The 61,698-nt window shown below is 39.2% G+C and overlaps 3 protein-coding genes and 3 long non-coding RNA genes across 8 annotated transcripts; 2 read left to right on the top strand and 4 right to left on the bottom strand.

The window, feature by feature from the left end:
- Window positions 1-6,856: 6,856 nt before the first annotated feature.
- sult2st3 (sulfotransferase family 2, cytosolic sulfotransferase 3) lies at window positions 6,857-13,142 on the bottom strand. Of its 3 annotated transcripts, none has more exons than XM_044359971.1 (6): window positions 12,788-13,142; window positions 8,887-9,095; window positions 8,620-8,746; window positions 8,295-8,389; window positions 8,006-8,186; window positions 6,857-7,514 (listed from the first exon to the last, which is right to left on the bottom strand). In XM_044359971.1, exons 1-6 carry the CDS (start codon window positions 12,921-12,923, stop codon window positions 7,399-7,401), a joined length of 864 nt encoding a protein of 287 aa, XP_044215906.1. In that variant the 5' UTR covers window positions 12,924-13,142; the 3' UTR covers window positions 6,857-7,398. The 3 variants fall into 3 exon arrangements, with proteins under 3 accessions (XP_044215906.1, XP_044215905.1, XP_044215907.1); XM_044359970.1 differs by lacking the exon at window positions 12,788-13,142 and adding an exon at window positions 11,561-12,522; XM_044359972.1 differs by lacking the exon at window positions 12,788-13,142 and adding an exon at window positions 10,107-11,341.
- A 923-nt stretch (window positions 13,143-14,065) lies between these two features.
- LOC122987749 lies at window positions 14,066-15,785 on the top strand. Its single transcript, XR_006404584.1, has 2 exons — window positions 14,066-14,365; window positions 15,320-15,785. It is a non-coding gene; the product is annotated as an uncharacterized LOC122987749 (long non-coding RNA).
- Window positions 15,786-20,636: 4,851 nt separating this feature from the next.
- tmem147 (transmembrane protein 147) lies at window positions 20,637-27,921 on the bottom strand. The gene is made up of 8 exons (XM_044359773.1): window positions 27,814-27,921; window positions 27,035-27,137; window positions 26,436-26,505; window positions 25,829-25,894; window positions 25,555-25,691; window positions 25,350-25,434; window positions 22,323-22,444; window positions 20,637-21,626 (listed from the first exon to the last, which is right to left on the bottom strand). The coding sequence occupies exons 2-8, from the start codon at window positions 27,109-27,111 to the stop codon at window positions 21,506-21,508; spliced, it is 678 nt and encodes a 225-aa protein (XP_044215708.1). The 5' UTR covers window positions 27,112-27,137; window positions 27,814-27,921; the 3' UTR covers window positions 20,637-21,505.
- A 4,829-nt stretch (window positions 27,922-32,750) lies between these two features.
- On the top strand, window positions 32,751-33,579 carry LOC122987323. Its single transcript, XR_006404480.1, has 2 exons — window positions 32,751-32,842; window positions 32,998-33,579. It is a non-coding gene; the product is annotated as an uncharacterized LOC122987323 (long non-coding RNA).
- On the bottom strand, window positions 33,337-46,038 carry gapdhs (glyceraldehyde-3-phosphate dehydrogenase, spermatogenic). Its single transcript, XM_044359143.1, has 11 exons — window positions 45,963-46,038; window positions 37,240-37,299; window positions 36,485-36,581; window positions 36,204-36,310; window positions 35,463-35,553; window positions 35,238-35,356; window positions 34,984-35,065; window positions 34,625-34,776; window positions 34,312-34,474; window positions 33,940-34,037; window positions 33,337-33,837 (listed from the first exon to the last, which is right to left on the bottom strand). The coding sequence occupies exons 2-11, from the start codon at window positions 37,266-37,268 to the stop codon at window positions 33,768-33,770; spliced, it is 1,008 nt and encodes a 335-aa protein (XP_044215078.1). The 5' UTR covers window positions 37,269-37,299; window positions 45,963-46,038; the 3' UTR covers window positions 33,337-33,767.
- A 3,006-nt stretch (window positions 46,039-49,044) lies between these two features.
- LOC122987745 lies at window positions 49,045-51,811 on the bottom strand. Its single transcript, XR_006404581.1, has 2 exons — window positions 50,954-51,811; window positions 49,045-50,578 (listed from the first exon to the last, which is right to left on the bottom strand). It is a non-coding gene; the product is annotated as an uncharacterized LOC122987745 (long non-coding RNA).
- Between the last annotated feature and the right edge of the window lie 9,887 nt (window positions 51,812-61,698).

Here is a 61,698-nt window from a genome sequence, read left to right as displayed (position 1 = left end):
TATCTGCTACCATAAATGTTTAAATATTTCCCTCTGAAATGTAGCAGAGTAGAAGTATAAAGTTGCACCAACAGCCTGTAAACTATTGATATAATTCCTTGTCAATAGTCAGTAAATTACTGCACCGGTTCCGTAGCCATCGCTGGTGCCTATTTAGAAACATATGTTTTACAACACTATTTACAACACTAAAGTCTGTTGGAACACACACTCTGTGAAATGTTAATGCTTGGTGTCCACTACAATGGACTGAAATATTAGCATATGATGTTAGGGATATTGTAAGCTATTAACTATCGCAAAAAATATGAATTTGTGATCCAATAACTCATGCATGGAAGGGGTTAGGGTTAGTTTTTTTTAATTCAGCCTTTGAAGATGATGAATAACAAACTTTCCAGATGTTGCGTACAGTAGATACAATCAAAGTGGACCCTGAATGCTGCCAGCTCTGTGTGCCTGCCAGTCTGACTGGAGCTGGTAAAACCTACGTGACTGTTGTGTCTGAGCCCCATTCAGGGATTTCTGCTGTTTATTTTGTTTGGACTTTTTTGGGCCTCCCTGACCACATCCTCTTACGCTTTCCAGCACTACTCCTAACGTCATCCCTGTCGCCCCCCAAAACACACCCGCTCAGCTACCCGCCCCTAGACATGTGTGCAGTGTTATGCACACAGGAAGAGAGATGTGCTGCTGGAACAATAGAGACATCGTAACTGCAGCAGCCAGGAGCCTTGCTGCAGATGAAGCAATGGCACATAGATGGGACATTATGTAATTTGTTACCCAGAACACATTAAAAAAAAAAAAAAAAACGGGAAAGTTTTTGATTGGGCAACTATGCTCCAGATGACCGCAGACTGAGAATAAAGAAACATAAAGATGAAAACAGAAAGAAAGAAACATTTAAGTGTATTTAATTGAACTCTGAACAGACAATCTGGGCAGTCTGTATCAGTATTTTCTGGTGCCCTCGCTCTCGACTCTGATGTCTAATTGAAGATGGAGCCCAGCTGCTAAATAATATCAATGTCCTCTCAGGTCATTTGCCTTGGGGCTCTCTCTCCCTCCTCCTCTTCCTCCTCTTTCCTCCCAGGCTCTGTGTCTGACCGTCTGTGTCTCTACGTGACCGGTCCAGGGTCTATCAGTGCCAGTGGAGTCCGCCATGGCAGGAGATAACGCTAACTAGCTTCCTGCCATTACTCCTAATTGCCCCACGGCCCGGAACTCTGCAGACACCCTGGGTGGGGCGTGACTGAAGAGTGTGCGCGTCTGTGTGTGTGTATGAGAAATGTGAATTATTCACATATCTGTCAATGCTACCTACCCGTTTATGTGGCTGAATTAATCACTGTATACATTGCTTGTCCTGTGGACGTTGTGTCAGTGTTATCGCTGCATTTATAGAAAAGGGAGGGGAGGATGAGGGGTATGTAGACGGCGGAGGGATGGATGGTGGAGATAGTAGACTGCCAGACAGAATGTATATGTTGTCTACGTCACAAAGTAGAAGAGGAAAAGTCCATAAACAGAGCTGGCTAAACAGCTCTGAGCTGGTTAAATTGGTGAAAATAAGTGGCCTACTAGGAAAGACCAGGGTGTGTTCGTTCTAAGGAACACAGACACATCACATGCCAAGATCTCTGTGTAGTTTATTTAAATATAAATTTGAAATTCAAGCATATGCACACATTTACATAACAGAAAAGTAAACAAGTGAATAAACAATATGTGAAATGTAAAATAAAATGAATAGTATCTGGCATTAACAGAGTAAGCGCTAAACAATCAGGAAAATAAGCAGCTTGTATTTAAAGTGCCATAACAGTGTGTTTGTGTATCTACACAAACTTGTGTATTTGAAAGGTAAATGTTAGACATGTTAGAGTCTGTGTTATGCACCATAATTCCATGTACTGTATAACAGGGGCATACGAGGTTGATGGTGCGTCAGCGTTCATGATGACTTTCCTGTGTCACACAAAAAGGGAGGAGAGGATGTTTAGATGTTGCGCTGTATGTTATCACTGAGCCATTTGTGGATGTCTACAGCAGGCTATATGACCCTGGGGAGGGTCGGCAGCGGGCTGAATGTATCTAACAAAGACATCAAGCACGGACAATTTAGCTATGTTGAATGATAGAGAGACAATATGGGTTAAACTGGTGGGTTTCATTGAGTGTTAGTTTATGAAAGAATTCTCAGTAGTTTCCCATTGAAACATTTATGGCTCATTCTCAGGCTTCACAGTGTTGTGTGTGTATACTGTACAGCATTAATGGTTCTTGACTGAAAAAACACATCACTCACACATACAGTAATTAACTAGAGGGAGGACATATAGAAAAAAGCACACACAAATCCCTGACCCCGAAAAACAACCCAGGGCTTCTAGCTCCTCCAGTTGGGATCCTTACCATGGGGTTTGGATCATGTGAACAGACTTCCACACTTTTTCCAGCTGCTGATGTTGGAACTGACAGCTTTCTGTGTACACGTGTGTATCTCCTCTTCTCATCTCTTCACTTGATTGCAACATTTCCTTTTCAGTTTTATGGGGATGCAAACTGTCAAAGCAATGTCCTCCAAACAATTTTTGCATAAAGACAGGCTAATTGAGCAAAAAAGTCGCAGGGACACTTTAACTCACAGCTTGTGGTCAAGATTGATATGGCAGCAGACATCAGATATGCGCTGGGTGAATTTTATAACATCTGGATGTAAGAAACCTATTCCAAACATTGCAACTAATCAAAAACATTGAGTTGGCCTTCACTGAAGCCACATCTGATAAATGAGAGCATGGCTCTGGGCGGAGGAAGTCAGCAGATTTAAGAAGACTTGGATGACTGAATGTTACAAACTTTGAAAAGATTACAGGAATTCTGAGGAATTATTGGCTATCTTATGTATGTGTTTGTCTTCAGTGTGTGTGTGTGTGTGTGTGTGTGTGTGTGTGTGTGTGTGTGTGCGTGTATGTGTGTGTGTGTGTCTGTGCTGATGAGAAGACGGCATCAAAGCAGGCCAGCATCCTGTGGGCAGCCCAGGGCAGGACCAGTGGGCACAAGGCGGCAGCGAAGTGGGTGTCCTAGGGCAGGCCCCGCACCGTCTTCCTTCACAGATACACACACACACGCACACACAAATGCATATACCACCCATGAGCACAAAAGGCCAACATGTAATTGAGGTAGTGTCAGAACTCAGGGGACACACACACACACACACACACACACGAACACACAAGTTGATCTAGGTCACTTTTTGGGACATCACATAGATTTACATTCATTTCCTGGAGACTTACCCTAACCCTCACATAACCAATTTTTGCCTAACCCTTAACCTAGCCGTAACCTAACTCTAACCTTAACCACTGACCCAAAAATCAGCTTCTTCCCAATAGGGTATATGGCTTTTGTCCCCAGTTGGACAAGCCATCCCCAATTAACTGGTCTTAAGTCTGAATTTTGTCCCCGAAAGAAAAGCAGCTTTACCTCAGCTTTGAAAACTTTGAAAAAAGATTCAAATGCACAGATTTTTCAGCATCAAATGTAAATCTGTTATCCAGTTTTCATTTGATATAAAATAATTCCTCAGTGATCTTTATCCTGATTAAAGGTTATTGCTATTAGAGCTGATCAATTGAAGTCGTAATGGCTTTGATGATACAGAACATCACTGTGGTGGTATAGTGTCACTGTTGAATCTTGTGTAACACATACAGTACTAAACTAAGTTTGAGATGTTTCTTGTGAGCACATACAAAGAGAACCTTCAAACTCAAAGTGTATATAATCAAAGAGTGTATGTTTAAAAAATTAATAGATTTCCTCCTCTTTATTTTGGTTAATCAGTCTGGGCAAGAGAGTCTGAGGTGGTGGTGTGTGTGTATGACAGTGAACAGTTTGCAACCTGAACAGGGCTGGTTGTTGGAATATCTTCTGTATGAATTAAAGTGATCGAGTAAAAGACTCCGATAGATATTTGTAAAATAGAAGATAATGTTACTGATTAGATACACATATGTGTACAAGCTAGAGTGTACTGATCTATATGAGTGGTATGAATGTGCAGTTTTGCTTCTTGCACTTCTGTAATGCATTAAACTGGTGACAAATATGAGATTTCAGTATGAATATGTTCATATATTCTGCACAAAACTATAATTAGTTAAGTTGGGGGAATGTAGTGTGGATATTTTACTAGACCTGATAATAATTGAAAAGCTGAAGATCAATTAAAAAAACAAACAGATATAACCATGATCCATGAAGTCTTGTGAGTTTCCTTTCTATTATTTCTCCAACTTTTGTTGTCTGTGTGCTATTAAAGGTCAAGAATGTAATTATAGAGCATTTAAAGTTCCTGAGAATTGCAGTAGGATTATTCATATTTCATGTCATGATTATCAGTGTTAAAAGCTTTTAAAGGTTGTAGAGCAAATTCCTATGCAAAATATAGTCAGTGTGTAATTAGACATTCAGAAATTAATCAGGTGCTTAAGTTGAATTAATATTTATTACTGTTAAAACATGTATTTATTTATTTATTGCTGATAATGCCAAACTATGCTTAATGACAAGTTTGAGTTTTCTTGCAAAATTCAGAACCAAACCTCAATGACTGGGAGTTAGCAGTTTAACATTGTCTGTCTGTAGTTTGGTAAACAGTTTAGTACAGGTTTACTTTAAAATAAATGAAACATAAAGAGTATGTTTCGATCCAAATCTCCAAGAAGACAATTTTTCTTTTGTAGAGTATATTTAAATGTGCCAATAAAATGAGTTTTGGCACCAGCAGCACCACTCAACAGGCTCACAGGTTTTTGGAGAATGTAAACATACTCACTATAAATAAAGTTTCATTATTGTAATTATAAATTGTGTATATGTGAGTGTGTGTGTGTGTGTGTGTGTGTGTGAGCGTGTGTGTGTGCACTTGCATTTGAAAATCAGTCACTGCATCTTGTAGACGCACGAAGTGATTTAGCCAAGTAGGACGTGATCCCGGATCAACATCCACATTGCGGTCCTGGATCAACATTGCGCTGTCTTTGCCCTCATCTCTTTGTGCGAATGACTGTATTTATGTATTGGTTGGCTATTATGGGTCAACAGAGTCTGCAGAAACAGTGATGGTGATTTGCTGTCATCTAGTGGTTGAATCCAATAAATACCAAGTAATTAAGTTGTCTCCTTTGCATTTAACTTCACTTTCAGTGAACTTATGCCCTCTATATTGTACATTTGACAGTTACATAGATTGATCCTGCCACCAACACTGTCACTGTATATATGTGTGTGTGTGTGTGTGTGTGTGTGTGTGTAGTCCAGGTATTCCTCACGTTGTGGGGACGTACATTTGTTTACACAGTCATGTTGTGGGGACTCGCTTCCCTTATAGGAACAAAAAGCAAGTCCTGTTAACGTAAAATCATTAATTTTAAGGTGAAGACTTGGGTTTAAAATTAAGGTTAGTTTAGGGTTATGTTAAGGTTAGGGTAAGGTTTAGGTTTAGGCATGTGGTGGTCATGGTTAAGGTTAGGATAAGTCTCCAGGAAATGAATGTAAGTCAATGTTATGTCCTCTGTGTGTGTGTGTGTGTGTGTGAGAGAGAGAGAGAGAGAAATGCCAGAGAATGTCACAGACTCTGCCTTTGTTTTTATCTGCAGGGTGGAGAAGGAAGCATGTTTGGACAAGTTTGTTTTCACTCTCCAGGTTTTGTTTTGTTTTTTCCCAAGGGGTGACGAGCACATTGAAATACTAAGCAACTGTTCTGCTGTATTAACACAGTGGAAAAAACTCAGGACTGTTACTCAGCTGGTTGACCTGCAGTGTGAGAGATATTGATCAATATAACAATTACCATAGCAACACACAAGACAAAGGCCCATAGAGACATAAACTCATTTTCAATCCTAAATGCTAAATGGTCTTCCCTGTCTCTAGGAGTGTGTAATCTGAGTGGACCAGTGAGCATGCTGTCCATTTAGTTGTTTTCCACTCTGGCTGACTTAAAGGTTACACCCAGTGATATTGGACCACAGGGGCAGAAAGATTTCAATACAAACTCACAGAAACACAGATATTATGAAACAAAGTCTGTCTGTTGCTTTCATCCTTGACTTTGTAAAGTGTACTCTCTAAGCTACTATATAAAATAATGCACAGTACATAAAACCTGACTTAGTATTATCTCAATGAACACAAGAGCAGGAAATACAGATTTGTTTATTGCCTGGGCTCTCAGCTCTGGTCCATGAACTTTGGAGTAAATTCATCACTCCTTTACACCAGCTGTCTGGGGCTTCATGCCAGATTGAAAGCATGTACTCAGCTTGTCTGAGCTTGTCTGCTGGAAACTGCAACCCACTTGTGGTTTTACACGTGGAAGGTGATGACTGCAGTGACATATAGTATGCGGGAGCTGGAAAACCCAGCTGAAAGAGCTGCAGAGTTGGTTTTTTTTGTAGTAATCAGCACTAATAATGACTGAACATAGTTCTTAAATTTGACAATATTTGTAAGTACTGTCAATGTTCGTGTAAGAAAAATTGTCCATAAAGTCTAGTTCAGGCTTTGCTTATCTTAAATAACATTGTGACACATTAGTAAATGTTGGCTCCCCCTCCACCATTTAGAGGTATGCATTCACTTCTACGACTATTTTTCTTCCTTTCTTCTGGTGGTATGTAGACATGTAGATAGTTTTGGTTTTATTCATCCAGGTTTTAAGTTAAACTTTTTTCAGATTTCTACATCCACTCCAAAAAGCAATGTGTCTCGCCAGGAACAATGTCCCTGTAACTTTGGATCATCTTGACATCAAGACAGCCTACATGCACAATGCAACTAATGCTTAGTACATAATTTAATCAAGGCCACATCAAGCATGCAAGTAATAAGTAATACAAATTGAGTAAATAAGACCCTCAGTGAAGGCTAAAATGTATAAAATGTACATGATGGAACCCACTTATAACTGAATAGATGTGTAAAAGATTAATAGTTTAATACAAGTAAACAAATCATTACAAGTCAATAATAAATTAGATAGGTAATTACGTGTATTTCATGAACAAAAAACAGTGATAGTATGGCTATTATATTACTGACTAATAGCTCTAGCATTATATGACATTATTGGGTATAAAAATAAAAATAAAGTAATTAATACAAAAAAGATTATTGTATGACTGTAAGAGTCAGACTATAATATTATGCAAGCAATATGTCATTGTAATTATAATTATGTTTAGTGGCAGAAAAATGACTAAATATGTGTGATACTAGAGCATTATGATGCAAAAAGTAGTTGTGAGGGATCCAAATGATTGATGTTGTTATTTTTCCTATTTTAGCTACTCCTACTATAACTCTCTCTCTCTCTGTTGGTCAATCCAGGCTCCATGGCAGAGAGAAGCTTTCGCCCTCCAGCTCTTTACGAATGACTGATGTGAATCGGGCTAGTTGCTCTGAGCTGAAATGGTTCTTCCAGTCTCCAGCAACACCTGACACATACATGAGACAGTATCAAACACAAACATACACACAGATACACGCACACACACACACATTCACAAATGATCAAATCAATGAATCAACTGTGCAGGAGAAATCTAAAAAAAAATCCAGTCAGACATTTGTATTGAGATAGAAAATCCACCAACAAGTCTATTTAAATGTCACTCTTAACAACTCATTTTACACACTCGGGTTTTACTGAACTGACCTGATCAGCCACAACAAGGTTGACATCAAAATCTAGTCAGAAAATTAAAGGCAACTCAAAGCAAAGTGCACAGGAACTTTTGCAGATGCAGATCATACTTTATGTTCAAATTTATTCCAGAAACACAAAGACATTTCTAAACTATAGGATCAGTCAATAAAACAAATCAGCAATATATATTAGTTAATTGGATAAAAGTGGCCAAAGTGCTTCTTTAAGCAATAGACTGCTGCTATCATGAGAATGCATGATGGACACATGGACCCTCACCTTTCCTGAGGAACGGAGACTTGTCAGCGTCCATGTATACTTTAGGGACCAGGCTGAAGTTGGACATGTTGTTGGACTTCATGGTCTTGAAAGAACAGTGCTCTGCTATCCTCTGAATGGTTTCTTCACTCAGATTTCTGCCCAGGAAATTTGAAATACGTCTTAGAGCTGCAGGAAGGTCCTGGAAGAGGGAGACGTGGACTTTAGTGTATGTGAAGCAACAGATCTTTGTTTTTCTCTTATGGTACACATTCTGAAATGGAGCATTAACCTGAAAAATGTCTATTACCTGAACCATCTCTTCATATGTGATGTACATTATTCTGTCTCCCAGCTCTGTGTGTCTCCAGCTCTTCACATGGTCTGTCCATTTTCCAAACAGCACTGCATTGGACCACATTATAAATTCAGTCAACCATCACTTCACTTTGGCAAAAATAATTTTATGAAGTTAGAAGTAGGCAAACAAAGATCACAGGCTATACTTTCAGAGGGTCCTGATCTTCAACATTCAAAATTCGAAGTAATATATCAAAATGCCCATTTTCCATTTGTTCCTTCTACAGCAGAAATACATATACTTTTCAAAGTGAACTGTGTATGTGACCTCTGACCTCTGCCATCCAGGAATTTTTCCATGAACTCATCAAAGGTTCCAGGATCTTCAAGGAAAACTGCCATTTGGTGAAAGTAGTATGAAGACACCATGATGTCCTTGGGGTTCCTCATCACATAGATCACCTAAAAGGCAGAGAGGAGACAGACAAAATGCAACAGTGGGTGTAATCTCATTTTAGTTGCCGGTAATTCAATATTTGAACTATTTTTGATATATTTGAAGGCTACTTTATATTGAGCCTAATATCACACAGAGCCTCTACCTTGGCTTTGGAAGTATGAAAGGAGGGGGGCATGAGGCTGTAGGGAAAATGTGTGACCAGCGCCCGTGGAGATGCCAACTGATCTGCAACTACGGATAGTCTTTTCTCCTCCAGCCAGGGCACCCTGTCCCAATTAGGAATGCTTTGAATTGGCGTCAGATCCCCTCCATTCAGCACCAGCGGGAGGATCTCTTGCATCCAGATTGTACCTGCAGAAAAGAACAGAGGAGCAAATACAGGGCTATCGGAAGCACTAACTTAAATAAATTATTATTATATTATTGAATTATGAGGCGTAAACACATTGACGCCTGTTAGCATGCGTCCAAAGCCCTTTATTGCATGTCACCCCCCATCTCTCTCTCCCCTCACGTCCTGCCATGTCTCTATTATTGGCCATCTAATAAAGGCATAAAATACCCCCAAATATATATATATATATATATATATATATATATATGTGTGTGTGTGTGTGTGTGTGTGTGTGTGTGTGTGTGTGTGTGTGTGTGTGTGTGTGTGATGTCAGGTGTGCTTCCATAGGAATAACAGAGCTTTTAGGACACTGTGACAGCACCAGCAGTCATTTTACTGGGAAATGAAAAACAGACTCTGAAAAAGTCTTCAGCAACAGAATGAGAATGGGAAATAAATGAATGAATGAACAAAAGGGCACACACATTATGTGCTGGTGTTACCTTTATGAGGTAATCCCCCTTAGAAACAGCTCAGAGTCTGCAATGTTTTGCAACAGTTTGTATTTTTCCTCAGGCAGCACTGATGTGGCTCAAACACTTCCTGTGTCTACATGTTTTTGATGCTCTAAGCACAAAATTTCTGCACCATACTCAATACCAACAATGCTTTCACACTGCACCAAGGTGATTTACATGATCAAAGTCCAGGACACCATATGCTGCATGTATGTGTAAAAAAGTAAAACATATATCCACAAATACAGAATTTAGTAAAGCCTGCTATGCTCCAGAGACTAGAAAGAAATTAATATACAGTACATGAGGAAAAAGCCACATGCTTTCTTAGTGTATCATGGTGAATTTACATTGTTAAAGTCAAGGATACAGTATGTTCCCATCATGCCTAAACAGGTGGAAACTGTTGATACAATATTTCCCCAAGATAGTTTGTAAAACATGCTACTTCCACTGGATACTGGTTGGCCGGCTGAAAAGAGACAAGATGTGAAAATAAATCCACTGTACCTGACTTGGGGTAAGTCACAACAAACACATCTGTGTCTTTCACAGAAAATTTTGGGCATACTTCAAGCTCTCCATGCTGTGGGCCTCAGAGGACACAAGAACACCATGATATCAAATATACTTGTCAGTGGACATGACTGTACTCAGATCAGGGTCTTCAAGGTGATTCAGCAGTTTCCTCTCCTGTGCACTGTATATTCCTTTCCCCTTAGCTCCTCATTCCTAGAAGGTACTTGTTGGCAGGGCTAAATATTGCTATTTTTGAATGGCAGATTAGTATTGCAGATCATTAGATAAGTCCATAACCACAGAGTGGAACCTTCTGTCTGCTAGAAGTGGCAGACTTGTGATGACCTGCCCACCTTTGTTATACAAACTTGGCTTCTTTCCCACAGGAGAAGATTGCTTTGGGCCATACTACATCTTAATCTATCTATTTTTTCTTAAATCCAGCAAACAATAGCAGTACATCTACTTGACAGTATGGATTCAGGCTCCTTTGGGTCATGTGGGTGAAGGGTGTGGCCAGCTGAAACAAGCAGTCAAGTGACAAAATGAATTGTCAACAATTTTGATTATTGATCATTTAAGTCATTATTCATGTAAAATTTCAAACAATTATCTTGTCCCAGCTTTCAAATATGAAGAATTGCTGCTTTCATGTCTGTCTTATATAAATTAAATATTGGTTTCAGATAGCTGGTTGGACAAAACAAGCAATTTGAAGATGTCACCTTCAGCACTGGGCGATGGTCAGGGGCATTCCTCACTATTTACTGACATTTTGTAGACCAACAATTCATGGACAAAATAACCAGCAGATTAATAAATGATAAAAAAAAAATGTTGGTGTACCCTTAAATATAACACTACCAAAGTGAATTGGGCTTGAAATGCCCTTTGAACAGAGACAGGATGGTGCCTTTTACAAAAACAAATAATCCAGCCAAGCCAGTGTTCATGAGCCCAAGATGATTTTCTGGTATGAATGTTTTAGTGGTAATTAGAAGTCAAGTCTATAAGCACTGTTTTAATTCTATTTGGTGGTTTCTGTTACATACTGTTGCTCTGCTGTGTCTGAGGTTGAGAAATCTTCCTGTAGTCTCCTCTTCCCTCTTTTAAAGCTAATGCCCTGTAATGGATCTCCTTGTGGGCAGTGTGAAAGCAATATATATGTATATGTGTGTGTGTGTGTGTGTGTGTGTGTGTGTGTGTGTAGCAATATAAAACATTGTATATATATATATAGCAATATAAAACATAATATCAAATGTAAAATCTCATAGCATTTTATTATAGGCTTATTTAATAAATGACACTTTGGAGGGAAGGTGCAGGGCACTTGTTGACCCTGCAGAAACATCAGGATCAGGCAAGCAGGACAATGGAGGGGCTCAAACTAAGTTAACTTTATCACACGTTAACTCGTATTCAGTTTCATAAAAAACACTGACCTGCCTTCGGGTACGTGACAGCCAAGACATCATCGTCTTTAAACGTGAAGTCCTGCGCAAACTTCAAGCTCTCCAAGGAATGAGTCTCTTTCGGAAACATGAGTCCATCACACAGAAAATACAACTCTTCGGAAGACATTGTGATGCGAGGTTTGGATCAGTCCATAACATAATGTTCAAACACGGACAGAGGTGGTGGTGCTGCTGCTGCTTTCAGGTCGTGTGGGAAAAATGTAATACACGGGCCAAATGGCGTTGGCCTTTAGATACCATCATTTAGTGAGCCCCAAATCTTTGACCTGCTAAAATCATCTCAAGTTTTAATTGGCATTGTTTTTCTGTTGTTCTGGTGTTCCAAAAATGTTCTTTAGACAACTAACCTACAGAAGCAGAGCCTTATACCTTTATACGGCAACGCTATTCAGTCCCTTCAACATGTGCAGATCAAGTCAACTGAGTGAACTTTTGGAGAAACGCAACACGACGTCACGCTGCGGTGGCGAATCACAGCCGGCGCTCAGACTGATCAGAGCTGTACGAACATGCCATGAGGGAGAACAGACAGACACATTACTAGGAGTTGGGGAGGACAGCTCCCTTCGTTTGTTAACGTAAAGTTAGACTTTGCTTTCTGCTTCCCGACTCATTTTTAAAAAGACTAGAGAAAGAGAGAGAGAGAGTAGCTGTGGTCGAGCGAGTTAGAGAGTGAATGAAGAGACGGAGCGGTGGTAGTGAGAAGCAGGTGAATCAGATCAATAAAACGTTATTTTCTGATTGTTTCACCGCGGTTATGTCGTAGAGCTCAAATTAACACCCCCACACACCTCCACACAACGTCTGAAACCAACAATCTGATATGAACACAAAGGGTAAACTGAGCTATTACACCGCTTTCTGTTTCTTGCTGTTCGGGACACACTACACATGTCAGAGAGCTGACAACAAGCTTTTATTATTATTATTATTATTATTATTATTATTATTTTATTAACAAAGAAAGGGGGGAATAAAAAATGAAATAAAATAAAAACAAAATCATAGCCTTACTTCTAAGCATATAATCTATCATTTACAAAGAGCCACATGCTTTCTTCATCCATCATGCCTAAACAGGCGGAAACTGTTGCTACAATATTTCCCCAAGGTAGTTTGTAAAACATGCTACATCCACTTGATACTGGTTGGCCAGTTGAAAAGGGACAAGATATGAAAATAAGTCCACTGTACCTGACTTGGGGTAAGTCACAGAAAACACATCGGTGTCCTCCACAGAGAAGTTCTGGGCATATTCCAAGCTCTCCTTGGAGTGGGCTTCAGGTGGCAGGAGAAGGCCGTGGTAACGAATGTACTCGGGGGAGGACATGATGACAGTGCCCGGCTCAGGGACTAAAGCTCAGCAGGGGGATTGGTAGCCTGCTGGTCTGGTAGCCTACACGTTGCTCCTACCTCTCACTGTGAGGTAGTCAGGGACTTCCTCCTGTTACAGTCCCTGAGCTCCTCTTTATTTGCTACTCTAGCAGGAAGGGCTGAGCCCCTTACGATACAGTTTCTGAATAGCAACTCTGTACTGAAAATCATCAGCTGGTGACTAATTCCGGGCTGGAACCTCTTTCTATGAAAGTGCCTGCCCTTTTCCAAAGAGTTTCCATGAATGATTTCTCAGATGGTTCTGTGTAACAAACCACACGTTGCTCTGTGTAACAAACCATCTGGCGCGTCAGGGAGCTGCACCCATAAGAATTTCATTTGTGTGGCCTTGGATATCCAAGATGTGATTGAAGAACTCTACATAGTGGAGTTGGTAAATATTTGCAGCCTGTAGATATTGATGATGACGTTCTTGTTCTCTCTTCTGCCCAGTATTTGGGCAAGGAATGTAGTGATTTTTCAGCTGTCTAGATGTGATGATTTTAACGTTCATATTGACTGACTGACTTCATTTCAATCTGTCTTTATTTCTGTTTTTGCCTCGTGTTTTTAGCTGGATGTCTGTATTTAATGTCTGTTGCTGTAGTTGTTTTTATTGTGAAGCACTTTGTGACATCTGCTCTTGTAAGGTGCTATATAAATAAACGTATTATTTTGACAGAAGAAGTTGCAGTGATTCCATGTTACGCATCTGTGGGCTAGATATGATGGTGGCCCTAATGTCCAGCGAGCCCAGCTCACTCTGTCTACACTATTAATCTTGTAAAATATGAATTGACCTGCGAGGGCCAAAGTTGGTACCACGCTGATCCTAGAGTCACACTCGTCTAATTCTCACTGGAATTCACAAGGTCAGGCTAACAATGATGTGCCACTGCATCCTTCATTCTTACACACACAAGCAACAACAGTATACAAACAGAGAGAGCAGTGTGTGTATTTGTGTGTGTGTGTGTGCATTAGGTAACAGCAAGAACCATTGTGACATTTCAATAATGAGAGCTTTGTTAGGAGAAAGGGGCCCCAGCTGAGAGTGGGAAAATGCAGACAGTGTTTAAACTAGTAGAAAAGGGGTGAATAAAATGAGGTGCAATAACAGCAGAGGTGTGTTGTGTGAAGAGATATAAATGAATAGTAGTTGAACAGTTCAAATCAGCACACACTCAACAAATCAGGACTGTAGTCTTACATGTTTGGAGCAAAATTTTGGAATTCAGTAGTTTTGATTCTCTGTTTCAGAAATAGATATTTTTCAGCATTCCAGTCCCTCCCTCTTTGTGGAATGAGAAGCCAATGCCAGGAGATAACTGTGTCCTGTTTTTTTTATTTCAGAGAAAAGCAGTGGGGGTCGCAGTTTCCTGCCTGCAAGATAGATAAGTAAGTATTTACTTGCAAAATACTGGTGTACAAAGATTCTACATCAAGATGGAAGTTCATGTACAAATGGTTTTAAAATATAGTCTATATACTGGGATGCTGGCTCAGTCAATGTCCCATTAGCTGACACAATGGGTCAGCTAATGGGACATTGTCCCCACTGCTTTTCTTTTGGAGAGTGAGTCCTCAATAATAATGTATTTTTATTTCAAGACAAAATATTTAAACAATGTAAAGGTACTTGTATGGGAGAGAGCTTTGCTCCAGAGTATGCATGTTTATTCTTGGGTCTTTGGGAGGAAGAATTAATTTACAACCCTCAAAAGAATATTTTTTTGACAAGATCAAATTCTATTGTTGATTTATTGATGATATTTATCTACATTTTTCAGGTAGTGAGACTGAACTATGATCCTTCCATGATTATTTAAATTCCACCAATGCAAATATAAGACTAAACATGGAATACTCTAAAGAAAAAATAAATTTCTTGGATCTCACTATTTATAAAGACCCTCCACCCTCCACATCAAAAAAAGAATATCCCTTAAGAACATTTTCAAAGAGTCAGGCGGATTTGTGACTCTAACCTTGACTTTGAGAAGACCAGTTATATCCTTCAAACGTGCTCCTACTATAAAAGAAAAATTGGTACACAGTTATCTACCAGAACGTAAAGAGGAACATGTGGTTAAAGAAGCCCTAGGGTACTTTCAAGTGTTTTATTAACACATGCAAGCACTGTTCAAATGTGATTCAAACAAAGACATTTTATAAACTTTATTAACTGTAACACTACTTTTGTTGTATACTGTCTCACATACTGTCTCACATGGATAGAGGGTTTAGAATTAGTAAAGATGTCCATCAGGAGTAACAATCATTTATTATTTATTTATTTTTATATTTATGATTCATTTATCATTTATTTATTTTTATATTTATTATTCGCAGACTTCTCCAAAGGGAAACTTTTTGGATTTTCAAATTTGATGCAACGGCATTTCCTGGTTTAAATGAGGAGATTGATTACACGCCTTTTCTATAAATGTAGAATATTATTCATGTATATGGTTACATTATTTAAGTAATTGATCTTTTTTTTTTATAGAAATGTATTGATTTGATGTATACAATCTTAATATTGCTTTGGTCATTTATTTCCCATTTTTGTGCAGGATATTCTTTGAGTACTTGCAGAAGCTTGCCATTTTAAACTTGGCTTCTCATTGTGATCCATTTGCTGTCAAACACCTGCATTCACTCAATAATCAGGATTGGGTGACACCCCCTGCCAAGTTTATAAAATGTTTGCCTGTTGTTTGTTCGCTGTCGTACCCTGATGAAGACCTTTATAGTCAAAACTGGTCGTTTTTTTTAATTATAAGTAGCCATGTTGAATAAAAGCTTTTTAACTTAATCACAGAGTTTGTTTTTTTTCCTTCTATGTGATGACCGTTATCTTCAAGAGCACCTGCATTTTTCTTGAGTTTTATATGATCAAGACAGTCCTCGAGCACACCACTACCTCTTTTTCACAAGTAATAAATTATAGTATTGCAAAATCCTGTTGTACATTAATTATAATAATAATTTTATTTATATAGCACTTTTTAAAACGTGCTATAGTACGTAAAAGTGCTTCACATATAGGATAAAATACACACATACAGAAACAAGTATACATACCTACATACATACACACATACACATACATATACATGATATATAGACAATAATTAAAGCACACGACCAAAATAAACAAAACTAAAAGCAAACAGGGAGCGAACACAGACTCAGCAGATCTGATGTAATGGGGAAGGCTGTTCAAAGTCCAAAGAGCTACAACCACAAAAGCACAGTCACCTCTGGATTTAAAATAGGAACAGGAACAGATAAAAGGCCTTGAGAAGATGATCAGATTTGGCCGACAGCTAGAATAAGGGCTTAACAACTCTGCCATATATGCAGGGGCCAGGCCACGCAAGCATAATTAGGAAAATTTAGAAGTCAGTTCTGTGCTTTACTGAAAGCCAATGAACAGAGGCAAGAATTGGGGTGAGACCAATGACTAGTTGTAAAGGTAATGAATCACCAAATGATTGGCTTATTATTTTAGTATACAGAGTTGTGCAAGGATGATCATTTGCTCTGTTAATGTGTGCATGTCCTTTAGAGAGGGAATGTATTTTAGGAGGCCAACTCCTTTCTTTCCACTCTGGCTTAGTAAGGTAACATCCAGGGTCTTGGCGTAAACAGGACAGGTTAAGGGGTCAAAGGCCACATATAGGTTGTGGCTCTTATCTAGCATACATGAGCATGTAAATGTATACCTTGTGGCTGTCTGCAATTGGTTGTAATCCATAAATTGACCAATCACAGATCATTTCTCTGCTCCTTCTGCAACTATAGTCGAATAGGTTTTCTCTTTGTTTGGTGAGACGAACTGATGCAAATCTTTGTGTGTTCTGTCTCCTTATTGTACAATAATATTTTTTAATCTTTGTGTATTATTTTATATGTGTGTTTAGTGCTTTCAGACAATTTCCACAACATAGTTTTGGTGAACAGCCCAGCCGCTGCATTTTGCACCAATTGAAAACGAGCTAGAGAGGACTGATTAATGCAAGTAAAGAGGGGGTTACAGTAGTCTGAGCAAGAAAAGATTAAGTTATACACTACAAGGTCCATGTTTTTGGCTTTCTCAACTTAAAGAAACAAGACTGAATGAGCATAGTAACATGAGGTTCAAAGTTCAAATGTTGGTCAAAAAGGATACCAAGATTCTTAGAGGTGGTCTTGATGTTGTTAGTGTGGGTGCCAATATAGTGACTGACCTCCTTAGTAAAACAATTGGGGTAATCAGAAGGACCTCAGTTTTGTCAGTATTGAGTTGGAGGTAATTTTGAAACATCCCATTTGTAACAGAAGCTAGGCAGTCATGAAGGGTCGTAAGGTTATTGAGGTTCTTAGGTTAAACTGAGATGTAAAGCTGTGAGTCATCGGCATAGCAATGGAAGGAGAAACCACTGAATGAGTTAAGCAGATGGCCCAGAGGTAGCATATATAATAAAAACAAAATAATTCCAAAGACTGACCGTTGTGGGACCCCACATAAGAGAAGAGCGGAGGAAGACATGTAATTGTTAAAGGCAGGGGCAATGACTGGCAGGACCTTTTTAAGAAATCTAGTTGGAATTATATCCGCAGGGCAGGACGATATGAGAAACCATATCCAAGAGATCATGCATGGAAACACGGTTGAACTCAGACAGCAGAACAGGGCAGATAACTAAATCAGAGTGATAAACTCCAAGGTTGAAATTTGATCTGAGACCACTGATCTTATCAAAAAAAGGAATTCAAACACAATCATCAGAGGAGGTGGCAGGAAATCCACAATGAGCAGGATTCAGAAGTTGGTTAATAGTATTATAGTATAGTATTAAACAAAAACCTTTTGCTTGTCATTATGAAGGTAGTGAACATGGAGGTTTGATTTTTTCCATCTACACTTAGCCTTTCTATAATGGATTGACAACTGGGGCTAGTCTGATCTTATTTGGAGCAATGGTATCTAGGTAAGAGCTAACGAGCACAGTTAGCAGTTAACAGAGTCATTAATATTGGAAAACTTAGGAATTGTCTTGGACATATCAGAAAAGAGAGCTGAAAACCTAGCTGCAGGGTGATCTTCAAAGATGCGAGACTGTATAGTTGTCAATATTGACATTTGTGATCAGAAACTAAGTCAGATATATGCAGGGAGTTCAGAGTCAGGCCAAGCATAAAAACAGGATCAAGGGTGTGCCCACAGTTATGTGTGGGGCCAGAAACATGTTGCACTAGGTTAAATGATTTTGCAGTGTTTAGAAATTCTGTGGCTAGGGAAATAGAGGGATCATCTAAATGTTAAAGTTACCTACAATAATGATCTTGTCAAATTTCAGTCCAACAGATGAAAGCAGATTGGAGAAATCATTCATAAAATTTGTACAAGATCAGGGGGGGCGGTAGATAACCATACAACTCACTGGGATGTCACACTCAATTTTAAAAATTTTTATTCCAAAACTATGAAAAGATCCAGCAGCAAATGGGACACAGTTGAGGTGATTCTTATAAACCACCACAATGTCTCAACCACCACGGTCTATGGACCTTGGGGCATTTAAACAGTTATCAGGGGGAACTGCAGCTGCCACCGCCCCGAGCGCGCAGGTTGGGCCAAATGCAGAGGACAAATTTTGTTTCCATGTATGTGAGTGCTGACAGAAATGACAATAAAGAAATCTTAATCTTAAATCTTAACAGGGCATCAGCTTGTATAACTTTTGCAGGAGTGTAGAGTCAGTTCAATGTTTGTGGACAAAAGGTGGGATCCTGTGCTATTACAGTGCTGACCATCATGTTAACAGCTCTGACTGGTTGAGAAAAGAGGTAAAGTTGTCAACAAATATTATGTTATATTGTAAGTAAATAAGTAATAGTGGATAAGTAAAAGACAACAAATGGCTTGTCTGTAGTTTCAACTCTCTTCAATCTGTCTAGATCCTATTCTTTGTCCTTTTGATTGGATTAGCACTTTTGTTAGAGACTTAAGGTCTTTTCAATACCACATTCTTTTGTTTCAGTTCTCCTCTTTGTTCCGATTTTCTTCAAAATTCCTTTGACTTGTTTTTGTTTCCTCCTTCCCTCAGGAGACCAAATCAATTTATGCATGTTTACATGGTTCTTTCCTCATTCTCTCTGCTCAAGAGTTTAGTTTCTCTAGTGTAACAGTAGATGTGTGGGAGCAGAGTGAGAAGTTTCAGCTGCCCATCTATGAATGCAAGAATTGCAGTAAGCTGCCGCAGCGAGCCACAACTTGTGGGCATTAATATGAATGTAATACACAAATATGAAGTTGTACATAATAAATATATATGGTGAGTCACATGGTATATACTGTGGTTGGATATAAGGGACAAGATACGGATAAAAATAGTATTTAATTAATAGATTCATTACAAGAAACTGCAGAACATTTTTTCATTACAATATCCACTATTTTAGAGGTCATAGATGCTGTATACTGCCCTATTTTAATGCACTTTTTAACCTTTTTAACTGAATGTTGTTTTGTGTCTGTTATGTTAGGTGTCTTGACACATACACCCTATCATTCTGTGAAAGTGAACAAAATACATGAGGCTCGTGTCACAAATAAAGCAAATTAGAATTAGAATCACTGACATTACAATATTGGCCTGTCGGTCCACCACTTTGGTCCAAACTGAAATATTTCAGGAACTATTAGATGGATTCGGACCACGTTTCCCAGAGGAAGAATCCTGATGACTTTGGTAACCCCCTGAGAGTTAATTCAGTACATATTTGTTTTGTTTTTTAGTGAAATGTCTCGACCACTATTTAATGTATTACCATGAAATTTGGTAAAGATATGACTTTTTGTCTAGCATTGTCAGCAGCTCGAATTTTTCACATACATACATACATGAAATACCTTAACATCTACTCTAACTGGCACAAAATGTTGTACAGACATGCTTCATCAGTGCTATGTATCCTAAAGGCTTTTGTGATCCACTGACTTTTCATCACCATGAGGTCAACATTTGTGGTTTTAAGTGAAATGTTTAAACAACTATATTAGATGGATTGCCATGAAAATTGGTACAGACATTCATGTCCCCTTCAGGATTAATTGAAATAACTTTTGTGACCCCTTTACTTTTCATCTGGTGTCATCATCATTTGTCCAATACTTTGATTAAAGACAGAATACCAGCATAATGAATCACATCCCATCAGCCTCAGCTGTACTTTGCAATTAGTGCTAATTAGCTAAGTTAAAATCTCAAGAAAGTGAAACAATTTAGCTCAAAGCACTGCTGTGCTTTGGGAACTGCTAGCACGGCTGCAGACTCAGTCTTGTTGAAATGGACATGACAATTGTGTTAACTTGTGACTACAGAAATTATTCTAAGAAAGCATAGATGTTGAGATGACAAAATCTTGAATGATCAAAAAATATTAAACATAATTACACACAAGGTGTCTGTAGCCCTCCAAAAACAAGAGCAAACATGAAAAACTTTAAGTTGTTTATCTTACTGGTTTATTTGAGCTATTCAGTAGCCAAGATAAAACTTGTGGTGAGATGACAGTGACGCAGGTGAGTGAGGAGTCTCTGAAATGAGAAATATTAAGTGCACCATTGCTGAAAAACATCGTGCATGCTCAGACAATCTGCCCCTGAAGATGAAAATGATAATTTAGTTCTTTTATTAAATGGGACAGATTATTCACAACACCCACAAAGCACTACACAATCTTATCAATCAAGACTGTCAGATAAGACAAAAGAAAGACACATTTATTAACGTCAAAATCATAGATGCTTACAAGTCAACATAATGTGGTCAGACTAGCCCTCAAGTTTATTCATACTGCAAGCCTCATTCAGTCTTCTGAGTTCAACTTTAAATCTTTAATACAATTTCACCCAAAACTAGAAAAAAACCCCTAACTTTTTAAGTACTTGCTTGCATATAAATAAATTGATAAATTTGTGGCCACACAATGAACTATCAAAAACCATCCACTTCTCATTAATCCACTCAGTACATTTCACTATTTAATCTAAGCATGTAGCACGTATGCTGGCTCATTAGACAACATATAGAAAAGGAATACATTAGTTATAAAGACTTAAATTCATTTGTGGTTGTTTTAATACAAAATTAACCTTTTCACAAACACAACACAGTTAAGGTAAGCCAATCGTATTACAGAAGCCTCATGATGTCACCACTCACTCTGCAGTTTTCACCAATGGACTGAGGCAAAGCTTTACCCTGAGAGCATGTTTTCCATCATGAGTCCATACAGAACATAAAAAAACTGGAAGAACTGGTTAGCATACCAGTTGGTGGCTTGTACGTTAGCCTGTTTTACACACCAGACCAGTCCAAATATCCAATATCAACAAGTATTTTCAGTGGCCTTTGGTGTTGCATGGTGATACAAGGACTGATATACAGTAGTTTCCGAGGTCAACTTCTGATGTATGATAACCTCAGTCCAATCTGGATATAACAGACTGTCGAAGGCTTAGCCCACAGTGTAGGGTTTTACTTAGTTGCTGTGGACCAGAGTGACAAAGAGAAACAGTGAGCAGAGAGAAATGGCACCAGTCAGCACAGCTTTCACCAGCAACACTGTCCAACTGCCCAACAGGAAGACATGGACGAACAACCTAAAGACACACAGAGAAACATGGCGTGAGTTACACTGTTCATCCACAGGCAAATGCAAATCAGATAAATTTGAGTTTATGCAAGAGTTTTCAGATGTGTAGTTGACAATACTGCCCGAATATTTAAACATTTCAGAGCCAACAACAACAACACAATGAACTCTTCCACAGAATGGAAACTTGATAAAAGGATCTGCTGGTCCACTTAATCTTTATCACCAAGAGTTTCTAGTGGCTTAATGAACAAATCTGTGCTATTAATAAATTTCAATCAAGCAAAATAAATGTAGATAAAGAAGGAGCTTGCTAAAGACATTATAAGTACATCAAGTTATGCAAGTCTTACGTGGTTATTTTTTATGCATTTCTCTTACTTGGACATCTTATGTATGTTATGCAATCTCTTTAATTGCTTGTCAATTAAATTCTGTGTAAGTAAAATGTGTGTGTCATTATTGCATATGTTTCTGCAACATAGTGCCACCTTGTGGTTTATAAAGTAAAGTGCAGCCACCACATAGGTGGTCAAACCTGGACTAAACTGAATTTTCCCTTGAATTATTTGCCTTTTTTGGAAATACACTCTTTTTCTTTCTTGTTGAAAGTCAGACGAGAGGATTTTATTCTGTTTTGTGTACTGTACAGTGTGTATGTAGTATGTCTGCAGGTATGTGCTTGTGCTGAGTGTGCGCTTACTCCATTAAGAAGCCCTTGTAGACGCAGAGAGCCAGTAGCACAGTAACAGGTAGCCTGAAGCTCTTGGGAAGGTCATATCGTGTAAACATCCACACCACTGCTGCCATGGCGATATAATGGACCTGTACACACAGAGAGAGATGAATAATTACTGGTTTTAATTTATTTTTTTTACAAACATTCACATTACAGACGCCTACGTCTAGTTTGACACTAGAGACTTATCATTCGGCAGGTCAAAGGTGATTAGAGAGCGTGCTAAGTTTAAAGCTAGTGCGGATGTGAAGTCAATTAGTCTAGGTAATGTGTCGAGCCAGGGAATTTCTCACAGCACAGACTATCAGACTGACTGCTTGGTTTATAAAATCTCCTTCCCCGCTGCATTGCTCACAAGCTCTCCTTCTCTAAATTTGTGAATCACAATAGTCTAATAATCATCCCTACCACTGGTGGTGGTAAAGTTTACAACAAAGCACTTGATAATACAGAACCAAACATCTAATGTAATCAAAAGTTTGATCACACACTGTCCAGCAGGCCTTCAAAACTGTCAACTAATAACACAAGGTGTCTAATTCCAATTCATATTTTATCAAGTGGTGGCTCCACAGTTCTGCCTACTACTGATCACTGCAACAAGACGCTTAAATTTGGTTTTATAAATATCAGATCACTGTCTAAAACCTTACTAATAAATAGTTTTGATATGATTGGGTTATGTGAAACATGGCTTAAACCAAATGTTTTCTTCCCCTTAAATGAAGCTTCCCCACATGACTTTACTTATGCCCTTATAGCTCAAGCAAATAAACAAGGTGGGGGTGTTACCTTAATATGTAAGTCTATTTTCAATTAAACCTCCGAACTTGACATTAAATTCAACTCATCTGAGGCTCTTATTTATAACAGAAACACATTCTGTTCATTCAACATTTTGATACTCTATCGGCCACCTGGCCTTTATTCACAATTTTTAGAGGAATTTAGAGAATTTATCTCTGATCTTGTTACTCATTCTGATGAGATTCTGATTCTGATGTAATCCACTAAGTACAGCCTTTCTGCCGCTTGTTGATACTTTTGGGTTTGTTCATGAGTTGACTAATTGCCATGGTAACACCCTTGATTTGGTTTATTTAAAGGGATAACTGTTTCTGATCTGTCTCTCCAGCTACATCTGCTGTGTCAGATCATTTTCTCATTAAATTTGAAGCATAATTGGTCTGTGCTGTTAATGTCGGCACAGATGCATTTACCACTTGCCACATTGGTCCGTCTACTATAGCTGCATTTGGTGAGCAGTTGCCTGAAGTCTTGGCTCTGTTCACTGCAGAGACAGGCTCTGTTGAAAATTTCACCAGTGACTTCAATGTCTCCTGGATTCAGTTGCACCTCTTACTCCCAGAACTAGGTGACTAAAGAGGTCTACACCCTGGTTTAATGAAGAGACACATGTGGGCCCGCAGGAGACTAGACAATGGTGAAAATGAAAATTGGAAGTTTTTTACCTATCTTGGCATGAGTGTTTACTGAAATACAATCATGCTTCATCTTCTGCAAAAGCAGTGTATTTCTCTCACCTAATCAAGCCTAGATTTCTCTTAAACACTGTAGCTAAACTTACTAAAAAGCAGCTGTCCATTCGCTGCTCACCTATCACAGCTCATGAGTTTCTAGACTTTTTTCTGCAATAAGATTGATGAGATTAGAAACAAAACTACTTCTTCAACTCCAGCTACTGCAGATCCTGTCTTACCAAATTCATATTTATAAAGAGATTCACATATGGTCCCTGTTACTGCAGTTTTTGAGGCCCAACAGGTCTTGAAACTTTGACCAAGCTTGTATCAGCTTCTAAACCAGCTACTTGCCTACTTGACCCTTTAGCAGCAAAACTTTTTAAATACATCTGGCCTTTTCTGGAACCCACAATACTACATATTGTTAATTTATCACTTACTACTGGCATTGTCCCCAGACGTTTCCAGACAGCTGTGGTGAAACCTCTACTTAAGAAATCACACCTCGACCCAGGGTATCGACCAGTCTCTTCCATTCTTATCGAGTACTAAGAGAGCTGTGTCACAACAACTTTTGACTAATATACAATGATCTACATGAACCTTTTCAATCGGCATTCAGGGTCTGTGCCCCCACTGAAACTGCTCTAACCAGAGTGGTAAATGATCTTCTACTTGCTATGGATTCAGATTCCACCACTGTGCTTCTATTACTGGACCTCAGTGCAGCCTTTGACACCATTGATTAATGTATACTATTAGACAGATTAAATTGTAATTTTGGTGTCTCTAGCCTAGCCTCTCTTGGCTTAAGTCCTACTTATCTGAAAGAACACAGAAACATGTGTAGTATGTCCTCCTGCCAGGTCTCCATGGTGATGGAATTGCGCGACTCAGGTCCTATTTTGTTTCAGTGGCTGCTGGAATCTGCTTGATGTCCTTTTCATCACACTCTTCATATATATTATACATCTATTGTAATGTTGTTATCCTGTTCAATGCTGTAATTTGTGTTCTATTCTGTACACACAACATTTATTCCATGTCTGTTTGTCCTGGGAGAGGGATCCATCCTTTGTTGATCTTCCTGAGGTTTCTTCCATTTTTTTCCCTGTTAAAGGGGTTTTTAGGGAGTTTTTCCTCATTTGAATCAAGGATCTAAGGACAGAGGATGTTGTATTGCTGTACAGACTGTAAAGCCCCCTGAGGCAAATTTGTGATTTGTAATATTGGGCTAAACAAATAAAATTGACTTGACTTGATTACAGATACAATGACAATATCATAACACCTGAACATGCAGACAAGAATGAAATATTTTAATGTAATCTTTTTTGTAGACCACTGCTGTTAATGAGGTGAGTGAACAATGTGGAAAAAGCACTTCTGTAAATACAGTGGAAGGAGGTGAGCAGGGAGGAGGAGAGGGAAAGGAGACTGTCACAGAAAACAGATTAAAATCAATAACAGAAGATAGGAAATACAGGAGGAGAAAACAGCTACTCACCAAACTGATGTTAGAGTCAAAGCTCATCTGGATGTATTTCCAGTCAAACTCGATCCCTCTGGCTCCGACCCACAAAGGAAGGCACCTGAAGAGCCACAACAGTGAGATTCAGTGTTTAAATATGAACTATAATAAGTGAAGCTAGTGTTTCTTCTGCAGGAACAATGTTAAGTTAAATCTACAAAAGAGATGAATGACTGCTTACCTGGACATCACAAGTTCTGCTGTTGCCCAGCCCATGGCGGCCACCATGATCTTGTACTCTCCTTTCCCAGCATTACGAGACATTACAAGATGGAGGCCCAGCAGGTCTGCCAGGTCCACTGTTGCCTTCATAAATTCCTGGGAGACACACATACACACATCAGCCTTTTAAACAAGCTGGTGTTACGCAAGCTTTCTTTCTTTTTTGGCAATTCCAATAGTAAGTAAAATATGACAAAGTGAGAAAAAATGTTTTTTTTGGATCCAACACTCACCCCTACAAAGTCATAAACTCCAGCTCCTCCTTCCCATGTGGGAAAAAATGTAGCAAGGAACAGCATCTGAAACACAAGAAGATAAGAAAACCCGACTTACACACTCCTAAACACAAGGAAGATAACGACATAATAGTTTGTGAATTCCTATATAATGTCCTCCACTCATTTATTTTTCATTTCCTATTTCATTCTGGGTTTTCATACAAACTGGCAGTTGCAACAATCATGTTGCCTAATGTTCTCTGGACAGCAAAATGGATTATATAAGTCCACCATCAGTGCTGGTCACCCGTTGACATACAAGAGCTGTCTGCATCCAACTGAGACATGTACATGCACTTTAATGCACTGTGCTGCTAACTGCTGGTTCTTTTTTTAGTTTTGTTTTTCCTCTTGGAATTTATTTTTATCATGTTTTTGAAGGGAATTTTTAGATATACAATATATCTGTTTCCTTTCTGTTGTTGTTGCACTGTGGTGGGCTGGGAGGAACAGCACTTTTTTTGTGTATGCAAATACACAAGAAAATGACAATAAGCTAAATCTTGAATCTATAGCCTCAAAAATGAAGAAAGATCATTCAATTGCCTGAAAGCTCACTCACCTTACAGAGCTGGACAAATAAGTAGGTTGCTCCAGCCTGGACACATCTCCAGAAAGCATTGTACTCTGAACTAAAGATTGAACACAAAGAGATACATTTTAGGACTGTAATACTGTAAACGCAGGCACAGAATGCAGGATATGAAAGGCTATTATGAGAGAGGGCAGTCCAGGTAGAAACTGACACTTTGGGATGCAATGTTTTAAGATATGAGTGCAATTACAGACAAAGAAAAATCAGTCTGCATTATGTTGCTATGAAAAAGTACTTCCAAATCCACGAGCACACTACACAGTTGTAAGAGGATTAGACGAACCCCCCTCCCAAACCTCTGACATTACTAAGCAGATTATTAACAGAGACTTTTCAGTCTTGAGCATGTGTTGCTACAGTATAGTAGTACATAAAAATCATGTAATAATAATTTTAAACATTTGCCCATGACAGTAATTTTCTAATGTGGTGCACAGTACTTTACTTTCAATCCTCTCCTCACACTATGCTGTCGATGACTGGACTGACAGACATCACTCAGTTTACACAGACATGCATTGGTCACCACCCATGTTGCAGATCCCTGATTTAAAACAGACACTTACAGCCCACTGCACTTGTATGTTATAAAGTAAGGGAAATACGCCAGAGCAAAGCAGTTTCCAAAGTGAAACAGCGTCATGATGTCTGGTCACGAAATTCAGCTCCCTGCAGAGAAGGAGAGAGAAGAAGACGACAAGATAAAAGGGTTGATACCATAGACCTGACTTGTTTCTGTACTCACAGATTTTGGCCCAAACTTACTTAGGTATACATTTACTTATATTTATACTGGGGCCAACTAATCTACAAATAACTAGAACAACAATTCTAAAAATGTCACAAAATAGTGAAAAATGACCATCACAATTTCTTTCTTAAGATTAACAATGACATAAAACAGATAAAAGCAGATAACAGTTACTTATTTTTTTTAACAAACTCTTGATTTTACATGTCTCATCAGTAACAACTGTATCAGACAATAATTCGCAGTTTCTGATTATGTTTAATATCGGTCGTCCATTTCATACTGTGGCTCCACATAGGCTGATTTATCACATATGCCAAACATTAACAACTCTGTCACCTGTCAAGTAAATGATAAGCATGTGTCTTTTTTAAATCCAGAGATATAAATATATGTAGTGTCCTTAAGTAAAGGAATAATCTGTACATTAACTAAACTATTTCAAACGTTACACGACGCTACGTCTAGCTAGCACGTCTCGAGGGCAGTTTCTCCCTGTCGATGTTAACCACAAAGCTGTTTTTTTATTTCATTTATCACTTAAATCATACAGCATAATCTGTAAAACTGAGCTTTTTCAGTGTTTGTACTTACTATGAAAGAAGAACTTAAAAGAGGCCAAATGTCGTGCGCCGTTGAATGACAACCGGAAGTTATCTAGGTTCCACGTCGAAATGCCTCCGACGACGCCACTGAAAAAAGGTTCCGCAAGATGTTTACTTGTGTGTAGCTTAAGGTCGAGTTATACATATTAATAGACTTAATTTACGGTTATATAATACTTCACAGCTACCATTTTCAAAACATCTGCATTCAGGATGAATCGACATCAGAAAACCGATAATTATCTTATCAGAAAACACACACAAGACAAACAGGCAAACATGGACATTTTTAAAAGAATAGGCTACTGTGAATTTTGAATATTCAATAAATACCCGATCACAGCAGAATCATGTCATGACAATGTGACATATGGACAAAAAAAAAAAACATATAGGAGCTGAAAAATGAATAAAAAGAGGATGAAGTGTTCATTGTACTGGAGGAGCTTCACATTTCTAGCCCACAGTCTGATGTTCAGTGCGTGACACCCACGATATAGATAAAAATTAATAACTGGCTGAATGAATCGAGAAAATAATGAAAATCATTGTAAGTTGCAGCCCTATAGATATGGGCTATGGGTTATGACAAAAGTTTCCTGTGTGGACATTCATAAAACCCATAGTTTCAGACCAAAACCAGTGCTATATGCCAAATATTATTTGATTTTACACAAATAATTAAAAAAGTTTATTTTTTTCAGATATCAGGACAACGTCATTAGTATTTACAGATGACTTAAAATTTAAAAGCCTGTATTTTCACATACATACACTTACATTTCTAAAGTAATGTTACTTCCAGATGGTTGTTGAGCCTTCATGGTTCTGACAACTATAAAAGAAAAAAAAACTGCATGAAAAATACTGTTGTACACTGTTGTACAGCTTATTACAGGAAACCATCTTAACACATGAAACATTTTGAAGAAAATTCATTTATTAACTTAGTGTGGTTGCTGTAATGTCTGTAATACTTAAAGCTTTGGAAGCATTTCACCTTATGCTTGCTTACTTGAGGAGGCTGTAGTTTAATAAAGTGTAGAGAGACAGGCTTGTAAACAATAAGGTTGCCATCTTAAATTCCTATGACAACAAATCAATTAGTGGAAGGACAAGGAGTCATTTTCTATCTCACAAGAGTGCTATGTAAATTTTTGGTGCAAACATGTATTTTTGTAAAAAAAAATTATAATAAAAAAAAAGGTACAAAGACCACAGACTGGACAAGAACAAAACAAGCATGTCCACATCCAGCAGGCTGATCAGGATAAAAGAGCAAAACATTTATAATCAGTCATTCAAACTGTACATTTTCCCTCAAAAACAGAGCATGCCACACCTTTTCAGTGTTTACATTAAACACTAAATTACATCACATTTACACATTACACAAAAGCAAAGATACAGCTGAGAAGCAGCATCTCTCCAAACCCCCTATTATGGTCCAGATGAAACTGGGACTTTTTAAGTAACATATGAAAACTTTTTTCATTGAACAGGAATTTTTTGTTCCATTTAACCTACCAGTCAAATTCAAGCTTTTTCCAAACTCTTAACCTGATAAGCCTGGCTGAGGTCCTTGTTTGCTAAATAATCCTACATCTGTATTCTTCCTTTGGCCACTGAAGTTGGCAGATTTAAAAATGCTCAGAGGAAAAGCAGATTGTGTGAGCTGTGTGATTTCAGAGGAGGGAAAAGTGACTCACATTTTTTTTCTATTGTACATATAATGATTTAAAAGTGTGTGAAATGTTTTGGTGTATAGATAATCAACAATTGTGTTTATGTTTTCTGATTTCATCAGTATAATACAGTACATGTTTTGACAGAGAGGAATTTTGCTGTAGACATGAGGGTCTACAATTTGGGAAAATTATTCAAACGAGTTTTCTTTATCTTCTTTGGGCAGGTCATACAAAGCATTGTGGATGTAGTTTGTATTCATTTGTTTAGTCTTGTAAACCTGTGTGGCATGTTAAATGCAATTTCAATCATTCATTTATATAATTGCTATGGATGAACATGCCCATCATTTTCAAAAGGTTCAGCTTGTCCAACCTTTTTGTCCAGAAAACATTTGATCTAATTCTCATTTTCTTCCTTTACACCTCACCGTCTCTTCACATTGCATCACTTTAAATGTATTTTTTTAAACTCAAGACACAAAGAAAAAGGTGATAAAATAAACATAATGAACAATTGTGTTGCCGTGGCTTCAATTTGCAAATGAGTGCATACTCCAAAACCAAATAATCAATAGAAAACGTGAAAAAACAAACAAACAGATAATACATAAACAAAGTGGACCCAAATCCAGTCGCATGTGGTGCAGTACATGCTGTCCCTCCACATCAGAAAGCTCCAGTAACATCCTGAACATTCATAACTGTCCAGTCTCCATGCTTGGATGTGGAAATCAGCCTGCAGGCAAATGACTGGATCAGAATCTTTTCAGTTAACAGATGTTGATTATCATGTCCTTGTGCTGACCTCTGTCTACCGTACTAGTATTACCTTAGTTTCAGAAAGATGTCATCCTGTAAAACAACATGCAGCACTATGCTTAAGTCCAAATGCAGAACAGCTGAGAGTCACTGAAGCAAAGTCTTGGGAAAAAAAAGTCTCTTCAGGTTCAGATTCAACTTCACATGAACATGACAACAATAAACACTTAAACACTTAAACTATATGTAAGATCTACTGAAATTAAATGTCTACATTTGTATATGTATATGTATATGTATACATATATATATATATATATATTTAATATATATTATTAAATGTCTACATTTAATTTCTACAGAACTTAAAAAGGCCCTAAAATTTCTTGACAAAATGTTAAGTTCAATTGAAATATGTATTAGAGAGCAGACGAAAAAGTATTGATTAACAGTAGTTCATATATTGTGCTGTATATTAAAGGAAAGAGACAGACAGAATGTGTAAAATAAAAAATGAGTAAAATGTGTAAAATAAATGTAGCTAGTGTAACATATACCTTTAATTTTAATTCCACCTACTGATCTTGTGTCAACATTATCATCACAAGACATGGTAATTCTTACAAGCAAGCACAGAAATTGAGAAAGAAATGTTGGACCCTAAAACCACAACTTGCATTATTCAATGGGACTTGATGGAGACAGAAACCCTCCCACTGTGTGAAGCAGTATATATATATATATATATATATATATATATATATATATATATATATATATATATATATATATATATATATATATATATATATATATATATATATATATATATATATATATATATATATATGTGTGTGTGTGTGTGTGTGTGTGTGTGTGTGTGTGTGTGTGTGTGTGTGTGTGTATGTATATGTATACATATATATATATATATATTTTTAATATATATTATTAATAGTAACAAATGTCCCCCCTTAAATCCCACAGACCTGTAACATGTTGTTTTAATGGCAGTATGTTAAATAAAACAGCAGGTGGCACTGTAGTAAAAAGCCTAATAATTTTCAGTTTCAGTTTCTTCTAAGAGGAAGTAACTTTTCCAAGGCCTTGCAGTAACATAAAAAAGACAGCAGATGGCTCTACAGGCCTCTGCAGCTGCTCCATCCTTTATGAATGAATACTTTATTTCAGTCATACATTATGAGAAACAAAACAACAAATAGTGTGGGTATGCAACTGACAAAAACATAATCATACATGTTTGCACCAATCCATTTCACACAATAAATTCACACAATCAATGACCGAAAAAGGAATATGCTGAAGCCCAAGGCTTATTTTTGTCTACCCTATACGATCCATAAAATAACCCAGAATATCAGCAGTATGACGGAAAGAAAAAACTATTTTTTTACTCTAAATTGTGATCCTAATTGTTTTACATCTTAACCATTTTACCTCGTAATCCTTAATTATTTTACATTTTAAAGTTTTTTTTAAACTCAACAGAGAGTTACACATTTTCAACTCGTTAGTAAGATCATTCCTTCACCTACCAATGTCTCTTATTATGAAATGACTTGGAGGATCCAGGAGAAGGGGAGCAGTGGAGTCACTGCCTCTCCTTCTGAAGGGAGACTAGCCAACTAACGATTATTTTCGTCATTGATTATTGTGACGATTATGTCAATGGGAATTTTAGGCATTTTTCCCTTAAAAAATGATTTAAACTACTATTTGAGTATGGGGGTATGACTTGCTACAAAACAAAACAAAACAAACAAAAAAAATCAAACCAGGGATACTGATGTTAAATAGGTAAGCCACAAAGATTCTACCATGTTTGCTGTTTAAACATTTATGGTGAATAAATTGCTGTGGCCTCCAGTCTTCAAATGGATGGTATAACATTTATATTAACAGTATCATTATAAAATTAGTGCAGCAGCATCTCATTTCTCCCAATTTCTTCACAGTAGTTCTTCTGCCCTGACTGTCACACCCTGCCTGGACTTTGTGTGTTTTTTGGTCTTTTTATGTTCTTGGTCTCCTGGTTTGCAGTTCTGTTTAGTCCTTCTGGTCATATGGGTCTTGTTATATTTGGGTGGTGGGTGTGGACTGCCATTTAGCCTGGTGTGTTGTGTACGTTAGTTTGGGTTCATGATGGTTCTTGGACAAGTTGGTGTGGGTTGCATTTAGAGTATTGTGTTTTCTGGGTTTTGGTTTTGTTAGTGTTTCCCTTGTGTGTTCATGTACTCCTCCTCACCTGCCCTGTATCAGTCTTGTTAGCCCTGCCCTGCTTCTTGTGTTTCCCTCAGCCAATCACTCCCAGCCTGCTCTTGTGTCTCGTCACCTGTTCCCCATTCCCTGAGTAGTTTAGTCTGTATTTAAGGTCTGGTTTTGAGTTGAGTCTTTGTTGGATCATTCGTTTTGTTTCGTCTGCTAGTTCTGTTCAGCTCTGTTTGCCTGTTCTTGACCATCTACGATTAAGGGAGATTTTCATCAAATCTGCATTCTGGCCTCTGCGTTTGGGTCCACTCCTGCTTCCCCACCCTGACACTGACAGGTTAGGTGAGGTACACCTGGCTGCAATGAAGGGACGAGAGGATTAAATGAAGTAGAAACCTTTTTATTGAAACCAAAACTGGAGTTCAGAGGAAGAAATACTTTATTGATCCTTGTGGGTTAACTGATCCCCTGCATTTGACCCATCCTATACACACTAGGAGCAGTGGGCACCACAATGCAGCACCCGGGGACCAACTCCAGTTCTTTTGCACCTGGTGGAAACTCACACACATGGAAAGGACCTTGGATGGAAAGGGTTCAAATTCAAGACCGTCTTGCTGAGGCAACAGCATGAACCACTGAGCCACCATGCAGCCCTCAGGTTGCAACCACTGATGTTGTGTAATGTTCAACTTAATAATGGTTCACTCAAATATAGGAAGTGATATGTTAAGTAACTGTGTTGCATTGCAGTCACTGTATTAATGTCAGAGTGTCTCATGAGTGATTTATTGTCTTTTTGTTCATATAAAAAATGAAACAGGACAACTGGACAGTTTGAGGTTTTTCAAGTTTTATTTCTTTGTCTCATTACTCTTAAGCTGAGTTACAGTAGCTCTGCCTCTCATTTTCCTCCTTCCACTGGTGATTAAGCCTTTAAAACACACCAACATGGAGATGGATACAGTAGTTACCATAGTACTGAGCCATAACGACACATCTAAAGTGGCAGTGAGAGGTGGAGAGGGAGGGGCACACAGACACAAATACTGTCACCGACCGATCGTCTCATTATTAAAGGAAAAAACAGATAAACTGAGAACACTCAAACACACTGCTGCTGCTGCCTACGTATACTGTAGTCGAGCTAAGGACCGTGATGCTATGACTTGGCTATGGATGGGGACTGTGTGTAAAAGAGAAGGGAGGGGGTGAGAGGATGGTTGGGGTGGTCCCTTTCCTGACTTCCGTTCTGGACAGGAAGTGTCTACTCCTTGGTGTGCATGTACATCAGCAGATCAGCGACACGGTGGCTGTAGCCGAACTCGTTATCATACCTGGAGAGAGACGCAGGGAAAAGAAGAAAGAGAGATTTAATGATCAGTTTTGAAAAAGATAAAACTGTGTTTCCTTTTACATGTGGGACAGATCAAACTAACCAGGAAATGAGCTTCACGAAGTTGTCGTTCAGGGAGATGCCAGCACCAGCATCAAAGATGGAGGAGTGGGTGTCACCGATGAAGTCAGAGGACACCACCTGCAAAACACAAAAACAAGTCAGATGTTGTGTAGCCAGGGACAGTTTATGCAATATTACTTACTAATCTCTAAATACACAATCAGTCAGAACTATCATGGAGGACACAGGTTATATTTTTTTTTCACATAAAACACAATTCATTTGAACAAGAATGTTTTCTAAAAATCAATCCTAATCCATGCATCCGAATGAAATTAAAACCCCACCCCCTTCATCCCACTGAGTTATGATTTTAGCTGTGACATTATTACTAGTCATGTATTTGCATTACCTGGTCCTCGGTGTAACCCAGCACTCCCTTCATGGGCCCATGTGAGGCCTTCTTGACGGCTTCCTTAATCTCAGCGTAAGATGCAGGCTTGGACAGACGGCATGTCAGGTCCACCACTGACACATCAGCCACTGGCACCCTGAAGGCCATGCCTGTCAGCTTACTAGAGACAAAGACAGGACAAAAGATAGATATTAGACTTGTGTCACCACCTATTTTTTTCTTTCACAACATCTGTTAACCACCTTGATACAATTAAAGGTTCATCCAGTGATTAAGCTGATGATAAATAAGGTTGTGTGTATGTATTTACCCGTTGAGTTCGGGGATGACTTTGCCCACTGCCTTGGCAGCACCAGTGGAGGCTGGAATGATGTTCTGGTGGGCACCGCGGCCATCACGCCAGGCCTTGGCGCTGGGACCATCCACTGTCTTCTGGGTGGCTGTGTATGCATGGACTGTAGTCTGCAGAGGAGAGTGTAATATTACATACATGACACATATATTTCCTTAGTGTCTTAATTTGAACCTTCAACCCTGACATATATATTATATATATTACAGAACAATCTATGAAAAAGTCTTAAACTATTAAAACTCATTTGGACACAGATACATGTAAATTGAAATCATGCATGTTTTCAGAGCAGTAACAGATTTACTGTAACTTACCATGAGAGCCTCCTCGATTCCAAAGTTATCATGGATGACTTTGGCCAGGGGGGCCAGGCAGTTGGTGGTGCAGGAGGCATTACTGTCAACAGAAAGATAGACATGGTCACTAACTAGCAGACTCAAGAATCACTTGAAATACAGAAATCTTTTCATTTTAAAAAAATGATTTTACTAAAAGAGTACTAGAGAGGCTGCAGTAATTAATTAAAAATGTACAGTACGCAAAGTGTGCAAAACCAAAAGCAAGTTACCTGACGATGGTCATGGAGGAGGGGTCATACTTGTCCTCGTTGACTCCCATGACAAACATTGGAGCATCAGGTGAGGGGGCGGACACAACCACACGCTGAGCTCCACCCTGGAGGTGAGACTGTGATTGACCAGCAGAGAGAAAGAGAGCACAAGTTAGAAACTGGACAATCTGTGTACAGTATTTGCTTCTATGTTCATGTGTGTATGTGTTTGTGTGTACGTACGGAGGCCTTCTCCACACTGAGGAAGACTCCAGTGGACTCAACAACGTACTTGGCTCCAGCATTGCCCCAAGGGATCTCTGCTGGCTTCATACTAGAGTCAGAAAGGAAACAGAGTCAGTGTAAGGTTAAGTGAGTATCACTGCTGTCTAGGACTTTCACGAAAGTAGAAACGGAGATACTTATGTTTAGCAAAAGAAGTGAAAGATGGTCGTAGGAGGGTAATCTTGTTAGAACGGTACATCCAGTGCTGTCTCACTAACTGTGAATATCCTCTTTGGATAATTTCATGCCAGTAGTGTCATACTTAGTGCTCATACTGGAGGTAGTGTAAAACAGGAATGTCTCTTCCATATCCCTCCACTTTGTTGGTATTGGCTTTTGCAAAGTGGAGGCCCCACCGCTCAATGGACTAAAAAAACAGTGGGTACAATGGGTAGAGAGGCAGCTATGACAAGGCCTGAGGCAGCAGACAGCCTCATTCCGAGTGACAGGAATTCACCCAGGACATTAAAGACCAGCAGGACAAACTGGCATGAAATACCTCACCTTAAAATGAAAAATAGATTATGTAACCATTCCAACTGAACTATTAGATGGCTGCTTCTATACAGTTATACTCATGTTGGACCCATAATTCCTTCATATAAATCAGTAGACCTGTTCTTGGCTGCCACCAGTTAGCAACATTACTGATATCTGTGCAGAAACAGCCACTAGCCACCAAACGTCACCATCACTCACCACTGGAAGACAGAGATAGTGTTGCCATCGACGATGAGCTTGCCATCCTCCTGGGAGACCTCTCCATGGTAACGGCCGTGGGTGGAGTCATACTTAAACATGTAGACCTAGGAGAAGATTCAGATTAGTTGTTAGTAAAATTTCTGTGCTCGTCTGTTATTTTCTTCAACAGCCTCTTTCAATAATAGACACTGCAAACTTTTAAATTGAGGAATAATGAGGATCTACATGGATTTAAACATATTGTTGAGGATAATTTACGTATTTGTAAGTTTGCTCACCATGTACTGCAAGTCAATGAAGGGGTCGTTGATGGCCACAACCTTGATGCCTTTCTGAAGGCAAGCCCTCAACACGAGGCGGCCAATACGACCGAAGCTGCAGAAAGAGATAAAGAGGGGTTAATAATAGTTGCTTTGGGAAAATGGTGGGAAACTTCCTCAGGATGTCAAATCACTCGTGGGACCTCACATGAACCCCATCAGCAGGAAAGTCATGCCCTTCTTTCACCTCTATATTCTTGCTGCTCCACTACTGTTAAGCTCATTATTAATGCAAGCCAAACACGTTTGGTTGCTGGTTCACATTAAAATCTTGATGATCAAGGACAACTAAAGCAGCTACATGAAGTGCAGCATTAGTCATAGAGAACGTTTTTTTCAGATCAGTTTCATATTTTGGAAAGAAGGAATGGTAGAAGAACATACAGTCATAGTTAACTGGTTAACTGAAGAGCTTCAGGCGACCTCCAACATGTAATCAAAGTAAACTACAGATTTTACTGTGCCATTACTGTTTAAAAGGAAATCCATTCGCACTGTTCTGTACCACAAGCTCTAATTACAGTTCCACAGGATCAATGTGGGCAAACAAATGCATTCGCAGCACCCTCAATAACCCTCTACTAATACCAGAAATTACTGGGTGCACAGTGAATGTTCATCCCCAAAATATGCTGCACTGACATCCTGTCCTTATCAAACTATAATCATTCTGAACTATCCTGTTTCTGAAATTAAGTGTGTTTCAAACTCACCCATTGATTCCAACACAGAGATCTGACATGGCTGCTGCTGCTTTGGGGGGATTGAGTTACCTGGAGAAAAAAGAAAAAAAGAGAGAAACCAATGACATTAGAGAGATAACTACAGCTACTGAATGACGAAAATAACAATTCAATCTCATGTAGCAATGTCCTCTGACTGGCAAACAGACAAAATAACCATGTGCTCTTAACAATGCCAGAAATTAGTACAACATAACAATGTAATACACTCTCTTCTTTGTCGCTGAGATTAAACATCAGTTGGTAGGCTTGACAACAAAAACACAAATATGCAAATGCTTAGACAGATGTAAACGGTCGCCTTGGCAGCAAGAAGTGGCTTTAATCAGGTTAGTTAATTTGTTAGCAACATACAGAGACTGCGTGTGTGTTGCACTGCTGTAATGTGGCCATGTCTGATAACTCTGGTCCTTCTATTCTTTGGACTCTACAAATCAAAAAACAGGAGACTCTTTTTATGCCTTTATGAAGCTTTTCAATAATAACTATGCATTTGAAAATGTTCTGTTGAGGAAATCTAAACATCTACTTTGTATGATGTTAATTAATTTGCCTTTGTCAGCTGACAAATCTGTACAATGCTGAAAGAAACAGACTAGAAACAATGTTAGCAGCAGTAACCTAACATCACATCGACAGGCAGTGTGACGCATTAGCACATACAGGTTAAAAAAACACCAAGGTGGTACATTGGTGCCCACAGATCAAATGAAGCTGGTATAACAGTATGAGCTGTGAACTTTGGTTGAAGGTGCAATAGTGGACTGAAAGTGTGCAATGGGTTTGATTCTGTTTGTTGTTTTTCTGACTGAAAAATACAGGCTGTCAAATAACATGTTTTACATGTATCTGCTGCAGGAGGAGGGAGGTGTTACATCATGCATGGACATGTTTAGAAAACAATGGAGAGAGATAAGGGGGCAGGGAGGAACGCAGAGTAAGCAGTAGGTATGTAACGCAACAAACAGAGACTTGTCTGCTGACTGAACAGAGAGGAAGCCTGGCCTTGACTCAACTATGTGACTTCTTTTCCCCTCTGCTTTCCTCTCCTTTTCATACACTTATCTCTCCACACCTCCTCTCTCTTCTCCTCCCACTGTTCCTCCCCCTGTATTTTCTACCAATTGCTTCGCCTCTCTCTTCCTGCCCCCTCCTCCACCATCTTATCCCTCCTCTTCCTCTTCTCTGTTGTCTTTGGTATGTCTATAATAGAAGAGAAAAGCACTCTTTGATATCATATTTAGCTTCTTCTTTTATATCATGTGATTTGCCTTTTGGCAGAGAAAAATTATATCAAAGCACCTGAAACTGCGTCAAAGATTTTGTGTGTAAATTAGGTCAATACTAGGTTCATTACCAGCTGGTTTAAGAGATGTTTATCTGAAAGCCTGAGTTAATTTAGGGACTCATTTAGGGTTCATTAAATCAGGGTGTACGAGTCAAATATAAACCCAACACATGAACTCCTGTGGTTCAAGAGAAGTTGTGGTGAACTATTTTTTACCAACAGCTGCAGGCCTGTTAAATGTGATGTTTCACTGAGGTATCGTCTCTTGAAAGATTTCTGTCTGTAACATGTATCCAAACACTTAGCTCAGACTGCCGAGCAGATATGTTAAGTCAGGAACATTAACCAGGTACTAACCTTGTCAGCAGCTAATGTGTGTGTGTGTGTGTGTGTGTGTGACCGTCCCAGGTAGACTAAGGGCGCCACGGATTGTCCTTGAAACTGGTTGGTTGCCATTTTAGACCACTGTAATCTCCTAATCTGTTGTATATGTGCTTCTGTCTCTGAGTGAGTGTCTCTGTGGGGAACATGTAGGACAGGCTGTCGATCTGGTGAAATGCATTGTGGGAGCACTTTAATAGACTGAAGGGGCAACCAGATTAGAGTAAATCATCTCTCTCTCATTCTCCCACACCGTCTCAAATGTATTTGAACCTGAGATTTATTCACTGTTGTTATTAAGTACAATAAGCTGATGCTCTGTCTCGCTTTGTAACAATTTGATACCAGTCAAAATTAATTTATAGAGCTATTATGGTCTTCAACTGTCAGATTTCAAACAGTTATTTTTAGCGTATATTTGTTTCTAGTATTTTTCTTGTCTGCCTGTCTGTAGCACCTTTATTTCAGGACAGAGCAGCCATTTTGTGTTCTGCTGTTAGCATCCATAATACAAGGTCGCCAAAGGAGAGTCAGAGAGAGAGGGAGAGAGAGAGCACACAGTATCATCGTGCTGTTCTCACATTTCTGTCTTTCCTCCCCTTTATACTTGGTTCCCACCATCACCTATTGTGCATTCACAAAGCCCTCTCTTTCCCCTCTTTTGAAGTTTCCTTCCCTGTCGCCAGTGCACTTTTTCACAGTAGAGCGTCCCAGTCCTTGGCTTTCTCTTTCTCCATACTAACTTCTCCATTTTCTCTAAACAGAGCAGTTGCCCTGGGTTTTCCAACACAAAATGGCTGCTCTATTGATGAATGATACTACTTTTTAAAGCAGAGTGGACTATTCTTACTGACTCAAGTAGATGGAAAATGGGACTGGACAAAGTTTGACAGAGCCAAATAACAGAGAGATCTGTTGGGATCTGGCTCCAGATGTGGAGAACTTGACAACTTGACAAGCTGATCTCATGGAAAATAAAGTTTTTAATTAGTTGCTGAAGTTTAAACTATGAAAATGAGAGTATGTTTGAATGAACTGATGTAGGAGAGTACTGGAGACTTTTTACTATGTGCGCACAAGCCTGCCTGTATGAGCTTGATGACACGCCCCCTTCATATCCGTTACTGTTGCCTAGCTACAGTGTGGGGGTTGGCCAGTCAACGGGAGAAGAGGGAGGGTTAAGGCACTTCTCTAAAAGAAAAGGCCATGTCTAACATTTGGAGAGATAGGAGCCGTCATGACTGCATTACAAATAACGAGCACTTCTGTTAACAAAAAACTGGTTATAGGTAAAGGCACAATGCACAAATTAGTTTGGTTAAAGTTGGTTAAATAGCGAGCAAAATTCATGCCCAGGAATTCGAACCCCGCAGTTAAATTATCCAACATTTCTACTGGCATTTCATAATAGGACAAAAATCCTCCAAAGCAGCCAGCAACTCTTTCCACTTCTCCACCACACAGTCCTGCCTCTTTTGACTGCAGACCAATCAGCCCAGATCTAGTATTCAGCTCACACTTTTCTAACAGGCCGACACATACTCACATAGACACGTCCCAGCTCACAGAGGCAGTATTGTGCAAAGAAGACCACAGAAGTTAGACGTTGTTAACTGCAGCTTACAATCTGCTGACACTCACTCAAATGCAGGAAGAGGAGGCAGACAGACGGCCAGATAAATGAAGTGCAGCAAGGTTTCTTCAACATTTTTCTGGCCATTTACTACCTACTACAGATGTATTACCCTGCTCACTTTTGTTCACGATCAAGTTGAAGACAACAGGGACTGAAAAGATTAAAGTGAGTATTATTATGAGTTCACTTCAGTGGCAGCGTCCATTCTAAATGGATTAATCTGTCATATCAATGCTGGCATGAACAAAATACACGATTTAGATTCCTGAAGTGCAGCCAGCACTTCTTCTGATTGGCTGGCCAAGGACCAATCAGAGAGACACTTAACCACGCCTCTAAAGAGTAGGAAGGGAAATGCATCCATCTAGTCTCTCCATCTCTCCATCTAACCTTCATCTCTCATCCGCACTTCTGTGTCACCTCAGTTTTGCTCAATAAATCTCCCCTTTCACCAGTCAGATATTAAACCACACCAGTAAGTCAAACACTTGACAAGGGTGGTACGACCATACCTTCTTCTGATTGGTTAGAGAAAGAGAAGAACCAGCCAGTCAGACATGCTTTAGTGTTCAATCCCACTTTTTACCCACCAGTCCATACGATCAAATACCTGTTGTCTTTATTCAGTGTGTGGGTCAGTCCCTCCTCTCTTCCTCCACCTGCTGTCTCTCTCTCATTGCCCCTTTTAATCCCATTTCTGTTGTATTATTCTCATCCGTCCCTCGCTTGCTTTTTTTTTTTGATATCACACTTCCCCTCCCCTTTTCCAATGCACCCAAACTAATCGTTCAAATTCGGCACCCTCCCTCCATCTGCCTATTTGTCTGTCCTCGCCACTCTTTGTCTGTCTGGTCCACCTCATTTAGCACACTCTACCCTCCCTCTGAGCTGCGACCCATTTTCCTCACACAAACACAGAGTTTCACCGGTGGGGGTATAGGGACAAGGGCACCGTGTCTGTGTGTAGTGCATCTACACCGGAGGGACCGTTGGGGGGAAAGATGACTCATACCCAGCCGACCAGAAAAGGACAAAAACAACAGGCTGCATCATAGTGGCAAAATCTCAAAATTTAGGCAAAAAAAATGTCTGATGCTGAGAGGAAAAAGGGAGAGGAGAGGAGGGAGTGTGAAACAGCATTTGCCTTCTGCCAGCACCTCCTCTGGTGTCAAGCACCAACACTTTGCCAAACAAACACTGACTCTTCTTTTCTCTGTAATATGTCAACAGTCTCAGAGGAGTGTTTGGACTGTGTGTGTAGTTCAGTCACTTGCTCCTATCCCTTATATGGACTTGAGTTTTATGCAGCACAGATGAGCTACTGTTCATCTTTCCAACAGTATTGGAAAACTCTTCACAAATAATGACTGGCCTATTTCAGCTTGTGTATCTACTGCAAATTTGTTTTTGAGTGAATGAACCGACTGACTCTTCCTGCCCACTATGCCACTCCCCCCAGCCTTCCTCCTTCGTCTGCCCTTCTTTCAGCGTCTCCTGCCTATTCAAACCTCCCTCTAGCTCTCTCTCCGTCTGTCACACCCTCTTTCTACACAGTATTTTTCCACTGCAGTGGGTTGATTGGCTATAGGCCAGACAGACTATCCAATTAGGTAATGTTTTCTCGTCTTGCCTGCCTCTCAGTAAATTTAAATAAATCAAATAGCTTTGAAACAGTTATACACTCTTACATGTACAACACTAGTAAGGTCAAACTTTCTGTGGTCAAACTCTTTATTTGTCTTTCTGCTCATCTTTTTGTTCCTCCCTTCCTCTGCAGTGTACCTCCTTCCTCTCTTTTTATAGTTTCATCATAGAAGCAATGTCACTTTGCTGCTATGAACTAGTCAGTTAAATGTCCAACGCCATCACATCAATGGTCAGACACATGCAGGCGCCCACCACAGGCTGCATGTCCTACTCAGCAGGTAGGGCCTCCTGCTGACAGCAACAGACAGACAACAAGTCTGCTGTTTCATCAGTGGCATAAGCAGCCAGAATTTATAAAGAATTGATAGATTTAAGTATTTCTATTACCAAATATACATACAGAGATCTGGGTTAATGAAATTAATAAAATAAAGCTGGTGGATTTAGTAACTTACTGCAAAGACTTGTTCAAGCACACATTCATGCATGCACACACACATACACAGGTAGACATCAACCATCATGAATTATTAAAAGGTGTGCTGTATCAAACTGCAGAGGATTCAATAGGAGAGACATGTGACTACTCTGCAGACACACACAGACTGCTCATGCCCTTCTGAGACTGTCACCAGGCAGATGACAGATATCCTTCCTAAAGCCCTGGTCCTTTTCATCCCCTCCTCTCAAGCTCTCAAGCTATCAAGCTACAGTACACCTGTATGCTGTGTGCACTGCTTTTCACTCATCATGGTAACACATGTACTAACTATAAATTATAACTGTATTAATAACTGTAAATTATTTTTAAAACAAGGGTAACTGCTTTGTTACACATGTGTGGGCTTATATTTGTCAGTTGGACTTCCTTCCTCAGTATAAGGGTTATTTCCTTAAATTTACAACAGCTCAAAGTGCTGAGTCACTCTAGAGTTACTTCTCTCTCAACCACATCCTGGACAAGATGGCTGGTCGATTAGTCAGCTGCAGAGTGTAATAGAAAGAGACTCATACTAACCTCAGCCTAGAAACAACCATGCTACCTCTAGGTGGAAAACTTGAGTTGATCTAGAAAAAATGAGTCATAACCTCTTCAAGAAGGAGAAATGATTTGAATCTGTGCAGATCTTGAACCTGATTTGATAGAAGAAAAAATAGTCTATGTACTTCTCACAGCAAGTACCTGAGAATCCAATCCCCATCTATGAATAATGTCATAGAAACCTACAGTATGGCCTCACTTACATCACGAGTAGCTCATGTGTTGTCAGTATGTTCTTAATAACATGGCTGTGGTGTATGTTAGGCTGGAAGAACATGTCCTGTGTGTTCCTGGTAGTGCTCTAGCTAATTTCATTGGCTACTGATATACTCCTTGCTCAGCAAAGCAGCCAACATGTCGGTCACACAGCCGCTGACATTTACATGTCAGACATTTATCTGACACCCTGACCTGCAGCACTTTAGAGTAAGCACAAGAGCAAAGTGAATGTCACAGTAATTATGTGTGACATGACAAGCAACAACTGGGCCTTATATGTGTCCATAATAATATGATTATAATAATACACCTCAGAACAGGTTTATGGTTTGGTTAATATTATTGGCATGGCACTAGTTTGTCATGATGTATAGCATTTAACCACCTCAAATGCATTGATAAGACTAGTAGACTAATTTTAATTTTAAAATTATATTGTAATCACTGTCATTTTTAATATATTAAACTGTATATTAAACAGTAATTAAACTGGATAAATTTGTGCTTTAATGTTAGGACCAATTAAAGACATTGGTCCAGAGGGAAGTAACAATCAGTCATAAATCATGTTAATTAGAAATATTGCAAAATCATTATCTGCTGATGCATAGCACATGGCTGCTAATGTTCTCCCAAAATGATCAACACAAAGCCTGAAAAGCCTGGTAACATATATATAGCTTTGATGATATAATACTATAATACTTAGCAGCCCCATGGCAGCTCTGGGCTTGTTATTAATTACCTTAAATCATTCACAACCTAAACTATGGGTCCAGTGTGGATAGCCCATTTCAAGCTGATGAAGGAGTTTGAGAATAAAGATTAGCAGCCGGTCAGCATCACTGCTGCAGCTCAAGGCCTGCTGTGACCTTCCTCAGCTGGAGTGATGACCTTCAACAGTGAGGCAAGGCCAGACATGTCTGCATCTGCATGTACCACACCTACCTGAACTGAATGAAAGTAACTGTGAGCTAACAGTGATAACCACGTGTAGTTACAGTCTTATTCACTGAATTAAAACCAGTATTACTATCAATAATACTGCTCTTAGAAACAGGATGAGATTGATTAGCATTCCCAATTTTTGTAATAGCATTGAGTGGCTTTTAGGCTTTGATATATATTGATTTTGCCATTTTTAAAACATCAATTCTCCTGTTACTGTAGCTTCCTCTTATTAATTTTCCACACAACACACGGCTCACTAGTTCCGCTCTTCAGGCGCCTAGTTAAAAGCTTCATAATAAACTGAGATGAACTTTAGCTGTGTGGTATGGTTGCTTTTAAAAACGCAGGCCTCTTTGAAAACCGCATCAACAGGTCTGTCGAGTCAAATTGCGGCAGAATCATGCGACATGTACTCTTCCCTCTCTGCCCTTCAAAAAAGCATCACAGGAGCACTTTCAGCTCTCCCTTGTTCATCTTTCGAGACTCAAGGTTATTCATTTATCTCGTTTCGGTTTTTTCGGTTCTTACATCACAGTAACCTCACAGTAACCGTCATTGCGAGAGTACATTCATCTCTGAAGTCTAATGGCGCAACGACGGCAGACTTCATCATGAGGAGCCAGGGAGGCACGTAGCTTCACCTCCGGCTCACGCACACCCATTCAGCCCAATACACTACTGTAAACAGCAGTAAACTACAGATTTCACTATTAACTCGTTTTCATTCCAGCTTCTACCTGGATAGATTATTGCTAAGTATTCTGTTGTGATAAACGCATATTCTTGTATTTGGTTACGTAACATGGAGACTAATCCACTTCCGCAAAGATGCAGCATTGGGAACTGCCAATGTCACGTTACCCGCTTAGTATGACAATTTAGCTTCGGGCGAAAAACATATACATTATGAATGAACCGCATTACATGATTGCATTGCAAAAAGGGCATAATTTTATAGCTTTTGGTTTAAGGTAAATGAACTACGCATGCAGGGAGCATTATACAACCAGCAGCCTCTCTCTCCAGACTCCATGGTCATGGCCGCATCCCCTCCCATCCTCTCTTCTCTCTTCATTTCCCGCATCATTAAGGCATGCATCCAGCGAAAGAGGATGTCTTAATTATGCCCAATGGACATTACTTTACCCTTTCATCCTCTTATCAGTCTCCAGTGTTCCTGCGCCACTTTAACTTTTACTTTTGGCCGATTAAAATTAAGCTAGATGTACAAAACGTGCACAGGCTTCAGTTACAGCCTTTGTTAATATCAGTCTAAATTAAAAAGAAATGCGTGGGATTTAACGTCAAAGCTGAAGATGTGTAATTTAAAGAAGTTAACGTATGATAGGCCAACATTGAAGCGCCGACAGATAAGCTAACATTTAAAACCGTAGTGTAGACTCTTTACAACGCTGAACCGTTTGTATACGTTAATTGTGCCGAATTTCGATCATTTTCGGCAAATATGTGTGCCACGGCCGTTATAAAGGCCGATACACACTGAAGGCTAAATCGGGTTTACAGCTTACCTCTCGGCTGATGCTTCTTCTGTCTGTGTGCGCAATCCTCAGTACCGCCTGCCGCTTTTATACAAGACACGTGCCTCGGGGAGCCTGGTCGCCCTGGTGATGTGACGTCATGTCATCCTTTACTGCTGAAGAGTCCATTCGGAACGAGGGACTGGTCACGGGCTCACAGCGGCTGCCATAGTAACCAGAGAGATGGCACACTGGACTAGTTAACACGTTAGAACAAATCTTAACTCAGATAATAGACTTAATAGGGTTGCGTTGATGCTAAAAACATAATACTAACAAGACAGACAGACGGGGGGCAGATGAGAGACATAAAGACACAAACACAGAGTATGGCAGGGCACCAAAGTGAAAGAAGAAGAAGTGGTGGTGGTGGGGAATGATGAAGCATTTTGTCCCATTCCCACATGTAGACAGCTAGACACTCACGTGTCTGCATGAGATATATAGGCAGAGACATAAAACTGCAGTAGCAGCTTTCATAATCAAAATGACACTGTGTTGATGTAATTAGTAAGCTGGTCACTCTCTGCATGTGGCAGGCTAATAAAGGACTGCATGGCCTTTATAAGGCAAATGTTTTATAACCAGGCCTCCACTGTGCATTGATCTGTAAAGGACTGCAGATTGGATCGCCTATGGATGCAGTACGTATGTGTATGTGTGTTTGTGTGTGTTTCTATATGGATGGATGCAGCACTCTTATGTAAGATGCCATGAAACTAACATGTCACGTTCCCATGGAGACAGGCTGTCCTTGCTTAATGGGCCTGATGATGCCTGGATGCTTGAATACATCATATTTCTTTTCCTTTTCCTATTCTATTCTATTCTATTCTATTCTATTCTATTCTATCCTATTCTATAATTTTATATTCTATCACACTCTATCATATTCTATTATATTCTATTATATTCTATTATTTACTATTCTATTCTATTCTATTCTATTCTATTCTATTCTATTCTATTCTATTCTATTCTTTTATACTCTATTCTATTCTATTCTTTTATACTCTATTCTATTCTATTCTATTCTATTCTATTCTATTCTATTCTATTCATCATTTATATTTTATGTACATCTTCTCCTCCTCTGTTTTTTCATTTTTTTTTGCTCTCCTCTCCTCATGTCACAGCACGTGTTGGAGACAGAACAAGGCTACGTGAGGCAGGATGCGTACTGTAGTGTAACATGGGAAATCCCTGCAGTGCAGTGCAGCGCAAGTAGGGAGGGGACGCTCGTTGGCCAACATGGCATTTCGTCATCATGGTTTGATTTCCGTATTTTAAGTAAGGATGGATTATTGCGATTATTGAATAAAGTCCTTCTTTTTGAAGCAGTTGTCTGTAATGCCTTCATCTCACTGACGATATGATGCATTTATCTTTTACCCCACATAGGAAATGTGTGTAGGTTATATGTAAAGCACGGTAAAGCATCTTGTACGAGGGTAATAGCGCCCTGTTGCGTCGAACTGTGGGGACATCTATCTATCTATCTATCTATCTATCTATCTATCTATCTATCTATCTATCTATCTATCTATCTATCTATCTATCTATCTACACTAGGCCATCTGTCTGTCTGCATGCGCTGTGCTGTTCCAACAAATGTTTCTGATGTTTACTAATGCATCAAAGCTACCTTGGGACATTCATGCACCTAAAATGTAAGAAAACGTCCTGAACTCAGAAGTTAAACTATATCGCCATCTCCTGGACAATTTCTCATCCTGCACAGATTGCTGTAAAATTGGTGTATAATCTCCTATTCTAAAGGGGATTTGTGTTGGATGTCAAATCAAGATAAATAAGCTATGAAATGTTGTAGGGTACATGATTGTTTTAAAAGTATTTTAATGTAGGTTTAATAAGAATCTACTTAATTAAAGTGAAGCATCTTCACAGTAAGTAAAACAAATCAGGGCAACTTTAGATAGAGAGCTAGAGAGCATGCATGCAGAAGAATGATAGGAGGGTGTGTGTGGATTTTTAAGGAGCACATGATTTAGTATTGCACCGCCACAAAGTTGGGGAACTCACAACAGACAGACTCGGTCAAAATCTAAGCAGCAGAGGCTCATATATCCTAACTGTAGTCTTTCTAGTTGACAATGTGGGTGTATGCGATGTGCTATCATGTGTAGCTTTGTATTTTATATTATGTGTCCTGTGTGTTTTTTTGCTTTGTACTGTTTGTTATTGTGCTTTTATATGTTTTAATTGTAAGGGACTGCAGATGAAAATTAGCTTTAAAGCTAACTCTGGTGCAGTGCATCAAATTTTAACATTTATGTTTAAAACTGTACATTGTCCCAATAAATACAATACAATAGTACGCCACATATTTTGTTGCCTCTTCCATTCATAGATATAGGTATAGAATTTGTAAATATTAGCTTAGCTTTTGCATATGTGACAAATAAAAACCTGTTGAGTTTCCTATAATGTGACTCATTAAGAGTCTTTTATTAAAACTCCCCCTCCCACCCTGGTAAGTACCTACGGCTGTCTGATGACATCATTGGGGTTATTTTCTCTATTTTCACAGGTTGAGATGAGTAAACTGACCTTTTTGTGTAAATTCAGCGTAGAGCCCCTTTAAGTCAAAAATAACATTTGACAACCAAAATTACTGTAATCACACTCCACATGCAATTTCTTCTTTGTTCAACAGGGGGCGGCCTTGTCTTTAATATAGCATGAGTTGGTACCAGTATTCACTCTCAGTTGAATCTAACATTTTAATGAATGTGTGCCACCTGAAAACAAGTCTCAGTATGAATAGATAATAAAGCACAAAACTATGAAGGTAGCAAGTCCTGACACATCTTTCTCTGTAACTGTAAATTATTTATCAGGTTTATTATGAAGCAGAAGTTCAGAAATAAATAGAGACCATGTCATGTGTGCATTATTGGGGCTATGCTGATGTGGATTTGGCTTGTTACATAACTAGACCAAATCTTAGAAAACTTGTGAACTACTGCCATAAAATGAATAAATTATTTTGAATTATTTAATATCTTTGTCATGGAATCTAAAAAACTAATAATAGACAATAATATTGCACTTTTCAACTATACGCTTTTTAAACATTAGAAGACATTTTTAATTCACCCCACATATTGCAAACTGCAGCGGGAGATCCTTGTAACACATGGATAACATAACATACATACACACATAACACATGTTACAGCAGCAACCTTGATCTCTACAGTAAGAGACAAATTCTGCTCTGGATTTCCTTTCTGTGAGCTCTGCATCATAATTTAGTTTGAAAGACTTTCTCCCTTGAAAAATACAGACTCTACACACACATCACACTACAATATGCAATGGGGAGTTACCAGGAAATAAGAAAAGAAAAATAAATCACTGTCCGCAAAATTAAACCCTAGTGATTTAGTTATTTTGTGAAAACAGTTTTACCACTTTCCTAATTTGGCACACGGTATAAAAGTCTATTTTTTTGATCTAATATGATGCTTACATTTGGAGAAACGAAACCATGCTGTAGTGCAACCTTGATTGCCATTCACTGAGTCAACGTTTCTTGGATATTTTTCATTATTTCTTTCTTCGACACATGTCTTGGAAACAGAAAGCACCTGTGTAGCAGAACAAAGTATTTATTGATATTTAAGCTTCCTTGTATAAACTGTCAGCTGATATGAGCCACTAGCCTAATGACAAATCTTTCACATTCACCTCCTACTACTACTTAACAGGAAATTTAGGTCTGAGCAGAGGTGTGTGGGTGTGTGTATATATGCATGTGCAGATGTGAACATATGAGAATTCAGGCCTTTCCTTTATACACAACACTGGAAAAACAAACCATTTGTCATTATAATTCAAACTTTTAAAATAATTTCCACATGTTCCAGGCAGAGCATTATGCCTAATTTTCACGTTTACATTACTCCGTACATATATGATTATATCTCATATAGTTTTTCTTCAAATTCTCAACCCCCTGGAAGTGATTTAAGGCATCCCTAATGCTGTAAGCTTGAACAGTTCAACACACTGAGCCCATGGTACCATTAAAACAACCTCCTGACCCCCTCAGGCAGCGCGCCGGCCCTCTCTGATAATATTTTCATAGGCTGTGAATTATAAGTGTTTAAAGGGGCACTAATCGCAGAGTTACACTCATGCCAAGAGCTGCTTAGCATCAGTAAGCCACAAAGTCTAGGGTTAGAGGGCCAGGACTTAACCAAAGTTAAAACATTCATTATAACAATTATTTTTTATAGCATATCTGCCTTTTAGGAGAGTATACAGTGGAAAATACAAAGGAAGACTTGGGGATGAAATATTGCAAGGCCATCTGTAGTCGTATTCAAACCCTTGACACCACTTATACATAGCGTGTGCCTGGGGCTGCTGAATACCCAGAATTTTCCAAACTTTCTGGCAAAGCCCAAAAATGGTGGAAGGCAATGGTAGCCAAAAAGTGAGAGAGACTCCTTGAAGGTAGCAGGGTCCTGGACTGAATCCCTGGGCCGGCTGGATAAATACATCCCAGTGAATTATTCTCCTGTCTGCACAGCTAACATCGAGCTTCTCCTCAGGACAGTGTTTTACCTCCAGTGGAGCTGCACAGTGGCCAACAAGAGAAGTTTGTGGTTGAAATGTGCAGTTCCTTAAAAAAAACAACATTCAAAACTTGAGAAATTTGAAATAAATTTACAGTAAGTCAACAGATTTCAGAACAATGATTCAGTATGTTTAATGTGCATAAAACTGACTTGTCAAATGCATTTGCATTTTTCTTAATGAGTGAATGATGAATGAAAGCAAATGCTGGCAATAATTAACTAAAGCAATCAAGCTGTTAATCATAAATCACAAAAATATTTGCATACTGTATGATTCTTGTGTCTCGTGTTTCTTAGATGCGTAAATGTGCCATCATGGTTACACAGCGAGCTCAGTGTTTGACTGATCAACTAACCTGTGCTTCCACCTACCTTCCAATACCTGCCTATCTATCAACTCTATAGATCTCCTCCTCTTCCTTTCCAGCCTCTCCCTTTCCGCTGTGTTTTCTTTGGCCAAGCATTGAGGGACTGGAAGTGTCACCTCATCACAGCAGAGTTTTGTTGCCCTTGGAGGCTGCAGAAGGATGTCTGTTAATCCGATCTGAAATCTCAACCTGGATTTGGCAGTTTCCTACAAACACTGTTGGCTCTCAAATGACTATGAAGTCTATCTTAAAGCGTTGTCTATCTGTGAGATAGACTGCCTGTAATAACTCTACAATCAGCCTCAGTGGTGTGTGGGATAGTGCCAGTTTCGAACCTTCTTGACTGACTTTGGCTGAGTTTTTACTGTGGAAGCAAACAAGGCATTGTGCAATAAAATTGTTCTCAAATTCCCCTGTATTTGATATTCTGGCATTTGGATCAAAACACTTGGGAAATTTCAGCAAAAAAAAAAAGATCCATGAAAAACACCACCTTCCAAATATTGACAGCATGACAACAGCAATCACTTTGAGCCATCAAATTTCATTACAAAATAATGCTGAAATGATTGGTATTATCATTTTTTTCAATTGTTATGTAAGAACATTGTATTAAGAGCTGAGAGTGATTATATAAATTGATTTATATGAAATGACCAGGTAGCTGAAATAAAGTTGTGTTACAGAATTACTAAATACCAACTGTACTTCATGTGTGTTGTAATTTTCCTGTTGCTTCTTGTTTCAACAGTTTACATACTGTTTGGGTCAAATTTGACCCATTTTGACATTTGAAAGCAGCAAAGACACCCTGAATCACATTCTTTAAGCCTGAAATTTTATGACTCTTCCTAAAGTGGTCCAGAATATTAAAAATCTTGGTCAAATTTGTTCATTCAATACAGTCCCCAGGGGAGGTCAAATCAAGGTCAAGAGTGGTTATGTGGAATCTTGAAACAGTGAAACTACTGGCATGTCTGTGTATTTCTGTCATTGGGACAGTGGGGACAGAGTTCAAGAGGGACCTGGACACTGTCAAGAGAACTGCCTGTGTTCCCTTGTTAGTGTGTCCCTTGCTACACTTGCCAGGGTTCAATTCAATTCACTTCAACTTTATGTATATAGTGCCAAATCACAACAAAAGTTATCTCAGGGCACTTTTCACATAGAGCAGGTCTAGGCTGTACAGAGACCCCTGAGCAAGCACTTGGCGACAGCCACAAGGAAAAACTCCCCTTTAACGAGAAGAAACCCTGAGCAGAACTGAGCTCTAGGTGGGCGGCCATCTGCCTTGACTGGTTGGGTTGAGAAAGAAAGAAGGAGGGGGAGAGAGAGACACAGAGAAGCACAATAACAACAATAATAATAATACAAATATGACCAATAATGATAATAGCAGGCGTGGGCATCAAGCAGGACCACAGCAGCAGGGGGTCCGCAGCCACGACCCATGGAAGCTCGCAATCCATAACTAGGGGGTCCATGACCATGATCCACAAGGAACCTGTGAGACAAGAAAGCACTAAAACTCTGGGGAAGAAGCCAAGTTAGTAACATGCATTAATGGTACATGAATGCATACAGATGTAGAGGGGGAGGAGGAGAGAGGAGCTCAGTGCATTATGGGAAGTCCCCCAGCAGTCTAGGCCTATAGCAGTATAACTAGGGGCTGGTCCAAGGCAAACCTGGCTGGCCCAGATGGGCATGTGCACCTGCAAACAAGCCTATACAAATTAACAAATCAAACCCATCAATTACCAGGCAACCTAAGTGGTTGCCCAACATAGTCCTCTCTATAGTGAGTAGCAGCTTTCACAGGACTATAAAAAGTACCTGAGCTGCTACTTCACTGATGTGGTGAAGGGGAAGGAGTGATGTGGTGGATCTGTTAGTCCAAGATGAAAGGAGACAGTGAGTTGAAGCTGAAGAGAAAGTATTAGAAGAGGAGGACAACACAGACAAAATGGAGGAAAGGTCCTTGTGACCTCTCTCACACAAAGGCGATGCCACCTTCCCCACACGCCAACCATAGCAGCTGCAGCAGCACAGTAGTCTGAATGTTGCGCTGATCAGTCTGCAGTCCCACAGTCGGTTGCCACAAGGGGACAAAAGAGAAGGAGATGCAAATTCTGCACAAAAAAAGGACTGCAAAAGTAACGTTTTTTACAGTTTTGTTTGTTTGAAATTTGCAAACCAGTTTGTTGTTTTGTTTTATGACTAGTACACTCAATGCGGAGTTGACTGACAGAAAAGGAGGGCATGTGGTTTGCGGGCAGTGCTGAATGATGGTTTTAATGGTTATAATGAAACCTACCATTCAAAAAATGTTGTTGCATCCTTCACTTTCAATAACATTCATAGAAATAATTATGGTTGTTTTGTTCTCCTGTTTTAGATAACATGAGATCATAATATAGTGTTATTGTGAATGTTTTTTCTCTATAAATGAATAGTGTCATACCCAAAGAAAACACTCTCTCTGCTCTATGAAACATTAATGGTGGATAAATAACCCATTTATTAATGACAAAATATCTATGGATGCAATATATATTTGTGGTTCAACACTGATTTAGGAACTTATAAATAGGGATATTTGAGCTGGGTCAAAAATGACCCGCTCCATACTGTGAGGGGTCAGGATATGAACAGTATGTAAGGGGTAATACCTCTTTTTCAATTTCTTTCTGTCTCTCCATCCATATGTATTTCACTTCCTGTCAATAAGGTCAGCAGGAGTTTACCTCTTTGTAAACGACAAGGTTAGCCTGTGACATAAGACAGTCTGTGTGTTTGCATCGGAAAGATGTGTTGTGTATGTGTGTACGTGCACAAGAGTCAACTAGTTTTCCAGTTGGGAAGGAGGTGAGGTGCATACATAGTTTATGTTTTTCTTCTCTTTGTGTGTATGCGAGTATGTTTAATCTCTTGATGTGGTTGAAATATCAGCACAAGAGCAAAAGTTCAGTCAGTGGTTTGGTTGAATGTCAGTGTTAAGGTTTAAAAAATGAAGTAAGTCAGTGGAATGTCCTCACAAATGCATGTGTGTACGAGTGTGTGCGCGTGTGTGTAAGACGTGGTATGGCAAGGGTAAGACGACATTCTTGAGAGTACAACGTGTCTCTTCTCCTTTGCTCACCTTCTGTCAAAAGCATCAGGTGGGTCTCTGGAGGGATGAGCAAACTTTCTTGGAGGAACAGAGAGCGAGGTAGAGAGAGGGGCAGAGAGGGAATGAGACGGAGAGAGAAAGATGAGCAAACTCTTACCAGAATAGATAATGACTCTGTTTCTGTGTAGCAGCTAATTCTAGACTTAAAGTAACAAGTCGTTTACAAATGTGAATGGAACCAATTCAGCAGAAATGTTTTTGTCATTATAGTACTGACCAAAACTAACACATTACTAACAAGACATAAATGATATATGTGAGCCTCGAAGTTATATGGTAAAAAAATTACAGAGTGGGCCTTTATGGTAGTGAAAAACTCATTTGTCTATTAGGATAGGCTCCTTCAGGCGTTCATACACCTAGAACTTATGTATGTTAAGGCAAAGTTAAAGTTGTTATCCTTATGTTTTCCCCTTTACCCTTAAAATATTGCATGCAATAACATGTTGCATATGGAACAGCAACCCTGTCAGAGTTGGGAATAAAATAAAATTTATTCCTGTAGTTTTTCCATAAAAGAAACCAGCACAGGAAGGAACGCTTTAAAGCGAGGCCTTTGTACAAAACCGCTTCTTCTTCTAGAAGAATTGATTTTCTTTTCTTGATTTTTTTATAGCTTATAGTAAAAGATAAATAGATTCTTAGTATAAAATATTGTAAAAACATTACATGTTACACACCAAATTTAGAGGCTACTTCTCTGGAAGCAAGAGCTGCATATGATGATAATGATAACTATTAAAAATCACTTCTTTAAAGTTTTTTTTTGTTTGTTTTTTTTTACTGTCGTGTGCTGACTTTAACAGCAGCAGAACTGTTGAGAAAAAGATGCTCTGCTCAAATGAGTGTTGACAGCATTACAAATGTGAGAGTGTACTGTTTTTGGATTTGGAAAAATCTTCAAATGATCTGCCCTCCCTGGTTTGAATCAATGAATTGCACATTGAATGACACATTTAATGTTGACTGTGGAGGACAAAATGAAGCTATTTTAATCGTCATCTCAGAGTTGATCTGTAAAGTATATTTTTTCTGACTTTAACCCAGGAAGAAATATCTATGCATCTCATTGCTTTATATTTCTTAATGTACTCAGTATGCTGTTAACCATAATGAATCACACACACACAATCAATAAACCATGAGCTACTATGATGTTTAAACAGGTGCTCAGTCAAGTTGTTCCCCAGAATACCCAGCTATATATACAACTGTCTTCTCCTCTTTCCTCTCCTCTATACTTTTTTTCATCTCTGTCTCCTTCCCATTTCTCTGCTCTGTATTTTCGCCTTTCTGTCTCCTCTCTTCTTTCAATATTGGGATTCACCATGACACATGTTAACACCTTGACTTCTTTCCCCGACCTCTTCCTCCTCTCTCCTCCTGCCTCTTTGCATCAACACCCAGTCCTGCATGTGACCTCTCTCCTTTGCTTCACTTCTCATCTGTCCCTCTCTCTCGTCGCTAGCACATCCGCCAGTTAGTAAATCTGGGACTGTTAAGTGTATTAAAGACAGCGTCCGACAGTTGGCCACCCATGAAACATATACTTTTCTTCTGTCTTCCATTTTCTTCTGTCTCCTTCTCATTATTTCTTAGTGTCGCTTTCCCCTTTTCCGCCTCTTCTTCTTCTCTTTCACTTAATTTTGTCGCTGCCCGCCTGTCTCACACTTCATCTCTCAGTCTCTCTCAACACTGTATGTCTCTGTGTGCGCATCTGTCTCCTTCTCTGCATGCTGAAGTCATGTGTTTGGATTGGGCTGCTTTAAGCTCTTTGACATGTATATGGAGCAAAACGTGATAATGTCTACCCAGACAACTCCCTTAATTGGTTGTTTGAATGTCCAAATATAATAATTCACACTTTTCAATTTCTGAGGAGGGGGACAGATGACGGTGCAACGGAGAGACAGAATGAGAACTGAAGATCTGGGTCTTACGTAGCGTTCAGCCTTTGAAGCAAAACCTTGAGATTCAGTGACAGTATATTCAAAAGAGTTTATATCCAAGAGACTGTAACAAGAGTATGAAATGCTACAGGCAGGTCGGTCTCTTCCAGCATCCAACAAATGCAAATTCATGATAAGCTGCAACCAGCATGGTGTTAATCACTAAAGATGGAGAAAACATTTGCCTCCCTCCCTCCTCTTCCTGCATGCCTTTTTCAATGTGTCCCATAATTCTGCATATGAGCAGCAAAACCTTTTGAATCCACATAGTGAGGGATGCTTTCTCACTGCATCTGCTGGGGCTGATGTACTTAACGTTCAGCCAAGAAACTGATATTTTACGGGCAAATACAGTGGCATATCATATTTGTCATGGGTCCTGGGGCCTCCTTTCCATCATATTTAGACAGACAGCTTCCTCCTCCATCAAACGCACCACTCAATCTTCTTTGAGGTTGAAAAGGTTAGCGTGTCAGACAGAAATCAGACCTTGACCCAATGTACAGTGTGTGTAGAGCTCTACTGCTGAACCACCAACACAAACAAATCTAAAACTTAAAACTAAAATTGCAAGTATAATTGGCTAGAGACCACAAAATATGATTTGGTCCCTGAGCTATTTTGTTGCAATTAATGCAGCCCAAATGTACACTCTAAACCTCCGACAGTTAAAGGTATACTATGCAGGATTTGTCGGTTGGTGTTTGTAAACACACAGCATTCAAAGTTGGCCCCTCCTCCCTGGTTTGACACCAGAGCGAGAGAGAGAGCAGTGGTGGTCGAGCGAGCCATAGAGTGAATGAAGAGAGCGAGTAGCGCTGGCAAGAACAAAGCCAAGAATCAGATAAATCAAACATTATTTTCTGATTGTTTCACCGCAGTTACATTCTAAAGCACAAATAAACACGCCCACACCTCCGCAAAAACAGGTGAGAGGTTGCTACATTACCGTACTTTGTGTGAATGCAGAGCTTCATCCTGTCTGTTGTGGCCTCTCCGTTCTGCGTGTATGTGTAGGTCAGCCCCGCCGTCAGTCGAGCAGACAAACAGACCTTCAGCTCTTTAAACATAGATGACACGGAAACAGAGAGCAGAGCAGAGACGAGGAGAGAGACGGAGACAACGATGTAACCTGGTTGATACACTACAAATCCCGACCTCACACCCTGCGCACTGTTATTGGCTGGGGCCTACACACCCACTGATGCGCAAAATCATCCAGAACACAGCATAATAAGAAAATAATAAAATACAGGCAGAGAGCAGAGTCTCTGTAGATACATACACTATCACATACTTCTAGTGAGTCATAAGAGAGGGATTATTTTTGTATTAATCTATACATTGTTTTTAGGGAATTCTTGCATAGTAAACCTTTAATGTAACAGCTAGCAAACTAGCATTTATGTTCAGATAACAGTAAAACCCCTGAATTCAATGTAAAACATTCACAAATGAATTAAGTAGCTCATTCCTTATGTTAGAATTTCTAAACTTGGACTAACACATTTCTATCTCTCTTTTTGTTTCAAATCCAAATGTTGTTATCTGCATATCTACAGTCTATTACTAAAAGTGTCAGATTGAAAGACAGGACAGTGCAATAACTGTTCATGAGCCGAGCTCGAACCTGCGTTGTTGCCAGCACACGGCCTCATCCTGCTGAGCCGCAGTTTACCTTGTTAGTCTTGATTTCACATTCTGACCCAAACCTGGAAGTTCCATCTGTGTGATTCACTCCAAGGTTGACTGAGGGATCAGGTTGCCCCTCTGGCTTCCTGATGTGCATGTGTGTGTGTGTGTGTGTGTATGTATGTGTGTGTGTGTGTGTGTGTGTGTGTGTGTGTGTGTGTGTGTGTGTGTGTGTGTGTACGCATGTGTACTTTTTGGTGCTTGTTCGTGCATACATACTACATATGTCTGCATGCGTGCACATGGCTTTGTGTTTGTACACGTGTGTGGATATCTACTGTACGTGTGTGTTGGTGTGTGTGTTTGCTGAACGAGGGCCAGGTATGGGTTGAGGAGAAGGATTGATGGTCCTGGAGGGACTCGGCAGCTGGAACAGAGAACACCAGACAGACGGACGGACGGATGGAGAGAAACAGGGGAATAAATCAGAGACGAGAGGAGAAAAGGAAGGTGGCTGGAAGTGTGGAGAACAGGGAGAAGGGGAGAGACAGGAGAGGAGAAGAGAAGAGTGGAGAGGGGAGGGGAGGCGAGGGATCAAGAAGAGGAAAAGAGAGATGAGGAGGAGGGGGATCATAAAAAAAAAAGATTTGTCCAGCCAAACAAACTGCAAATTCTTCAGAAATGATGTGATGTAAGATTTCAATAATAGCCCAGTAGGCTGCAATGTGTGCCGTCATTCAGAAATGCCAGGAGACCATAGGAAATATCATATAATACTAATGTATCTGACCACAACCATTCTTGACTCTGCACAGACACAGACAGACAGACACACACACGCACACACGTGCGCACACACACACACACACATACACACACACACACACACACACACACCTCATATCCCTCTCTCCCTCTTCCTTTCTTTCACTCTCCACTTCTCTTTTCCTCTTTTTACCACATCCCTTACTTTCTCTCTCCCTTGCTTTCTGTCGCTGTCTAACCCTTTCAACACACACACACACACACACATGCACACACACACGCTATATGCCTCTCTCTCCTGACCACATCCCCTCCTCTCTCCTCTCCTCCCAACCTCAGGTCGTGTGGTAATGAGTGTGTGATGGAGCCTCGTGGCTACCAGACTGGCAGAGGTATTTTTAGCACTTCTGGTGGTTTCCATCACTAAATATGCTCCAACTTCATATTTCAAGATTGAAGGCAACCTCAAAGGGAGAAATGGATCGTTTGTCGCAGTTAGTTTAAGCTATTAGACGTTGCTTTTAAATATAGCAGGGGAGATTCATGGATTGATGGGTTGAAAGGTAATTGGTGATAATTTAAAAAATGACAATATGGCCTTGAAGAGGTGAAAAGAATCTAGGTGTAGAAGTTGGAAGTAGCAGAAAAGGTTACATTACCTCGGTGTTACAGTTGTGTATCATAAGGAAAAATAATGAGTGGAAACATCATAAAATGCAATCAGTCAAAGCAAAGAGTTTTCTTTAATGTGGCAACAGAGGCAGTTCTAGGAATTTTTAACTGTGGTGGCCCACGGATGGCAAAGGGATGGCCGGAGGTGGCCACAATGTGTTAATATTTGTTTTCTGTGCATTAATATTCTACTAATAATAGGCTAAAACATAAATTAATAGGCTACATGCATACACATAACTGTTGATGGTCTATTTTGTAGAACCTTTATAGTCAGTTAGGCTAACATTAACAATGACAAATAAATAGGACCTTTTTCTGAGCTCAATTACAAAAGTTAAGGCTATTAAGTAGTCAAATGCTCTCAGAAAACCACCAAACAAGAATGCATTATGAAAACCCTGGGTTCTATCTTCCTCTAAATTAACTCAAAATGACTAATCTGAATTATATAGTATGCCATACATCAACATAATTTATTTGAAGTTTAATACTTACATAATTTTAAATGTCAACTAAATTTCAACTTGTTGATGCTCAAACTGATTGAAATTGTGCAACAATGTTCATAGTTTGTCGATGTGTCAGACTCAGATGAGATAACATTAGAAATCAGGCTGAAGTGCCTCTTTAGTTAACACATGAACATATTCACACTGATGTTAGATATCCTTCCAGGCTATTTGTCAGATATGAGGCTGTGGCAGACTGTCTCAGGTTGTAGTCTTTGTTGTACATGTTACACACTGTAGATACAGTGGCTCTCAACCTTTCTGGGCCCAAAAGTCAAACCAGAATCACAAAGCACACCAACTCACAGTAATCGGTTATGCAGATTGTCTCAAATGTCATGATTACATTGTCATTAGAGATATTTCCCCTATATGGCACACTGACAAATGATTCAATATGACAGGCAGCAATGGCATCACTCATCAAAAATATGTAGGCCTATTTATACGAAACAAGAGCTTGCAAGACAAGTGTGCTACACATTATTGTTCAGATTAAATAAGAACAGCAAAAATAATCATGATTATTAGGATAAACCAATGTATGTTATGATTTGGGGATGATATCATACCTATGACTGCAGCAAGAAAACACTGTTGTTGATGTGCAATCAGGGATTGCAGAGACATAGATGAGAGAACAGTGCAATGTCAACAATAGCACAAGCAGCACTTCTATGTGGAAGCAATAGGCATTTGATTAACAAGTGCAGATATTGTACAGTATTTGTATTTATCACTTATCTGGATTAAACAAGTGGCATGTTCAGGGAGGCAGTGAGAATCTGAACCTGAGCAGCTAATGTTATCTGTAAAGGTATACTTTGTATTCAAGGGCCTCTTCAGCTTACTTGGCAGCACTGTTTGCATGAGTTGGCATTAGTGAAGTTAGCTAATGTAATTTTTCATTGTAGATCACGCTCTTGGGTTTAGGGCTATTGACATCTCCAGACAGTCCAAATAACTCAAGATAATTTTCATACTGTCTGTTGCCAGTTTTTACTCTTTTTTCTTGATACAACCCAGTCACCAGAATAAAATGTTGGCATTGTACATTTCTGCAAACCACGGATACGTTGAATTTCTACAATAATGTTGGCCATTATCAGTTGAACAATGATGTTTTATGATATGACAATGCTGTGGTTAGGTTTAGACACAAAAAAAACTTGGTTAGGGCTAGGGAAAGATCATGGTTTGGATCAAAATAAAAGAATAAAATAGAATAAAAATGGCTGCAAATGTCCCAAAGTCTTGCTAAACACACCCAGTTTTGTCGGTTGAAACAAGAAGTAGGCATTGGTTTCGAGGTTGTCTCGAATTGTGCTCTCTGCTGATTTCCAACTTTCTGCCAACAAACTTGCTAGCCATCCACTGACCCCTCCTCCTCCCAATAAAATAGTGAGCTCATATGGATGTCATGTGAACTACATCACTTTAGCAATGTTGATAGGATATGTATTTTAGAAATGTTTATACGATACGTATTGTTGAAATGTTGATATGCTAAGTATTACATGTGTTGAACGTATCCATGGTTTGTGGAAACGTACATGCCAACGTTTTATTCTGGCGACCAGGCTGCTTGATGTGGACTGCCTTTCTTGTATCACAAAATAGATGGAGTCATTCATAAGATTTTGCTAGCAGCTTGTTATGCACGTCCTGACATTTGATGTGCAGCTAAATAATTATTCCTCCTCCTGTTACCAAAATTGTCGGGAGAATGTGGATGGAGGACACATTAGGTATATAAAAAATGAATTGGTCAGCCTAAAATTCCATGGCACACTTGATCTTGCTTCACGGCACACTAGTTTAGAACCACTGGTCTAATAGCTAACTAACCATTTAGCCTGAGCTAAATAACATAGGCTACAGCAACATTAGTATGCAAACCAATTTCATTTGAGCAGCAGAGCTGATGAGAGTAAAACTGTTTAAATTGCACTTACCATTTCTAACTGCACTGTAATGTTCCACTGAAAAGTTGTGTCCTGCTGGGGTCCCAGTGCTTGAATGAGTTTGTGTTGTTGCACAGATTAGAGTT

Source organism: Thunnus albacares, chromosome 8 (assembly GCF_914725855.1).
Source record: "Thunnus albacares chromosome 8, fThuAlb1.1, whole genome shotgun sequence".
In the NCBI taxonomy this organism is placed as follows: Eukaryota; Metazoa; Chordata; class Actinopteri; order Scombriformes; family Scombridae; genus Thunnus; species Thunnus albacares.
Note: the sequence above shows the minus strand (reverse complement) of the source record. Positions and strands in the feature narration are given on the sequence as shown.

Excerpts from the sequence above, each read along its gene's own strand:
- sult2st3 (XM_044359970.1), bottom strand. The coding sequence starts at position 11,699 with ATGTCTTCCGAAGAGTTGTATTTTCTGTGTGATGGACTCATGTTTCCG. Across the intron at positions 8,187-8,294 it reads CATATGAAGAGATGGTTCAG|GACCTTCCTGCAGCTCTAAG; the intron begins GTAATAGACATT and ends TCCCTCTTCCAG. Across the intron at positions 7,515-8,005 it reads GTCTCCGTTCCTCAGGAAAG|GTGTTGCTGGAGACTGGAAG; the intron begins GTGAGGGTCCAT and ends TGTATGTGTCAG.
- tmem147 (XM_044359773.1), bottom strand. The coding sequence starts at position 27,111 with ATGACGCTGTTTCACTTTGGAAACTGCTTTGCTCTGGCGTATTTCCCT. Across the intron at positions 25,895-26,435 it reads TATTTGTCCAGCTCTGTAAG|ATGCTGTTCCTTGCTACATT; the intron begins GTGAGTGAGCTT and ends CTTGTGTTTCAG. Across the intron at positions 21,627-22,322 it reads TACAAGGGCTTCTTAATGGA|GTTGTTCGTCCATGTCTTCC; the intron begins GTAAGCGCACAC and ends GTGTGTCTTTAG.
- gapdhs (XM_044359143.1), bottom strand. The coding sequence starts at position 37,268 with ATGTCAGATCTCTGTGTTGGAATCAATGG. Across the intron at positions 36,582-37,239 it reads CTCTGTGTTGGAATCAATGG|CTTCGGTCGTATTGGCCGCC; the intron begins GTGAGTTTGAAA and ends CTCTTTCTGCAG. Across the intron at positions 35,357-35,462 it reads TCAGTGTGGAGAAGGCCTCC|TCTCACCTCCAGGGTGGAGC; the intron begins GTACGTACACAC and ends GGTCAATCACAG.